The sequence below is a fragment of the Brassica napus genome, unplaced genomic scaffold, assembly GCF_020379485.1.
Source record: "Brassica napus cultivar Da-Ae unplaced genomic scaffold, Da-Ae ScsIHWf_1545;HRSCAF=2147, whole genome shotgun sequence".
In the NCBI taxonomy this organism is placed as follows: Eukaryota; Viridiplantae; Streptophyta; class Magnoliopsida; order Brassicales; family Brassicaceae; genus Brassica; species Brassica napus.
Window position 1 is genome coordinate 1 of NW_026014963.1, and position 55,529 is coordinate 55,529.

A 55,529-nucleotide genomic window follows, 5' to 3' on the forward strand; every position below is an offset into this window, starting at 1 on the left:
GCTTTTTCTCTCTTGGAGCCTCCATCTTCTATATCAAAACGAAAAAAAAAAACATGTTTGTGGTGAAGACAGGAGGAAAAAACCGGCCTTCTGTGATAAGGAAATTAAAAGTAGGAAAAAATAAAGAAAAGACATGTGCCCTTTAGAGCACCCGCAATGGTGTTACTCTAAGGGGAGTCCTTAGAAAAAGTGTTATTTTGATTTTTTTAAGTATTATTATTTTATTTTTCTTTTTTAAATAAAAAAATAAATATCAACTAATTGCGGGTCGCCACATGTCGTCGGGACCCGCAAATAGTGCAAGGATTCACTAAGAAAGAGTCCTTATTTAGGAATTTTAAGAATTGAATCCTTAGCTTTTGGTGGGGTCTACCGATTATTTAATTATTTTTTTTTTTTTTCCTAAGGACTTCCCCTTAAGGATTCCCATTGCGGATGCTCTTAGTAAGGCAAAAGATCCGTAAGATATTACACGCATGCTACTGTAAAAGGCCGGTAGAATAGTTGAAAACAATTAGCAACTACTGTGCAGTATTGGGAAAACAAATCGAGCCAGAAAGGAGTAGTAATAAGAACAAACCCATTCACAAATAACCATCTTCCATCTAAATGGGTGTATACTCGGTAGAATATCTGGAACACGCAATAAACACACAAAAGAGACATCATCTATCTTCCCAACAAAATCCATTCATTGGGCCACATTGGGTAGGGTGGAGTGGTTGATGAGTTGAAAATCTGGGAACACACAATCTTAGAAACCACAAGATACGGTAACCACCTCTAGAAAAGTACATCTAGAGAATCAAGACACGAAGTTTCTGACCTTCATAGTTCACGACACCTGAATCCATAAAACACTAGAAGCTCCACATTCATCCTTGACAAGACAACCATGCACAAAGCTTGAAACACGCCTGGATGTACTGATAGAGGAGACTAGACAAACAGGTAGAAACTAACAGACTAGACTACTTAATAATAGACAAATAGAAAAAAGAAGAGCAAACCCTTATGTTATGATCAAGATTTCATCTGAATGTCTGTAGGGTAAATTGATTTGTGAAACCAGATCTGGAAACACAAGAAGACAAATAAAAACTTCCCACAATAACCAACCACTAAATAAAATAACCAGTAGGAAAGAAGGGTGTAACCAAGAACTCCAAACCATCATTCCTTCCACAAATCAATTTCTTTCTCGTTGAGTACATAGTAATATCCTTCATATTACTGAGAAAGAGAGAGCAATTCACGGAAATAAAATAAATATAGCACGAGAAAACAGAGAAACCTAAACCGAGGAAAGAAGATTGATCATGATCCTCAGAGACATCCCATTGCACCTCCATGTTCTCTACCAAAACGAAGAAAAACATGTTTCGCTTAAGGTAGTAAAGACAAACCGGCTAGTGTAAAAAGGAAATCAAAAATAGTAAAAAGTAACAAGACAGAAGCCCTGATAAACTGCCAACGCGCTGGAACAAACCAAAACAGCCATCACGGGCAAAGCAAGCACCCTCCACAAGCTAAAACAACAAAACGAGAGTAGATCACGTGTAACAAAAAAGGCCACGGATGCAATCTAGAAGAAACCAAACCTCGGAAATAGATGAGAGAAAGACCCTGAAGACGTAGCGTAGAGAAACACCGATCAATCAGAACATCTTCCACAAAAAAAGCTAACCGATGGAATCTCGAAACTGAACGCTTGAATAAACAAACAATCCGTGAAAAGTAAACGAACTGGCGTAGGAACGTTGATCTGTCCAAGAGATCGCTTTAAGACTGCCAAAGATCACTGTCCAAAACAAAACGTTTCCATATAAAAAAGGAGGAGCAAAAAATCAGAAGAACCTTCAATGTTGATGTCGTGGAGAAAGTAGACCACTCCCAAGACATGCTAACAAACTCAACAACAAAAACCCCGGAGACAAAAATAGTAATGTATGAAATAAAAAAAACAAGGATAGAAAGAATGCGTAACCATTAACGGTTCCCTGATGTAGCCATCAAAGAGCTGGGAGATAACCATCAAACATGTGGACGCCTGAAACAGCCCTGGATGTACTGATACAGGAGACTATGCACGAACAGGTCGAAACAGAGTCATCCAAAATAAACTGAATTCAAAGAGAAAGGAGAGGCTACCATCTTGAGCAGAAGTGATTTGCATTCAGTCCATAGAATAGATGCACAGACTGTAAAATCAAAAAAGGGCGAAGGAAGCTTGATCGCATCTTTATAGTAACCAAAAAGAGGGAAAAGTCATAGAGAAGACTGTATAGATCAAGAGCCATCCAACGAAGCAAGTAAATCAAAACGGGAAAGAAGGTAGATCAGAGTCACCGCCATTGCTTTTCTCTCTTGGAGCCTCCATGTTCTAAATCAAAACGAGAAAACATGCTTCGGTGAAGACAGGAGAAAAGACCGGCTTCAATGACGAGGAAATTAAAAGTAGGAAAAAAAGAAAAGACATATGCCCTTCTACACGCGTGAAAGAGGATCAACCCTAACAATATCATCATCGACCAAAGCAAGCATCCTCCACAATCTAAAACAACGAGAAGTAGATTGAATGAACAGAAAAGCCACCGATGTAAACTCTTATATAGAAGATAAGTAACTGTGGTTAGGAGGAAGTAGGAACAATTAGTAGTCCTGCCGGGAAACAATTAGTAGTCCTGCTTTCTGCTTTCCTCAAAAACATTTCAAAATCTATACAAGCTGAATAATTGATAGAACTGACAATCTTTAAGACTACTTTAATAGACAGAGTGAAGTAATCCATCTTGGAAACAGCAAAAGAAGGACAAACCCAACTGTTATGATCCATCTTTCATCTGAATGTGTGTAGACCGCAGAAGAACAACGTGAATTGATTAGTTAAAGCAGATCTGTAAAAAAAGACAGAGGACACATCATACCTCCCCACAGTAGCAACAAAAGTAATCCATAGGCTAAAAAGATTTAACCAAGAACTAGGAATCATACGCAAACCATCATATTCCCTTCCACAAAACGAATTGTTTCTCGTAGACGCTCCAAACCAAGTCATCCTTATTGTTTAAGATAGAAACTAAAGTCAAGTAACATAGAAACACTGAATACAAGGGTAACAAGAATCTGCCAGAAAGGTAACAAATCATCCTTTTAGCAAAGAGAAATTAGAGAAACCTAAAACCGGGAAGAAGATTCATCAGGAGCCATCCAGATTGCCTTTCTCTCTTGGAGCCTTGATGTTCTATACCAAAACCAAAAACATGTTTCGCTTAAGAAAGGGAAAAAAAAAGGACCCAGCTTGTGTAGTAAGGAATTTAAGAAATAGGAAAAAGACAGAAGCCCTGGAGAAAGCGCGTGAAGTAGATCACATGAAACAAAAAAAAGGCTGATCTAGAAAACAAACCTATAAAAACGTGAAAACTTAGAAGCGGCAACGATGATCGAATCACATCTGTTACCATCAGTCTTTCATCTGAATACGTGTACACTGATCTGGAAAACACGGACACATCATACCTCTCCACAATAACCAATACTCAACAAAAGATATAATCCGTAGGTGGAAAGGGTATAACCAAGAACTCGAGATCATACGCAAAACATTGTTCCCTTCCACGGTCTAAGATAGAAGATCATCCTCCTCGACACACACCTATAACGAAGGAGAGAGTAATTCTCATGGGGGAAACAAGTAAAGCATGAGAAAACAGAGAAACCTATTCAGAGCTGTCCCGATTGCTTCTCTCTTAGAGCCTCCATGTTCTATATCAACACGAAATAACATGGTTTTGCTTTAACACAGGACCGCCTTCTGTTGTAAGAAGATTTTTTTGAAAAAAAAGAAAAGGAAAAGGAGAGAAGCCTTGCTAAACCGCCAAAAGAGAAAACCCTTGAAGAGCGATCAAGCCTAAACGCCATCATCGATCATCAAAGAAAGCATCCTCCACAATCTAAAACAACAAGACGACAAGCAGATCACATGGAACAAAAAGGTCCACCGATGAAATCTAGAAACCAAACCTATCCAAACTAGGTAAAAACCCTAGCGATGATCGGTCCAAGAAATCGCGTTGAAACATCCTCCTGCGAGACGACGTAGATAACACAAAACAAGAGGACGAAACACGTAAGGCAGAAAACAAAAGACAAGAGACGCGTTCAGAAGAATATCACCCGCGATTACGCGTCGAGAGGAGAGGCTACCGTGGGAGATAAGAATTCTCAAAGAGGAAATCTTTATTTATAGATGAGAGGCACAAAAGCAATCGACGGTGGATATATTAATCAAGTTGATTCCAACGGTTAAGATTAAGAGTCTAAAGTCGGTAGCCTAACATCTTTGACCTGGATCCAGTTGTCCTTCGATGACTTTACTACTAAATCTCAACCGTTAGATTCATCTTCCTTTTATTTCCATTTTTCTTTATTTCTCTAACAAAGTATATTTCATGTCCGGCCCAGCTATATATATTCAACAGTGTTTAAGCCTTGGCGCCATAAGAAAAAACAATATCTAAATTATCATGGTTAACACAAATTTAAATATTTTAAATTTAATAAAGAGTTTGTGATTTTATTTATTTATTTTAGTAATTAAATAACAGTTTTTTTCATGCAAAAAATACAAAATTATTTGTTAGTGACAAAAAAAAAAGAAACAATTTAGTTGTTTATATGTTTTTGATTTGATATATACACAAAATTAAAGATGGTGGATAGGTGGAATTAAATACATGTTTTTAAGGGATAATTTGCTGAAACCCAATAAAAGATAATGATACTAGGAAAATACTAAAAACAGTGAAAAAAAATTAGATGTTATTATGGTGTGAGAACATACAAAATTACCTCCAAAGCCCTGGCAAAGGTTTCTTCTGGTTTAAAATTGTAGGTTTGTAGCTAGCATGAAGATCTCTCAAAGATTCTGTGAAGATTTTGTCAGAGCAAATTCAGCCATTTTATTATATAAAGTTTGGTTCTTCAAAATTGCTAACTAACATGATCACGACACATGACAATTATATATTTAAGATTTTGACATGTGTTAATCTATTTCATAATTAAAAATATATATTAATCTATCTCATAATTAAAAATATATATACTAAGATATTAACAATAACAAATTTTATTAAAAAGAACTATAAATATTACTTAATAGTAATTTTCTTTTTTCAGAATCCTAATCAAAATATAATTGCAAAAGATTATTTGATACTAATTTTCCTTCTAATATTGTGACATGTGTTTAAATATATATTGATTAAAGATATATATAATAAGATAGTAAAAATTAATTTTGAAAATGGCAACCTTTAAAAACAGTTGATATTAACTGGAAATAATTATTTGATAAAATTTTTATTTTTCTAAATCCTATTCAAAATATAATTATAAAAGATTATGTAATATTAATTTCTTTTTCTAAAATCCTAAAAAAAACTGTAAAAGAATATTTGATAACTATTTTCCTTTTTATAAATAAAAATTCTAAACAAAAGAAATTTGTATCATATTTTTAAGTCCTAACCAAAAGAGAATCGTACAAATTTATTTGATAATATTTTTAAGAGAGTATTTAATGATGAACATGATAATAAAAAGTATTTAATTAACAAAAGAAGTGTAAAATTAGTATTGATACGAATTGTTAAAATAGTAATTTTAAAAATATTTATTAATAACTAAAAATAATTATTTGATCGCAGTTTTATTTTTTTCCGAAATTTTAAAGAGAAGATAATTGTAATAGGTTATATTACAATAATTTTCCTTTTCTAAAATTTTAAACAAAATTGTAAATAGAATGTTTTCCTTTTTAAAAAAATCCTAGCAAAATAAAATTTTAAAGACATATTTAATAAAACTTTAAATTAGTACATAAGAACATGTATAATGTTGTCATTAACTCGATTGGTGTATTTGACTTTCATTTCTTTTTAATTTTCATTCAATTTCTTTTTCTGGGTTGTGTTCAATTTAAATGTTTCGGTATAGTATTTTCTCTAATCCGAAGTACAAAGTTTATAACAATTCATCTATACACCATGATTATAAAATACAAATATTAAATTGAACTTATGTGTAAAAAGTGGCATGTCCAATATGGTAAAACCAAACCAAACCAAACCAAAATAGACAATATAGTGTGGTTTTGATATATATCATATAAATCGAATGGATATGATTTTATAAAAACCGTAGGATTTGGATATGGTTTGGTTTATAACCGATTAAACCGAATAAACCGAACAAAACCGATCAAAAGTAGAAACATATAAATATGTACATATTTTATAACGTCACATGAAAATCGATTTGTTATATAAGTTATTCTTTTGTTAATAATTATTACCATATTTTTTATAGTAATAAAGAATCCTAATTTGAAAAACACTTAAAATATAATTAAATAAAAATTCATCGCAACTGAGGCTTCTTATTTTCTTAGTCTTTTCTTTTAGAGTAATTGGCGTAGATGCACCCAGAAACCCATGTAATTTGCCATATAACCTTGTTTCTTTTTAATTTTTTTAGTGACTATAATACTCTTATCTCTATCTCTCTCTCTTCTCTCTTTTATGTGTTCTAATCTCTTTATCTCTCGTACAAATTCTTCAAATCATCTTCTAATTCAACACAAATCTTTATTTTTATATTCTGATTCTTTTGACACCCATAATGCTAATCTTATTATCTCACCCCAATTCCAATATTTCCAATTTCGAATCACAATCAACTTTTAGATAATATATACGTTAGTAGTTATTTTATTACTTACCTGTTATTATTTAGATTTTAATGGATTCTTAATCGATACATGAAGTGTTAGCTGTTACAAATAGATTTGGAGCTATTTAATAGATAATTAATTAATTATTAATAGTTTCATTAACTGATATATGATTTGTTAGTCGATACATTTGTTTGATACATAGATTGTTAGATGATACTGAAATTATTAGCGGATATGTTAGTTGGTATGTAGATTGTTACCTGCTATGTAAATATTTAGCTGATAGATCTAGAGTTACTTGTTTTCGACAAAGCATAAGGGTATTTTCGTCCGCACAGTGTCAAAAAGTTACTACTTTTTGGGTTATCCATAATTATGGGCATTCAGCAAATTTGGACTTTAATTGGGGATATTCCACACATTGTCTCTTTCTTTTAATCATTTTGCTTTCTTTTAGCATTGATTAAATTGAAGCAAAAGTTATAAATTTGATGGATAATAACTAGAAAAAATTCTTCACAACTTTTTTCTTATTTATAAACGAACAGAGTTTCACTCGAAGAAGCATGACTTTGATGAACACTAAATATGGAAGAGTGGAAAAACTTTTCTTTCATACTTCTCTTTTGTTTTTTATTTTTATTTTCAAAATTCCGAGCTTTGATTTTAATTCTAGATTTGATTATTTCATCTAAAGTTATACGCATTTTTTTTTTGTTCTTTTATTTGAAAATATAATATTTTTTTAATAAATTACTGGATGGCAATATGACTCTAAAATTTATATAATATGATCCCAAAATAAATAATTATGTTTTGGTATAAAACCGAATAAACCGAAAACCCACGGTATATAAACCGAACCGAAGTAAATATGGATTTAGAATGGTTGTTATATTTTACTAACCTAAATACCGAAAAACCGTAAAAACCAAACCGAAAACCGAACCGATATCCGGATTGAACACCCCACTGAAAACGGGTTTAAATTATAAAATAAATCTCAAACAATATATGCAAAAAAACAATAATAAAACTGTAATAATATGATTTATTATTTTGTGATTTTTATTAAATTAAAACATAAAAAAAACGTTGCAACGCAACGGGCTCATATCTTGTTCGATATATAAACTTAAGAAAAAATTATATTTCTTTCTCTCTCATTATCGTTGGCTTCTATCTCTACTTTCTTCTTCTGTTTCTTTTTTACTTTGCCAATGAACTAAACAAAATCAGGGGAGATATGAGTTCCAAACAAACTCATGAGCTCATAAGTTTTTGTACTTTTTTCTCTGTTTCCTTTCTTTACATAATCACTTAATCATACCCAACCACTCATCACCACAATCCCAAACAACTGATGTAACCGCTTTTTACAAGCCCACAAGCTCATAGTCGCCACCACTGCATCAGTACCAACAAAACTCATCCGACTGCTTGAACATGAACATGGAAATGACCGGGTGAAAAAGAGAAGAGGTAGATCGAGGAAATATAAACAGAGATCATGTAAAAAAAACAGCGGCTAATACCAAAATGTTGACAGCTAGCTTTATATTTATACTGCTAACACATTATTTACTTGTTATTGGAAAAATAGACGGCTAATTTCATATTTACATTGCTAACACATATTTACTTGTTATTCTGATTAACTCTATGAAATATAAAAATTGCATATCAATATAAAATTACATACACGACTTAATATATTACATGATGGTTACATGTTAGTTATATGAAATTTAACTTCCAATTAGAAATATCATCTGTAGATAACGTAAATAATTATGTATAAATTAATAATCGGCTAAAAAATACATGTCCTTTTCAATATATTATTATCTTCAACAAAATTAGTTAAACATAATCCGGTTAAAACTTTCAAAGATCAGTTAAACATAATGTTAACTATCAAAGAGAAATGTTAGATGTGTAAGAATATTATTAGTTAGACAACAACCAGTTACAATTTATATTAGTCGGACAATGGTAACTAATTACATTTTGTCGTGTCGTGTCGTGCATGTAAATAATTACATTTTTATACATAATCGGCTAAAAAATACAGGTCCTTTTAAGAATATATTATCTTCAACAAAACTAAAATATATATTTTAAAAGTATTATTATCAGTTAAAACTTTCAAAGCTCAGCTAAAAGTAATGTTAGCTATCAATAAAAAATATTAGATATGTAAAATATAATATTAGCTGGACAACAATTTTGTTAAGCCAATTACAAAATATATTAGTTGGACAATAGTTTTAACAATCTGCTTGTGCATGTGGTTTTCATTGTTTATCCAACTAAGCAAAATATTGTATTTTTAGTTGCGGATGATGTCCGTTTTTGTAGACGGTTACGAAAATATTTAGCATGGATTCAAATAGTTTTTGGACTGAGATATTTTTGTAATTGTCGAGTAACTTGTAAATATTTTTTTCTAATCTTTTGGTTCCACTTTATCATTTGGAGTTTTAACTTCGTCGGCGTCGGTGGTGCTGAGGATCTGCCTGACTGCGAAAGGTTTGTTGTACGGCATCACTCTAACACCGATAGGCTCATCAACGAGAGAGAAGAAACTCTCCAGGATCAGACAAGGTGGGCTTTCTGAGTTGTTATTCTCCATCTACAGCATTGTTCTTTAGGTAGACGATTCGATCTTGGAACTGGTCTATGTTCTAAACAAATAAGAACAAAGCGATTTAAGGGAGAGAGAGTTTGGTACCCTCACTCTGATTCGTTCTTCTTCACGAACGGCGAAAATTCTCTCCGGAATGAGAAGTTGTGGAGCTCAGTGTTCATCGTCTTCCATTTGGTCTCAAGTTAGAAAATCTTAGGTTTGTCATAGATTGGAGGTGTTTTTGAGAGGAAAGAGGATGGGGGAAGAGAGATGTTGAGAGATCTTCAGTGAAGATACGATGGGATGGAAGAAAGAAAAAAATTGCAATATAGAATCATAAACATGGCAAGGATTGTAATTTTGGACCGACAATTCCTGTAAAAAAAATCTTTTGATATCTTTTAAATAGCTTTTGTCTAGGCATCCCGGACATAGGGATATCAGTGTCCTCCAAAATTGTCAATAGTGTCGAAAAGGTGGTCTCTTGGCAGTATGCAAAATAGCGTAAAAATGGTTGGTAGACATCCTAATTTCTCTTTTTTTAATAGAAAATTTCCCTCAATTACTATAATGAATGCATTTGATTTGATATATATACAAAATTACAAATAGTTGGAATTAAATTCTTGTTTTTTATACACTTGATATTGAACTCTAAATAAATAAAGACAACAAAAAGAGTAATAATTAAATTAAATGTTTGAAAGGAGGTGTATAATGTATAGTCATTATAAATTGCTAAAAGTATTCAAAATCATTGTAGTCAGGATCATTGCGATTAGTGTTACTCTTCTTCCCGCCATCTCCCTTACTTGCGAACGCCGTGAAATCCACCGGTTCCGGTATGTGCGGCGGCGTTGCGCTCCGTATCAACGCCCAATTCACGCCTTCGAAGAACGGATGCTGCTTGATCTCCGTCGCGCCTCGTTTATAAGCGATCCGTTTCTGCGGCTCCTTAACCAACAGTCCCTTGATGAGATCCCTCGCCGCTGAGCTCACGTGAGGGAGATCCGGGAATCTCAGCGCTTGTTTGATCACGTTGTGGAGCGTCGCGCGATTCTCTTGTCCTTTAAAAGGTGTCGATCCGTAGAGAAGCTCGTAGATGAAGATCCCTAAGGTCCACCAGTCTACGGCGCTTCCATGTCCTTCTCCGCGGATGATCTCCGGTGCTAAGTACTCGTGTGTCCCCACGAATGACATTGATTTCACGTTTGTTGGCTCTGCCATGAGCTCTGGCATTGATCCGTTTACGAATAGCCCGAAGTCTGATTTGGCCTTACGGTTCTTTCTCGTGGATTGCAAGATACGTGGGAAGAATGTGGACGCTTGGGCTGTGGATTCCTCTTCGATGAATCCGACGGGACGACCGCTTCCACCGCCGGAGGAGGAGTTGACGAGAGTTGGATTGACAGAACATCGGAGGGAGAGATCGAAGTCTGAGAGCATGATGTGCCCGTCGTCTCTGACCAGAACATTCTCTGGCTTCAAATCACGGTATACGATTCCGAGCATGTGTAAATACTCTAATGCCAATAGCACTTCAGAAGCAAACAATCTGTGAACCAAACAATGAAATTCTGTAAGTCCTATGTCTTCCAACTAGAGCTGGGCAAAATATTCCGATCTGAAAAATCAAACCGAATCTAGTCTGAAAAAATAGTACCAAACTCGAACGAAACTGATTAAATACCCAAACCTATACCGAACCCGCAATGAACCTAAATCGAAATTTATAACTACCGAACGGAGCTTAAGTTTTTAGCACCAAAAAACAAAACCTGAACAGAAATAAACCAAATGGATACCCAAACACCCATCCGGCCACCCCACAATCAATTTAATTTATATACTAACCTTGCGGCGTCTTCAGTAAACCATTTGTTGGGTTGCTTCTGTCTCAAGGAATAGAGATTGCCACCCCCGCAGAACTCCATGACCAGGCAATAGACTTTATCAGTCTCGAAATGGGAGTATAATGTGGGCAAGAACGGGTGATCAAGCTGAGATAAAATCTCTCTCTCTGTTTGAGCTCGCAACAGCTTGTTCCTACTAACCAAGGAAGCCTTGTCCATCACTTTCATGGCAAAAAATGTGTTGGTACCTCTGAGCTCAACTAGGTAAACACTCCCAATGTCTCCATAACCGAGCCGTTTCAGGAGGCGGAAATCGCTGATCCCGAGCTGGACTCCTTTAGAGGTCAACATGTTCACAGCGTCCCACCTGATGTCACCACCTGTGTGTGGCTTAGAAGGGTTAGAGGAAGTGCTCTCGATGCTGTTATTTCTTGAACTCATGTTGCTACTGCTGTTACTATTGTTGTTTGGTTTGGTGTTTGAGTTTGATGTATTGACCAGTTGTGACTCGGTCATGTTGGAACCAGGTGATGATGGGATTTTCGGACTGGGCATAGGACGGTGGTGACTGTTGAACCCAGCGGGCTCTGGTTTTGTAAGATTGTCCATCTTCTTGGGATCGAACGATGTCTTATGCATCTCTTTGTGTGGTTGTGGAGATTGATGAACAATGGTTGCTGCATCTCTTTGCGTGGTACTGGATGGAATTTTTGGGCTGGGGACAGGACGGTGGTGATTACTGAACCCAGTCGGCTCTGGTTTTATAAGATTTTCCATCTTCTTGGGGTCGAACAATGGCTTTTGCATTTCTTTGCGTGGTTGTGGAGATTGATGAACAATGGCTTCTGCATCTCTTTGTGTGGTTGTGGAGGATGAGACTTTTTTACTGGGGAGAGGACAGTAGTGACTGTTGGACCCAGTAGGCTCTGTTTGTATAAGATTTTCCATTTTTTTATGATCAAACAATGGCTTCTGCATCTCTCTGCGTGGTTGTGGAGTTGGATGAATGATATTTAACGGTGGATAATCCGTAAGATTAGCTGATTCTTTTGGCCCCAAGGATGAGACATGATGACTTGACTGCACAAGAAAATAGAAAAATAACATTTCAGTTGGAAATACATATATCATTATACTTAGGGCAGCCTCGCATGTACCTACCTCAGAGGAGTCAAGCTTCTTTCCGCGCTTCGACAACATTGCTAGAGATAAGGTAAGACAAGTATTCCAGGTCAGAGAAACCTGTTTCAATGTATATAGATTAAAGCTTTCTCAATTGGAGTTGAGTCCTTAATCATCCATATATGGACGAATATTAAAAGCATCCCTCATGTCTTGTTGAAAAGAAACTAGCTAGAAGATTGGTCTGCACGTCAAGGGAGGTATGTATATGTATTGGCAGGGAGATTGTAACAACTTACCTTCCATGTCTGAAGATTGGGGAAACCATGGAGATGAAGCAAATTTTACAGGAAAAGGTAAACTTCTAATGAATTATTCTAGTTTTTTTTTGTGGGAACATGAGAATTGTTGTCTTGGAACGAAGAGATAAGGTGGATATTATGAAAAAAAAAGAGACATTGATTAATTAAGAAAATAGAGGAAGAGAAATGGATGGAGAGAAAGTATTTTCTGTGTTCCCAGAGAAAGTGGAGAAGTGGAGGGAGGAAAAGGTCCCTTCAATACATTTGAAGGCAAAGGAAAATTGTGTTCTCCCCTTGATTATCTCTTTCCTTTCTGTATTTGTTTTTCTCCAATTATGCCATTTAATTTTCTATCAATTTGTACTTCCAAAGTTTTATCATCTTTTTCTGTATATATATATATATTCATGCTATCATATTCAGAATATATTATTGTTAGTACTGGAGTTAACAATAACATAATTGGATTTCTATCAGGGTTTTGTTTTCTTCATTTCCCCCCCCCCCCCAAATTTATGGTCATGTAATGATTTATTCCCATCAATTTTTTAGCAGTAATCAAATTAGGTTCTGACTTGGATTTCTAAAATTTTGGTTTGAGTTTGAATCGCTAAGGTTAATAATATTTGAAAAAGTTCGGTATACAGAATTTACATCAACCTTATATAGTTTTAGATTGGATATGAATTATTTATGTCATAAATAAAACAAACCTTATTTTTAATATCTTAGATAAAATAAAGTATTTACGTCTTTAAAAAATTTCATTGATGAAATTCATTAGAAATTAAGAAGATTATTAAATATATTTTGATTTTGTAACAATGGTATACATAAAAATAATACCAAACTTTCAAAAGTTATAGATTTAATATAAGTTTTTTGTGTCATAATAAAAAATATTTTTGATATCATAAGCAAAAAAACTGAAAAACTAATGTCAAAATATTTTAATTGATAAATTAAGAGGGAGAAATAAAAAGATGTTTAAGAAAATATTTGACTTTTTTGTATACTAACATTTGAAGTTTTAGGATGTGATATACAGTAAAAATCTATAAATTAATAATATTGAGACTACAGCATTTTATTAATTTATAGAGTTATTTTTTTTTAAAAGTTATTTTAAAGATTTTTGCATATATACTTATATTAATTAAATTTTAGAAAATAAATTATTATTATTTTTTATTATATTATTTTGTGAATATGAAATATGTTTCATAAATTTATTTTTTTAAATATTATTTTACTAAATACTATACGAAATATATTGAACCGTTAAGAAACAAACATATATGAATTATATTGTAAATATAAAATAAACATTACAGTTTTTTGTTTGTGCTAATATAAAAATATATATATAAATTATTAATTTATAATTTTAGTAAAAACATATATGTACATAAAAGTTTCTGAAAACTATTATTTTATCAATTTGTGTAATTTTAAACTGATCGAACTGGAAACTGTATTTATTAATGATCAAACTAGTTTAAGTCCATGTCTAAGCCTATTTTACAATCGGGCCTGCTTTAGCAGATTAGTATCCACCATATAAACTAAACAACAGGTGCTTACGCGAGTGTGATCCACACTCCACTTCGGACTAGAGTCCATAGATCAGAGAGATTCAAGAACAAGAAAAACCGACGAGACCAATGGCGACGGAAACGCCGCCGGTACATACCTTCGTGGCACCGTTATCGTATCTATTGGGAACATGGAGAGGGCAAGGCGAAGGTGAATATCCAACGATACCTTCCTTCCGCTACGGCGAAGAGATCCGTTTCTCACATTCCGGCAAGGTAACCATCATTTCTCTCCTCCTTCCTTTCCTCGATTCGATCGTCTCCTAATTGCGTTGACTTTATGTCTTATTACCTTTCTTCTTAAATCGAACTGTTGTTGTTGTATAGCCGGTGATAGCTTACACGCAGAAGACATGGAAGCTGGAAACAGGAGACCCGATGCACGCAGAGAGCGGTTACTTTCGTCCGAAGCCAGACGGTTCCATTGAAGTCGTTATAGCTCAGAGCTCAGGTCTCGTCGAGGTCCAGGTAAAAGACCTAATTACCCTTACATCTAATAAACAAACTTATATATCTTCTGATTATAATTGATTTTCAGAAAGGAGCTTACAATGTCGATAAGCAAACGATAACACTCAACAGTGAGCTTATTGGAAACGCATCCAAGGTTATAAGACATGATCCTCTCTGCGACAAACAGCTTCATGTTTTGAATTGAGTTTGTTGATTTGCTCTTCTTTGTGTTTGATTTACAGGTGAAGGAGACAAGCAGAGGATTTGAATTGGTTGATGGGAAGCTATCCTACGTGGTTCATATGAGTACAACCACTAATCATCTTCAACCTCATCTCAAAGCCACTCTCGAAAAGCTTTGAATCCCCTGCTATTCTTCTCACAAACGAACTTACGCTTGTTACCAACCATTTTGATTTGATACTCTTTTTTTGTGAGCTTAACGGGCCTTTCTAAATATCAGTTGGTAGGCCCATTAAGCATAAACTGATTCTAATGTATTTCGTTAAGCCCATATGATTATACTTTTCTCTCTGCGCTTTTTTTAGTGCCTCTACCTTTTGATCTCAAGACTTAAGAATGGAAATTACTGTTGTTTAAAAAAAAAAAAGATTGGAGATTACTAAAACACTAGGTAATAACCCGCGCCTTGCGCGGAATGTGATTATTAGTTTCGTTATTTTTAATAAAAACACATTAAATCTGTTTAATCTAGATATTAGTTCAGTTTTAAATTATTTTTTGGTTTATTCTGTTAGAATGTTTGTTTTTTTAGTTTTTACGGTAAAAATAAAAAATTATTATTATTTATTTATTTTTATGTTATAAATTTTAGATAATTGTCATGTTGAACTAATGGTTTCATATTATAGTTTGTAAACGGATAATAGTTCAAGAAAAAAGAAAACAAAATTATTAAGACTAATCATTTTACTACAATTTGGTCGATAGTGAAATAAGCATTAAGAAAAAAAATATTTCAACTTAAAAAAAAAATATAGATAGCTCAGTAGTGGTAAATACTTATAAAGTGCTCACATCAAGGTGCACATGTATGTGTATGTAAAAGTATATAAAAAATAAATGACAAATATATAAAGATATTGTTAATATTAATGACATTTTTGTTCTAAATAATACATGACAGATAAAATTAAAATTAATTAAAAATTAAAAAGGCCTTGACATTAGTGAATTTTTTTCATATAAAAAAAATCAACTGTATCCGTAAATAGAGATGAACATAGATCGAATATCCGAGTATTTGGAGGCATTCATGTCGATTCAATCTTTAGCCACTTGGATAGTCGGTGACTATGATATCCGAAATGATTTAGAATTTTAAAGAATATCCGATTTGATACGTAAATAAAGTTTAAAAAATAATGGAAAAAATTAACAATAACATTTTATTACCAAAATAAAATATTATTTACTTTTTAAATTTTGAATACCTAATATAATAGATTTAATTCATAAAAATATTGTAAAACTTATATAAACTATGATATATATAACATATATATATATATATATATATATATATATAATTCTGTACATATATGTATATATATGCAAATAATAGATCAGATTTGATAATTGCTCCTAAAAATATTGGTATTTGTGATTTGCTTTTTTTAATTGTATTTTAGTAATTTATTTGCTTCGTAGACTTACGGATATCCATATTTTTTTGTTCAATTCAAAACGGATAACGAATTGAATCAAAACTTATAAATATTTTGCCCAACTTTATCGGTGAACAATAAAAATAATATATATATAGTTTAGCTTTTGATTCGTTATTTGTTTTGATTCGAACCGAAAAATCTAAAGTTTTATTGAAACCATGCATATGAGTTTTATATTAAAAAAATACAAAGTATATAGTGTGAACACATTTATGAATATAGTGTGAATGCGTTAGCATATTTATTATCAAATCATTGTGAGACTGCAACGTGTCTATTATAGTGTGAATGCATTTATTACAATGCTTCTCATTTAATATATAAGGGATAGTCTTCAGTTTATAAAAACTTACAGGAATAACAACAAAGTTAAATATAAATCTATACTGATGAAGTCATAATCAACGAAGATAATCTATCACAGCTATTTTTTTATTGATCAAAGCTATTTATATTTATTGGTCAATTTCCATATGCAATCTTATTAACTTGGTATTTATACGTAATCAATCACATATAAAGACAGAAACTCAATCAATACATACATACAAAATCATATAGGTGTGAAGCAGACACGTTTAGGCCACGGCAAATACAAAACGTGGCGCCGTGTAACTCTATTGCGCTCCATGGATTTGAATTATTGTATTTAAATAGTTTCATAAGATTTTTATTTATTTGGCTTCTTATGCGATGTTTGACAAATATTTGCTTGATCATGAAACAATATCTGCTTCGGATATAATACTAATGGATATGACACTTTTTATTTTCTAAAATAAGTAATGTAAGGTGACGCAAAATTTACTTATTTTAGTCGCAATCAACCGAAGAGAAGTTAGGAGTTCATTCTTGAAGTTGTAGGGGTGGTAAATCTTAGGGAGTTGTGAATTGTGATATCCACCTATTTTGTGGACACTATTTTAAATGATAATAATGAAATGGTTCTGGATTTTGGTGGGGAGCGTATCAAATATTGAATGGAGACAGTCATGTATACGAATGGGCCAGTTGACACCTAATGATACAAAAGAAAATGAAGCTTGCAATAATGGAACCACACCAAAGGCAAGAGATCTTGATCTACAATCTTTGAATGACATTCTTCAAAAAAATCCAAACAACAATTGTTGCGTATATGAATTCTTCATATTTTGTTTGTAAACATCGATGATACATAACTAATTTCATTCAAAGGATGATACATAACTAAGTAAAATATAGGCAAAGGAAGAATCTATATACTACATACCGTTTGTCAATTTTTATGTTTTAATCTGCATACCGTTGATAAATATATCAAAAGAGTTATTACAAATCTGAAATTTCTCCAAATATACTATGTTTTTCTTTTTTGACAGCACTATGTTTGTTCATATTTTATCATTGAAGATTATATTAAAATTTGCTTACACAAAAAAAATTTAAGAATTAATCATATACATAATTATGAAGTACCAAAAAGAACGGAAAAATTACCACAATATCACATTCATAGTACCACTTTTCATGTTTACACTAATTATTTTCACTTTCACTTTTAACAAAGGATAAAAAACACTTATATTCCTAGAGTTAACTAATTTAGACTTAGGATTTACAGTTGAGAGGTAGGGTAGAGTTTTTGTAATGTGAAATTTAGGATTCTAATAAATATATAAAGAAATACTTAAACATATAATTTTTAAAAAAAATAGTTTCAAAAATAATTTTTGATTTTCAAAAAGAAATTTTAAAAAAAAATTTTAAAATTTTTTTAAAAGATTTCAGAAAAAAAATCAAAAAAGAAAATTTATAAATTTATAAAGTAGTCCGAATTTGAAAAAGTATAACTTGAAAACATAAAAAAGAAATTGTTATTTTTTATATATTTTTTATTTATTTAAATAATAATTTATTATATATATAGATAACAAGGGTATAAAAGTCTTTTGCAATGAAGAAGATTTTTGAAAAAAAAGTTTTTGTTGTGGTAAAGATGAAAATTGGTATTATAAAGTGGCAAACATAAAATTTTTCCAAAAGAATGCAAGAAGTTTATGAATATAAATATACGATTTCGTGAACGGAAAAAGTGAAGCATTTTTGTGATTTTTTTATTATTTGTAGTATCTTTTTGAAGAATAATTGGCGTAGATGCACTCAGAAACTCATGTAATTTGACATATAACTTTGTTTTTTTAAATATTTTTAGTGACTATAATACTGTTATCTCTATCTCTCTATCTTCTCTTTTTTATGTGTTCTAATCTCTTTATCTCTCGTACAAATTCTTCAAATCATCTTCTAATTCAACACAAATCTTTATTTTTTTATTTTGATTCTTTTGACACCCATAATGTTAATCTTATTATCTCACCCCAATTCTAATTTTTCCAATTTTGAATCACAATCAACTTTTTGATAATATATACGTTAGTAGGTATTTTATTACTTACCTGCTATTATTTAGATTTTAATGGATTTTTAATCGATACATGAAGTGTTAGCTGTTACAAATAGATTTGGAGCTATTTAATACTCCCTCCGTTCCTAAATGATGTATGTTATGGAAAAAAAATTGTTTCAAAAAGATATATTTTTTACCTTTTCAATGTATGATTTTATGAAAAATTGTAAGTTTCAAAAAAATTAATGGTGTTTATGGAATTTCTATTGGCTAAAAGTTATGGAAAATTGTTATTCACAAAAAACAATGCATATTTAATGAGTTTTTTTAATATATGTGAAAAGTTTAGAATATGCATCTTTTAAAAACAGAGGGAGTAGATAACTAATTAATTGTTAATAGTTTCATTAATTGATATATGATTTGTTAGTCGATACATTTGTTTGATACATAGATTGTTAGATGATACTGAAATTATTAGCGGATATGTTAGGTTGTATGTACATTGTTACCCGCTATGTAAATATTTAGCTGATAGATCTAAAATTACTTGTTTTCGACAAAATATAAGGGCATTTTCGTCCACACAGTATCAAAAAGTTACTCTTTTTTGAATTATTCATAATTATGGACATTTAGCTAATTTAAACTTTAATAGGAGATATTCCACACATTGTCTCTAATAATAATCTTAAGTTACAAAAAAAAAAAAAATCTTATTTGTGGTGGTATCGCTCGGATTGGAAGATATATGGAGAGACCGAGAGAGAGACAGTGTCAAATCCATTGTTTTCAACTATCTAATATTATATTCTTTTTTTTTTGAAAAAATCCACCAACTATCTAATATTATATTCTTTCTCTTCTTTTTTTTCCAAAACCATATTCTATGCATTTTATCATTTTCCCGACCATGAGAATTGGTCCTAACTTTTTTTCCATAGAATATATATTCATATGGGAAGATAATTAAATTAATTGTGTTAGCTAATGCCAAATTAATATTCTTATTTATTTCTTTTTTATAACCTTTTGAAGAGCACTTTGTAATTATTTATTTTAGAAAGAGCACTTTGAAGAGAGTTGCGTAATAAGAATACCCTAGATTCCATATAGAAAAGTTGGCAATAAATCATGTTTTAACTTCGTCTATAGCCTAATCGAACGGCCAGTGTTCTCAAATTCCATGACATGAACAATTCTTGACCATCCATCTGTACCTCTTCCCAACCTCTTTGTTTTAATTTTAACCATATATTCCAACTAAAATAAATAAGAAGAGAACAAAGAAATTAAAAAAAAATAGAGAAAAAAGGAAAAAAAGACCTCTCTGTTCTTATTTCTTCTTCATCTACCACTACCCTTCTCTCTATAACTCACCATATCTCTGTTTTTCTCTGTTCCGTATCTGTACTTTGTTTTCAGGTAAAAAAGATTATCCCATCATTTCTTTCACACATACACACACACACGTGTGAAGCTATGTTGTTCTTATAATCTTATGAGTTTTTTAACTTTTGCGCTTGACCTTTATCTGAATTCTTTGTATATATATAATATGTGTGTTTAGTGCTCTGTTTCTTGTGATTAGACTCAACAGTCTTATCTTTAAAAAGAAGAAAATAAAAAAAAAGTATATATATCGTTCACGTCTAGTAGTAAGCTTTTTTTCAGTACGACTAAGTATTCAGACATCTGCTCACGTTGCTAATGTTTGTGTCTGTTCTATACTTACATATATTTTGTATACTTACATATATTCTGTCTTTTGATTGGTTTCTTGGAAGATTTCTGAGAGAACGTTTGTTTATATGTTTCAGTCACTGAAGATATGGTGAAGAGCCTTAAAGTAGATCCTCTTGCCAAGGTCACTGCCTCCACCACTTCCATGGTAAAACATTTTTTTATCTTCTTTTGTGTAATCTCTTGAGAACATTATCTCTCTCTGTTAATTAACATTATATGTCTTTTTGTACTTGTTTGTTTTGGTTTTGTGTGGTATAGAAGAGCCCATCAGAGCCATATTATGAAATTCTTGAGACGTATCAAGGCCTGCCTTGTCCATATGGTGGCTACTATGGATTCTACTATCCAGGTCTTGATGGTTCAGTTGGAGAAGCAAAGGATAATGGATACTATGGTTATGGAACAGAAGTTCAGTACCCGGTAACTAATAAGTTTCTTGTGAATCAAGGATTAATTTAGTCGATGAATCGAGCTTTTTAATTGATCATTTTCGTGATCTTGATTTGAAGGTTATGCAAGGGGAAGATGGATCTTTAATGTACATGATGCCAGGGTTTCAATCTTATGATGCTAGTCCCACTTATATGCCTATAACCACGGGTAGTGTGTCAAGTCAGGCTCTTCGTTCACCCATGTATGCAGCTCAAGGATATTATCAGAACCAATATGGCTATGGAGATGTTTCATCGCCCAACTATTTATGGGACCCTATTGGAGACAAGTATGTGTATGGTGTAGCTTCAAGTAACCAACCTTTGAAACATAACACATCTTCTTCCAGTCATAACCATAGCAGTTATTACCCAAAGAGCAAGACTTCCTATGGCATGGGAGATAGGCCTAAAACACCGCGAAAAGTAACATCTTTCTTCCTTTGTTGTTGTTGTTCTTCTCTCTTTCACATATACTGAGAAGACTTGACTGATCTTTTTCTTTGTTGTTTGGTTGGTGTTATATGAATTACAGAACAGCTATGCTCCACTCCCAATACATAATGAAACAGAGAAGGTGAAAGCGAGAAACAAAGATAATGTTAATAGTACTGAAGGAGAATGTGAGTCCTGTGTAGGTTATGTGATCAAAAGGGATCAGTATAACCTCCCTAGCTTTCAGACCAAGTATGAAGAAGCAATGTTCTTTGTGATAAAATCATATAGCGAAGACGACATTCACAAGAGCATCAAGTACAATGTTTGGTCTAGTACTCTCAATGGGAACAAGAAGTTAGACAGTGCATATCAAGAATCTCAAAAGAAGGTTGCAGAGAAAGGTGGAACGTGCCCGGTCTTCCTCTTCTTCTCGGTAATGCAGCGTAATCTCTATGGTTCATATTATAAGATGTTATGCATAAACACATAAAAATTAATAAAATTACTTTTATCTAAACATAGCATTAAAAGAATAAATTAAAAAGTGATGCAATCAATCATAAATAACTATAAAATGTAATTAGTATTAGCAGTTTTCAATAAAGTTAGCATAAAAAAACTCAAAACATTTTATATTTTGAACACCAAAAACCTATGAAATATAGAGAGTATGATTTATTCATTTTTGAGACATATGGTGGTGGTCTCTGATGGTTTTTTTTTGTACTCAGGTGAATGCAAGTGGTCAGTTTTGTGGTGTAGCTGAGATGACTGGGAGAGTGGATTATGAGAAGAGCATGGAGTTTTGGCAGAAAGATAAGTGGACTGGCTATTTTCCTGTCAAGTGGCACATAATCAAAGATGTTCCAAATCCGCAGTTACGCCATGTAATACTAGAGAACAATGAGAGCAAGCCTGTAACAAATAGTAGAGACACACAAGAGGTAGAAAACAATCTATTAGTGGATCAAGAAGAACTCATCTCATTGTGTTTTACTTTCATGTATAGGTGAGGTTGCCACAAGGGAATGAAGTGTTGGACATCTTCAAGAACTATGCAGCAAAGACATCTATATTAGATGATTTCGATTTTTATGAAAACAGAGAGAAGGTTTTGGTTCAGAAGAAGCTAAGGTTACATCCGGTTCAGATAAAGGTACTTATCTCTCTCCTCTTTAGATCTTTTAAGAATCCTTTTCTCGTTGTATGTATGTTATTCTCATGAGGGACATGGCCTTTCTTTCTAATGTCTTTGATTACAGAAGAAAGAAGAAGCAGACTTGGTTGCTGACTTCAAATCAATGGAGATATCAAATACATTCAAAGAGGAGACACAGACTTAACAGCAACTGTGAACTAACTAGGAGAAGCTGTCGTGTTTTGGTTTGGAATTTATTACAAGTGAGTGGCTTCTTGTTCTATTGTTTTGCTGTATTTTGTTTTGCAGTTTGTAATCACTGGCAATGTAAGAATTTGATTTTTATAGTGAAACTTGAGAACAATAAAAATGCAGAAAAAGGATTGTATATGAAATGAGTTCTCTACTATCATCAGTTTTCTCTTCAATGTGCCTGCAAATGATGGAAACATAAACATGGTGCTTAAAACTGGTCTAGGCGGTAACTCAATCTTAGCGGAAACTATTTTATTTTATAATAGCCCTGTTCTTTTTGAAGCCGCTGCGGTTGGCGTCAGCGATTAAATTTGTTAATGATTTCCTTCTTCATCCATCACAGGAGAAGAAATAATTAACGCAGCGGCTACTTTTATGGATGTTGCCGGTGTTTATCCGATCGCTGAAAAAAACAGCGTCAACTGAATTGGTTGTTACGGCTGTTTTTATGGCCGCTGCGTTTAATTTTCCGGTGTCGTTGACTTGCTCTCCACATACCTAAGGAAAAAGTAACCTATAATTTTTGACGCTGGCCGCTAACGCTGCGTTCCTCAAAAGAACAGGGCTAATGTTACTTTTGAGTGAGCCTCATTTTTGACTATTGTTACCACTTACTAGTCACCACGTTATATGGCACCCAAGTGAATAGTATCTGTGTTGTGTTATTGCAAGTGAATTTGAATAAAGCATAAGCTTTTGTTTTGTTGATCGACATTTATCAATTATCATACATTCTTTTAAGCTGTTGGTTTATTTTGGGGTTATCCTATATTTTTCCTGAGTTTTTTTTCTGTTAAAATCTGACTTGTGTCACAAGAAACCAACCATTTATTTGTTGATAAGGAATCCGTAACGTGTTGAAACATGTGTTGATAATACTAACTGATCAATGATATAACATGGAATTGCTCGTGCCTACAAGAGATGGTGTACACAACAACAACAAGCCAAGCATTCCCAATTATTTATTTCTCACAATTAAGATGCGTAAAAGTCTTGCCATACCATTTCTCACAATCTATACAATGTTTGTACGTTTTAAGCTTTTTATTTGGAAGAAAGAACAAAGCCATGGACGTTTCCTTTTCTTCTCTAAACGGTTAAACCAATATAATATTGGTGGCATTTTGGATATATTTGAATAATTAAAATATAGTTTATATCTCAAATATGTTATAATTAATTACATTATAACACTAATTTACGTAATATAATACTTCATGTGTTCCTAAATGATGAAAGTTTATATGTTTTTACACATATTAAATTTTGTTATTAAATCAATTATTTTATGTTTATCAATTTCCAATTATTTACACCAACAAAGACTTAAAAATACGTTTTTGAATTTTGTAATTTATCATTATTAACTAATAAAACATATTTAGTAAAAATAAAACATATATTTTTTGAAATAATATTTTTTAAGAACATTTATCTCTTAGAAACAAAGCGAGTATATATGGAATGGAATCGTGATTAAATAAATAATATTTCATATTAAAAATTTGATAAAAGCTATCTTTATTCTTTTATGGAACGTTATTAATTAAAGGCTTCTTTAATTTATAATAGTAATCAACATTAGTATCTTGACCAAAGAAAAAGCAATAAACGTTACTATAAAACCATGAAGAACGACGAGAAGTATTGTAACAGCTCACGATCATTATCTTTAAAAAAGGAAAAACAGCTCACGATCAAAATCAAAAACAAAATTATTTTGTGAAGCGGACCTTTTGAGGTATCATCGATGGCGAAGAAAGCAGTATTGATCGGAATCAACTACCCTGGAACCAAGGCGGAGCTACGAGGCTGCGTCAACGATGTTAAGAGGATGCACAAGTGCCTAGTCGATCGGTTCGGTTTCTCCGAGAGAAACATCACTGAGCTGATCGATACCGACAACTCTTCCACCAAACCTACAGGCAAGAACATCCGACGTGCGTTGTTGAATCTAGTTGAGTCGGCTAGATCTGGCGATGTTCTCGTTGTTCATTACAGTGGACATGGGACGAGGTTGCCGGCTGAGACAGGTGAAGATGATGATACTGGTTATGATGAGTGTATTGTTCCTTGCGATATGAATCTCATTACCGGTAAGTGACAAAACTAGTTTGTTGTTGACTTTACTCTGTTCTTTCTTGGTCGAATAGAACCTTTTACTACCAATTTGATCGGTTATATATGTTGAGAAATGGTTTTGCTTCATGAAAATTATCTTTCTTGAGATCGAAGTATTCTCGAATTTATCAGATTAAAGGAATAAATTGTTTAGGGTTTCAGATTCAATCTTAGGTTGGGATCTGGTTGAACTGAAGCATGGTTTTGATATTTTTATTTGGTTAAAGTCAAATACAAAAAAAAATTACACAGTCTGAATCTCGCCCTAAGTAATGTACCAATTAAAGATTCAAAATCTCCTAAGTAATTAAAAAAAAATCAAATGCATTTCTCATCAATTTTTCCTTCAGCTCAAGAAGATATTTTGCAAGTAGCTTCAGATTCACTCTTTTTCATATGAATATTCTTTGTGGGGATTCTATTCTCAGATGATGAGTTCAGGGAGCTTGTGGAGAAGGTGCCAAAAGATGCACAGATTACAATCATCTCAGACTCTTGTCACAGTGGTGGTCTCATTGATGAAGCTAAGGAGCAGATAGGAGAGAGCACAAAGAAGGATAAGAAAGATAAAAATGATAAGAAGGATAAAAAGGATAAGAAAGATAAGAAGAAGTCAAAGAAAGACTCTGGAACCTCTTCAAGATTTGGAATCAAAGACTTGGTGATTGAGGCTGTAGAAGAAGCATTTGAAACTAAAGGGATCCACATTCCTCACCACAAAGATGAGAAACAAGAAGCCAAGGTTAAAGAGGTTGAACTAGACAATGATGAAAAAGTCCATGTTGTGAACAAATCTTTGCCTCTACAAACCCTAATCGATATCCTCAAGCACGACACCGGGAACAATGATATCGAAGTTGGCAAAATCAGACCAACACTTTTCAATGTGTTTGGAGAAGATGCTTCTCCAAAGGTGAAGAAGTTCATGAAAGTGCTTCTAACGAAGCTAAAAGAAGGTAAAAGTGAAGGTGGAATATTGGGAATGGTTGGGAAACTAGCTCAAGAGTTTCTTGAACACAAGCTGAACAATGATGAAGAGTATGCGAAGCCTGCGATGAAGACACATGTGGAGAGAAAGCAAGAGGTCTATGCAGGTGCAAGCAATGGTTCTCTTGCGGATAATGGTATTCTAATAAGTGGTTGTCAAACCGATCAAACATCTGCAGATGCGAGTCCTGTGGGGAAACCTGAACTGGCTTATGGAGCATTTAGTAATGCTGTGCAGATCATACTTGGGGAGACAAAAGGTGAGATTACATACAAGGAACTTGTTATGAAAGCAAGAAAGCTTCTTAAGAAACAGGGCTATGCTCAACGACCGGGGCTGTATTGTAGCGATAAGTATGTGAATGCTCCGTTTATTTGTTAAGGGTTGGTACTCAACAAAGTATGTGGAGTTACGTGTTGAATAAGTTATGTGATTTCTTTGTTGTTATGTTATTGTAACTTTGATTTGAATGTCAAGCGTTCATTGTCCATTGGTTCTTTTAAATTTTTTACCTATTTTTATTAAATTCTCAAATTTATTTCTGAGAACTGTGCTTGCTGAGAAAAATATTCTTTTAACTTCTTAACTTTGTATGTTTTGGACATGCATATATCATATATGTCCACTAAGGAAACGTTTAAGACCAAAGCAGAGGAAGTTTCTTGTTAGATAATATAATCTTACATCTTCTTGCCAATTTACCATGTGATATACACAAGCCTGATACTAAGAGTAAGAAAAAAAATATTAAGCCTAAAGTTCAGAATTATCAAAGAATTGATAAAATAACTTAGACGGTCTTGCCAATCTTTATTTCCTTTTTCCTTTAATTTAACAATAAATAAATAAAAATACGAATCGGCATGGAGGAACTTGGTTGCAGAGCTTGGAGGGTTGGACTTGGTGTATGTCTTCTTCTTACAAATAGGACAAGAAATACTGTTTTTGTCTCAATCATCTATCTCCTGAACCCATGCTAAATCTGCAAGAAAACAAAGCGACACTAATCAATCGCCAAAGTAATCATTCAAGATATACTCAAGATGGAAACTACATGAGAAAAGTTTTTGTGATAATACCTTGTAATACAGTTTCTACAGCTGCATTTGGGATAGAGAGTATACCACTATTATCTGATTATCCGTTGTAGTCTCTATTCGTGTAACTCCGATTCTCTTGTGACTTTGACGTGCCTGAAACAAAACGAAAGCACTGTTAAGTTTTCTTGACAAAACTAAAACAGAGTATTAGATAAATTTAGCAAAGATTTACTTGTTTGGAAATAGTATTCTCAATGGTTCCCCATATGGGAAGAATGAGGCCACCCACAACGCTTACTTACTGTATTCTTCTTCCAACTGTGCAATACTCTCCCAGCTTACACTACCGTGCATACACTGTACCTCAGATACAAATTCATATCATTAATGCGCAATGCCTACATCAACGGTTATGAGCCACAAGGCTTAAAACCTTCAACACACATCTATTTCTTTTTTTTTTGGTTTTTATATAGATTGATTTTTATTACATATGAAAGTTACCCTGTTTATGAATACATATGCAACGAATATACGTAAAACACACTCGAATTCATAATGAATGACAAAAAGTACAATTTCTTATATCTTGGATATTTCTAAATTAAGTTGACATATGAAAGAAGATTTTTTTATAGTATAATAGATTTTCGACATTTAAAACCAACGAAAGCATATCTACCACTACCAACAAGCGTACGACAATGTATGGTTTGTGTTCTTCGCATTCACTATTACTAACATAGCCAACTACTACCAACAACTACGGTTACTAGTATTCATCCCAGGATTGGAAGTTGGAACGAAGATCATAGAAAATCATTTCGAATAACTCGTACATCTTCCATTAACATTAAAGTTAGATAATACATAAAACGACAATGATGTGCTTATAATTAAATCTACATTACATGCATTCAAAAATCTTCATCATATTCATATCATGCAATCACACTACTGATGATATCATTGTTACCCTGCCGATCTTTGCACTCTTCCTCGTCCATAGTGTCGCATAGATCACTCCCTCTAGTCTCTGGCAACGCGACCGCAAACAGTCCAAGCAAACCTATAGCCAAACCGAACAACCCGAACGACCAGAACCCGTTTTTTCGACCAGCCGCCACCATAATCGGGCTGAAGACCCCACCAAGCACCAATGCCTGTCTCGTCATTGCGATCGCCGAGTTCCTCACGCATGTCGGAAACAACTCGATTGTGTATATCATCTCAATGTTAAAAGCCGAACACGCGCAAAAGTAAGAGATCAGCTCTAATACCAATTGTAACGCCCCGTGGCTCCCTATTCTCATATTCTGTAACGCGAATATGAGAACGCTCGAGACACCTCCTAAGGCCGTAAATCCGATGAGTGCGTTTCTCCTGCTGAGTTTGTCCACGAGGAAAAGCGTTATGAGGTTCGCTGGCAAATCCATCAACGCGTTAAACGCTGCACTCATATAAACGTTGAAATCGAGATTGGATAACGCTAAAGGCATCCCGTAGTAGACCAAACCGATCCCAAACGCAACCGCCATAACCGCGGTTAATCTCCTAAGTGCCCATCTCTTTTCCACCAACACCTTCATGGCCGCGTAGATGTTAACACTAGGCTTCCCGTCTTCCTCCTCCTCAGTTGGTAAGCTCGAAAAGCTCATGGTACCATCACTCAAAGGAATCGAAGCAACTCTCTTGAGAATCGAAATGGCTTCCTCTCTACGACCTCTAACGAACAGCCACCTCGGAGACTCGCAGACGAAGTACCGAACCAGAACACAGTAGATTATGGTCGGAACGGAGGTCCAGATGTAGAGTATCCTCCACGAGTTCCCTCTATTCATATAAGCCATGGCAGGGAGAGACAAGAAGCCAAGCATGAAGCCGAAGAAGCTCATGATCCCGACACGTCCTCGCCACCTCTTCCCGACAAGCTCCGTCGAGAGAACAAGCGCACACGTCCCGATCGTCGCTCGACCAAAACCGTTAACGAACCGGAGAAAAGCGTAAACCCAGATGTTCGGCGAGAAAACAGTAAGCATCGTTGATATCGACATCAAGAGACAGGAGAGAAACAGCATGTTCTTACGACCGAGAGAAGAGTCTGCTAACGTAGAGAGAATCAAACCTCCGATTAAACACCCGACGAAGAAGGAACTCTCCGGCAAGCCTTTGACGAACGAGCCTGAGCATTGGAGACCCCACTCGGAGATGACGGAGACGTGAGGAGGGAAGTCCCAGGACCAAGAGGTTTTGGGGAGGATGCAGATGTTGGAGATGGAGTCGTGACAGAACGACTCGGTGCAGTGCCATTTGGGTTCGAAGTCTGTGAAGACGGAGATGAATGTCTGTTGAGCGTCGAAAACTCCGGAGAAGGAGACTAATGTGGCCTGGAGGAACTGGGCCCACCCAAAGCTTCCAATGTACCTCTCGATCGTATCGTCGAGGGATCTCGGCGGTGACGAGTTTGAATCGTTCAGAAGCGGCTGAGTTGGTTCAGCCATGTTGCACGAGTTTTTTCTTTTCTTTTCTTTTTTTTTTCGCTTTTCCCTCTCTTGTCTTGTGCCACAGCTTCTCAAGCGGCGAGTCTTTTGTCCTGCTTTTATTACAGAACATTGTGTTGACTTTTCAACATGGTAATAACAATTAATTTTTATCAAATTTTCTGCAAAACTTACATTAGATTCATTTAGCAAATTTGATGATATAGGTTAAATGCAACTTTGATTTGTATATAATCTGATATACACGTTATTACTCTTCCTCTATTTCAGTTTATTTGATGTTTTTAAAAAGTATTGCAAAATAGGTATTTATGACCAACTACATAATACTGCAATTTTTAATTATATTTAATTATCTTATGTAATCAAGATAAAGTTTATAAAATTAGCAATTGCTTAATTTATGTATATCAATTTAAAATATCAACTAAATGATATAAAAGGATGTTATTTTAATTTGGTAACACTATAGTAAATAAAATAGTTAGTTTTATGTTAAATTTTAGAGAGTTTAGATGATTTTAAGTTTTCTATATATTTAGCGGTTTAATCATTGGTTACGTTGCTGGGATTTTTCTGCGTGTACTTAGAAATTTATCGAAATAAGATAGTGTATTTTAATCTGACTTATACTTTACTTTATAATATAGTGTTAGTGTTAAGTGTTAACCAGTTTGGAGGTAAAGCGTAGCTTGAGTAAACAACAATTGTACAGTGGTCCTTGTTATGCTAGATAATAGGCTGGTTGGTTGAGATCACGAGACACATGTGCGATACAAACTATACCAACTTGTACTTTAACAATCTACGTTATTACGAGGCACTTTGCTCAGTCCTCAACGCGCCACGTCAACATTTTGTAGATCCCATTTTTAAAAACTACGAAAAAGTGTCAATTACATGGTCTGAATCCGGGTTATTGAGATATAAACACCAACATATATACCACTAAACTAAAGTATATTTTGTACATTGATACCAAAAACTAATATATATATATATATGAAGGTCGGAAGTCCTTGCTTCGTCGGCTTCCTCTGAGGGTCGGATCTACAAGTATATTATGAGTTTCATATTTAAATGAGATATATCACATTATAAGAAAAAAAAACTCAAGTTTGCAACAATTATAGTTTTTCCATATTGTAAATTGCCATCATTTAACATGAGTTATGGTTCTTTTCATCATTGTCTCAGACAAGTCTAAGTTACAAAAGTGCACTGTGTATATGTTTGTAATCTATTTTTTCACCGGTGAACTCTTCATCTCTCCATCTTAAATCGCTTGATCATAAATGTTCCTGATTTGTAACCCCTCTGTAAACCTTATATATATGATTTTCATCTTTGATGAACTCAATCTGCATCTCCACAAAACTTATTGATTCCTCTTAGGTTTAACCATCTTCTAGAAAATGTCTCTCTCTGCCTCTCCAGTTTTTCAAACTGGCGTCGCCGGCGTCCGTCACTCAACCTTCGAGTCTCTCTGTCTTGGTCGTAGTAGTCAGAACATAGCCTCTGACTTCTTCCGCTTCTGGGATTCTCTGAACTTCAAGAAATACAGTGAATTAATGGGAATCACGGTTCTCTTCCTTGATGAAAAGGTAAGTTGATCTTTGATCTATCACACTTATTTAACATAATTGTTTTTAATTGATTTTATGATTCTTTGTTGAATAATATTATTTGCAGATTTCGTGATTCATGGTGCCGGACGTGCTAATCATTACATGTCATCTTTGAAAGTCGGTTCCATTGTGAAAGTAGATCGTTTTGAGGTTATTAAGTGCTCAAGCATGTACAAGATAACTGATCATCCATTCCTCATTCGTTTAATCTCACCAACCATTATTGATAAAGTCATCACGGGTGCTCCTGAGATAAATCTCCCGTCATGATTAGATTGTTCGACAATCTTCAAGTGATTGCGAACATAAACCTAAAACTCACAGGTATATTATCATATTGCATCTGGGTTTATATTATGTTTTGATATCATAACTGATATTTAAACTCGCAGATGTGGTTGGGTAAATCTGTTTTGTCCAAGGCTCTGACCTCACCAAAGAAACAACTCGAGTCATTATCTGTCTCTTCATTGATCCGTAAGAAACAATCAACACACAATTCCTTTTAAACAATTGTCTATATTGTGCTGACATCAATAATCAAAAATATTGTATACCCAAGATCTGTGGTCGTCTATTTATCTCCATTATTTATCAAATTAATTTTACACAAAACTTTATTTTACGGCTTAAAAGAAACCACAACTACCCAAACAATCAAAACACCAAAAACTAGAACAAAAAAAAACGAATCATTAATGATCACTTCTCTTTTTTTTTGTCTAATCTTACAAATAAACTTTAAAACAAATATACCAAACCAATTACATCAACTAAAACTCAACGATACATACATCGAGTCAGCTAAACAAATACAATCTATACGACCAACTATTTAACAAGTTATAAACTTACTTTCACAGATGCTTACGAAGAAGACGGAGATAACAACCAAGATCAGTGAAATTACCAAAACAAAAAAAAACGTAATAAGTTACGAACTTTGATAAATACAAATAATAATGATTTTTGTTTACATAATACCCATCAAATAAAAGAGAAACAAACACAGCCACACCAAGAGATACAAGAGACAATTCCGACAGACACAAAGGTGATAACAACATCTTCACCTGCTCAGTCCTCTTGTCTTATGAAAATATGCTTACACGTACAATGTCAACAGACTAATGCTATTGTCTTCTTATGAGAAATATATAAATTCGCTTAAAACCTGTTAAGGCTCAAATACTCAGAATTGTCACTCGTTTTGATTTTATAGTTATTTTACAAGTTTTCATGTATTTCTTTTAAAAGTCCGGTAAAACAATAACTTTAAAAATAAAATGAAAACATATAACAAACATAATAAGGATAATAAAAATTATTACTTAATACACACAACTTACACAACTAAACTGGAGAAAAAATATCCAAAAACAAAAAGTACCTTAACAACCTTAATATAATTTATGTACTCTCAACAGTACAATAAATAAATTAAAAAGACAAACAAACAATAAGTTTCAGTGACACAATAAGCAACACCACGAACTATATCAATTTATATTACCAACACAGTTTAGTCATTCATAAGTGGAGAACAATGCCTACATAGTTCATCATCACAACTCTAACTCTATAATAATAAAAACTTGAAAAACAATGATAAACCAAAACGCAAAATTCACAACTACAATAATCTTAGCAAATATTAAAATGAAACTAGAATTCTGTATATAACGTCGCGCTTGCGCGGAGGTAATGTCCCTAATATGAATAATAATTAATAAGATAGTGTATCGAAACAGTTTTTTCTTTGCTAGATTTTTCTAAAACAAAAAACTTATTTGTATACAGTTTTCATCTTTTATGACTAAAATATGTAATTAAAGCAGGGATTGACACACTCATCATATCCACATGTTCAGTTTTCAAAAAAGAAATTTATGTTCAAAAAGTAAACCAAATCTTTTTACAATCCGTTTGATTGATGAGGAATAAAAAGTCTCCTTCGTTAGCCACAAATAATGATCCCTTTTTTTTTTTTTGAAACACATTTGGCACAATCAGTAACGTTGCCAGACAAGTCATATCAGTATTTACTTTAATGGATGCGGAGACTCGACACGCAAATTCTTTTAAAACACACACAAAAAATACTTACAAACTGAAGTAAGACGAAACTGCTGGAAGAAAACGAGCTGGCCCGAGGTGACTTCGGATGTTGCTATCGATATTTATTTGAGTTCGAAGATAAATTAAGCAATATGATAAATGTAAAATATACGATAAACCAGTCAGTAGAATGACACATATGATGAAGTTACAATTTATTATATTCTTCTTTGTGAAGTTTTTTTTTATTATATATATTAACATTTTACCAAAAAAAAAAGTTTGTTTTTTTATAAATATGAAATATACAATTTGGTTAATAAATCCTTAATTTTTCATTCTAATAAGTAACTAGGATATATATATATGTATTCTCAAAATATTGCAGAATTGTTTTTTCTTTACTGGTGTTTTATTTGGATTTTGTACTTATTTAAATTAGAAATATATTAAACAATAAAAAGTTAACCACTTAAGCTAGAAAAAATAGTTGACCACCAAAAAACACACTTTCAATTTAGGAGTTCAGGTGATGTTGAAAGAAAATGTAATGTGAGAGTAAATTTTTTAAAAAAAATTGATGATTTTTTCATCAGACTAAACATAATCTACAATCGGATCTGTGTTTAGGTATATGAATCTTTCGTTAGATAGAATCGGTTGGGTTTTATGCTGCTCTCTTGGTTATTTGAGTCGTTGTTTTTTTTTCTTTTCTGTGTCCTATCGGTTATGTGTTTCATTCAGACCAAACCATCTATGTCTTTGATGGTTTGAAGTTGGACTCTTGATATTGTTTACCTTTGGTGATTAATACACATTCGCAGATGACCAAAAAGAAAAAAAAAACATAATCGACAATCGTTTGGCTTTTTGTTTGGTGTCGGCTAAAATAAATTCGCAAATAGATGATGTGTCCCCATTCCAAATGTTGCTGGCATATTCCATCCTGATGCTTAATAGTTTGTGGACAGAAACTAAGTTTGCTCGTGACCACATTTGGAACCAAGTGATATAGATATGGAAGAAATTTCTAGACATATATATATATATATATATATATATATATACATATCTTTTTGTAAGGATTTGATTGCAACTTCAGTTACAAAATTTCATAAAATTAATCATGATACGTAAGTAAATACTCGACTCGGACTATAGAAACCCAAAGTGATAGAATAAGGATGCAAATAAGAACCAAAAGTATAATTATTCTTAACCATCACCACATTTCAAAAGTTAGATTTTGTAAAGAAATACACTAAAGTTCAAAGTAATAATTTTATTTATATTTGAACACTTAACTTTATGATATTTTAGAGTTTTTATCATGGGCATATTTAAAATAGCACCAGATATTTTGTTAGAAAACTTCAGTTTCAAATAAGTATTTTTGATATAACAGAACTTTATACAGTTTTTGATACATCAAGATATTTGAAAACTATTCAAATATATATATTATTCATTAGTTTACTAATAGGCATTCAAGCCTAAATTTATATCCAGTTTTGATTTGATCAATAAATAGCTTTGTGTTTTGGAGAATAATATTATCTATCTCTTGTATTACTTCGATTAGATTCATCAATCAAGAAGCAGATTTCAATAGAGGATTCTCTAGAAATCTTTGGTTGAACTGACAGATCCCAAATAAAGATTATCTAATCTCTTTGTTGATCTTTTTATCATTGCTTCTATTCCATCCGTTTTTTTTATAAATTTTGTGGGGCTTATTGGAATAGATATTTGGAAGAATTCTGGATTTTTAGCAAATCTTGCCTTATTGGATTTAGTATTCATAAAACTTTTTACAAATCCATAGTTATTGGACTTATCATTTGTATAAATCTTATTAAATCCCCCCTTATTGAAAAATTGGGATTTCATCAATAGTATTTATCAATAAATATTTAGGATTATTAGAAAAAAAATTTTACACTTGAAATTCAATATAAATGAATACCATCTAAAGAGATGGTATTTTGAAAAAGTCAATTATTTCATCATCTCTAGGTACAGTTCGTTGCTCTTTTTAATAGTTTTTTCTTTTTCGATGAGTCCTTGGAATTCTGATGCTTCATGCTGTTGTGGGATACTTGAGTGCATGCTCTGATTTATGGAATTGTAGTGCCTCAGACTCATGGGAAATGGAAGATACTCGAGGGCACGGATGGAGAAGATGCAGTGGGTATTGATGAATACAGCGGCGTTTTAAGGCTTTGGGAAGGAAATGTTGTGGACTGCCTCGACCCCCGTCTTCTCTGCATCAAATCTGCTTGGCATCATCTATCTTTCGAAACCCCAATTGGGTCATCGAATTCATTTCTCCAGAATTATTGTCATTTATATAGCTATTGCTTTTATTGTTTTGATTGCATCAACAATGTCAAGATTGAAGCCAATGTTGCCAAAACTCTTGCAAAACGAAGCACATGGAAACCTCCAGCAACAGCCTCTTGTATTAGAAAAGTTCAAGAGAGTAAGAAGAATGAATTGGTGAAGTGGACATTCATCACGACTAAACTGAGAAGCATGAAAAAACAGAAAAACAAAATATTTGCACCAGAGAAGTATCTAGCTGGTTATATACAAAGATTTTCTCTCTCGTGATACTTTTGTATCAGGTGACTTTGTGAGTTTATAATGTGTTTTGGGTAATGAGGAAGCTGAAGATATCCCATGTAGTACTTTCATAGAGAAGGAATGGGAGATATTGCAGAATGACAATGACCATGTAACTGGGGTCGTAAGATATATGTTGAGCTTGGTCATATCTTTTTTGATGCAAACACTGAGACCATGAAATTATGACTGATAAAAAAAAGGTAATGCAAGCATTCATATACCAACTATGTTGTGTGCTATTCTCTTATCTGTAAATTATATGGCTTTCTTTACTGAATCTGAGAATAATCTAGTCCAAGTAAACAAAAAGAAACATTGCAGGGTAATGAAGCTATATGGGTGGAAGGTTTGAAGAAGAAAGACAATGATAAGCACGCAAGATTTTGAAGCTATATGGGTGGAAGATTTTGAACTAGAACAAGCAATCCAAGAGAATTCTAAGCCTCAAAAAATTACATTTTCAATGAAGAGAAAATGTAATCTTATGTCAATTTATTAGGAATTTGAAGTTATATATATTTGTTTTCAAAACTCCTAAATTCCAGCTAATCACCCTCTAAAGATTTGATCAAATCCCAGATTATCTTTAAAACTCTTCAGAATTTATAAATACTGGAATTCTTCCAAATCACCTATCCAATAAGCCCCCCTTAGTTATTTATTTGCATTTTGTGATATTTTACAATATTCAAGTACATCGTTTGATGAAATATTCTGAAAGTTGTAAAGGTAAAACTATATTTTATTAGCATGGATAGTTAAAGGTTTAGAGTATTTAATGGAAAATCTAACTTGATTTCGTGTATTGGGAGTTTTTTTATTAAAAAATATGAACATGAAGATTTTGTGGTATTTTAAAATAGTGATTTCTTTTATTCGTTAATCAATATTTTCTATAGAATATTATATTGTTTCACTTAGGAGTGGGCGTCGGATATCCATTCGGATTCGATTCAGTAGTATTCCGATTTAGGATTTCCAGGGTTACAAGTTTCAATCCCATTCGAATATTTAAAATTTTTGATTTAGGTTCACTTCAGATCTTGGTGGGTTTGGTTTGAGTTTAGATTTCCCATTTAAGTTATTTTAAACATTTAAAAATTCAAGTATACTTTAAATTTCTCAAAAAAATTTAAAAAAATTAATATATTACATATAAATTTGAATAATGTATGCTAAAATACCTAAATTTAACATCAAAATTGGTTTACCTTGAATATTTTCTTATAGATAAACAATATATATTTAATTATTTTTGTGTTTTGAGTATTGTTTGAAAATTGTAGAAATTTACTTTTGACTAGTTATATATATTTCCAAATATTTTAGGCAACTTTAAAATATATAATATATTTTAGATATTTTATATACTAATATAATTAATATATTTAAGTATAGAAATATATTTGGATATTCGCAATATTTTGGTTCGGATCAGGTTTGGTTTCGGTTATCTAAATACCAAAATTTTAAATCTATTCAGATATCTAGTAAGTTTCTGTTTGGGTTCGTAACTGGCCAGCCATAGCTTCACTGGTATTTTTTATGTACATAGATAAAAAGGTTTGAAGTTGTTATGAGAAATCTAAATTTATTTCTTCTATTTCATTTTTTCAAAATTTAAAATACGGGAACAAAATGAAGATTTTTTGGTATGTTAAGATAGTGATTTCTGTTTATTCGATAATCAATATTTTTTTTTATGGAATATCCTTTAACTAGGTAAGATTTGGTTGAATATTTTTTAAATAAGAGATCACGATTTTGGTAACTACTGCGTGACTTCTTTAACCGAAGGTGGGTGATTGTTTTGATATTTTAATATTCTAAAGGAAATTTATTTAATATAGTCTTCTATTTTTTTATTTATCTAATCTGTTTGGTTTGATTTTACATTAGGTTCTCATTTTGGACATTACATGTATACAATATGGTAAAAATATGTAGAGCATGTAAGTTTTTTGAGTACCTAAAATTGTCATGATACTGCGTATATAATATATGTCACTAGATTTTGATCCACGATTAGAAAGCGCAGAGTTGTTGGATTATATTATAATACAAAATTTTATTATATCGAAAAACATAATTTTTAACAGCTATATAATCTACAAATTAGTTTATTTGAGATTTTATATATACACTTTTACGTAAGTTTCTTTTCGACATGAGAATTATATCCGGATCAAAAAACAAACTAAACCGACCCAAAATTATAGGTTAGTTCATGTCCAGAGAAGATAACCTATTTTGTTTTTTCGACCCGCAGGTTTTTGTTTGAGTCCGGGTCCTACCCTAGACCCGATCATAAATATGTGTTTATTAGGTATATTTGGATATTTCGAATATGTTTCCGGTATTATGGATATTGGTTTTAAGTTTTTGGTTTACGATTAGATTTTTGATTTCAGGTAAATTTTTCAAATTAAAAAGACAATTGGGTATTTGGATAAAATTTTGGGTATTTTCCAGTTCATCGTGTTAGATTTTGAATAAGATTTTAAATTTTTAGATATTTAAATTTTTTTGGTATTTGTTTGGAGTTTCAAATACTTTTCGTGTTTCAGATATTTTTCAGATTTTTTATATATTTCGAATTCTTTTAGGATCTTAAATACCCGAACAGATGTGGACCCATTACGTCCATATTAGGTCCAACAATTTTTTGATATAGATTTTTAACGTTATTGTACAAAAACATGGTTGAAATATTTTTCTGAGTAAAAGTATCATAAGAAATAATATTAAGATCTGTTAAAAATATTTAAAATATTTTATGTTTAGAATGATTAATGTATTATCAGAAAAATAATAAATAGTTATACATAACTCCAACAATTTTTTTATATTAGAATTTTTAAAACTCTTTCCCTTTTAATCGTATTGATTCGTTTTAAGTGAAAAGTATATAAAAGTATAATATCTGAGCAAATAATTTTCAAAATCTTGAATAATCAATACTGATATCGTGAAGTCGGGTTAGCTTTAATAGAACCAATGAATTTCTTCATTTTTGTGAAGGTAACATGAATATTCAGAAAAATCATTTTTAAATATGAAAATATTATCAAACTATAGACGGTTGAAAGTTTAGTATATGATATGAGATTTTAGTGGGAAAGTTTATATATGATATGATTACTTTATTATAAACGAAAAAGGAAGTTAGAATGTACACATATATGTCTTGTAATTTATCTTGCTTTAAATCATATATTATATGATCAAAGTGATAATATAAAACATTAGTTTCAATATTTTTACGATTAAAAACCAAAATGATAAATATAGTAATAGTAATGATTAGAATTTAGGAGTGAGATTTAAATAAATAAAAGAATTGACTAAATTATTGTTACAGAAATATATGGTAACATTGTTAGTATAAATTTAAGGTAAGACCAACAAATAATGAATTAAATGAAAGGGTTCAAACAACTTTTATAGGTAGATTTTTTTAGACTCCTTCCCTTTTAATAGTATTGATTTTGTGTAAAAATATGAATGTGTTAAATCGTTCCCAAAGTTACCTTGAACCGATTATGAACAAAGGGTTAATGACTTGCATGTTCACATTTGTTTATGAACATATCTAATTGCTTATACTTGGTTTATATGTTTATTATTGTTTTATTATTTAAGAATAAATCGTTCCCACTTTAGAGTAAATCGGTTTGGTCAGTTTTTAATTAATGACTAAACCTCAAAAGTATAGGTTAATAAAATAAGTAATTTGTTTTGTTGTTCTATTATTTGATGATTTTTAGACCGAACTCGTAAATATATACTAGATAAACATTTATATTTCGAGTATGAACTTATATTCTATAACAGTTTGATATATTATATTTGAACATTAACCTGTGAATTAAGTTTTCCGGTGGTATTCTTCAAAAATTTGATTTTTAGATATGTATTTGGAGTGAAAATAATTTTTACAAATGTCCATCTTTTTAAATTGACACTTATGTAGTTTACTCAATTCAAAGAAAAAGTTACAAAAAGAAACAAAATTCATATCAGTGAAACATAAACGAAAATGAAAAAACAATTTTATAGATTTATAAAATAAAATCACTTATGGAGCTCAATAGTAAACAAATCGAAAGCAGAAAACCTAAATTCCTTTCGGCATTTTACAATCGATGTTGCATATCTGGTTTTGTGATTTGTGTCCGCTACAAAACTTAATTTTTTTTTATGCATATGAAATTTTAATAATAATTAAAATGAACCGTAATATGTTAACTCTTCAACAACAATTATACATTTAAGAAACCAACATTTGTACTTGGTATTTTACAATCGGTAAAGATTATAGTGTTACAAAATGTTAAAACTATTCAATGAACAAATATTAATATAAAAAATTCATCTTGCATATGCGTCCGGGATATCATCTAGTTATTTAGTACAATGGTAAGATCATAGGATGTTTCTCGGTTAATGATGAGTATTATATGATATGTCTTTAAATTTAATGACTTTCTAGTGAGAGTCCGTTTTAAAATATCAACAAAAGATTGCGATTTATATTTTAATAAATAAGATGTAAATTATCGGTTTATAGTCAACTTAATCCGCTCTGGAAGGGAAAAAAATTGAGGTCTCGAGTAATTAACGGACGGACAAGTAGTTGTGAACCCCAACCAAAAGGAAATAATTAGTTTTATATCTAAATTACTTCTGAAATTTATATTCTTGATTTAGACAACATTTTCAGTTTCTTTTCCCAACAAAACTTTATTTTATTTGGTCTTATTCTCATCACAACGCTTAAAGAATGCTCATGATCATCAAATCAAGAAGAAGATGGATCCAAAGTTGTTGTTCTGTTTGCCACAAGGAGATGAATTGTTTAACCCCCTTAATACTCTGTTTATTCAAATGGGTTGCATTCTCGTTTTCTCTCAACTATTTTACCTCATGCTCAAACCATGTGGTCAAGCTGCTCCCGTCGCCCAGATTCTCGTAAGGAAAATTTCTTTTTTTTTGCATTACAAGAAATACCCGTTTTTAGGGCTCTCGAATGTTTCAGACTAATGTGATTGTTTTTTGTTTTTTCTCAGGCTGGTATTGTGTTGAGTCCTGTTCTGCTCTCAAGAATCCCTAAAGTTAAAGAGTTCTTCCTCCAGAAAGATGCAGCAGATTACTACTCTTTTTTCTCCTTCGTTTTACGAACATCTTTCATGTTCTTGATCGGTCTTGAGTTCGATATACAATTCATGAGAAGAAACTTCAAGAAAGTCTCTGTAATAACCTTGAGTTCCTTTTCGGCTTGCAGTCTCCTCAGCCTCGCCTTGGTCTATATACTCACCCCTTTGCTCCATATCAAAGAGGATTACTTAACGCTTTTCATGACTCTTTTCGTTACCTTGTCAAACACGTCATCTCCTGTCGTCCTCCGTTCAATTGCTGATTGGAAACTCAACACATCTGAGATTGGACGGCTTACACTCTCCTGTGCGTTGTTCATAGAATTATCAGACGTCGTGATCTACACTTTAGTCATAGCCTCCATCTCTAAATCTATGATAGGTAATATCTTCTTGTTTATTTTCGCCACCGGAGCCCTAATCTTGCTCAACAAGTTTCTAGCTGCATGGCTCCCAAAGAGGAACCCTAAAGAAAAGTACCTATCAAAAGCTGAGACTTTAGTGTTCATCATATTCCTTCTCATTATCGCCGTAACAATAGAATCCTATGATGTTAACTCCTCGGTTTCGGTTTTCACCATTGGTATAATGGTTCCACGACAAGGAAAGACTCACAGAACGTTGATTCAACGGCTTAGTTACCCTATCCACGAGTTTGTTCTTCCGGTTTACTTTGGTTACATGGGATTCAGATTCAGTATCACTGCGTTAACCAAACGTTATTACATCGGTCTCGTTATTATAGTGATTCTAGCCTTAGCTGGGAAACTTATTGGTGTAATATGCGCTTGTATGTACCTGAAGATCCCCAAGAAATATTGGCTCTTCTTACCAACTATTCTCTCTGTTAAAGGTCATGTGGGTGTTCTTCTTCTCGACGCAAACTACTCCAAAAAGGTATTTTCTTAACATAGTACTCTTGATGATTACCGCTACTTTTTAAAACTCTAATCATATTCTATCACCCTTCACAGCAAAATTGATTTTAGAGTATGCTGTTTTTTACATTATCCATGCCAAAATAACAAAAGGATCTACTATATAGTGATTAATAACATTTATGATAGAATAGAGTTTTCATATTAATATTAAGTAAGATAGATGTTCCAACTCAAAATCAACTGGATGTAAGTGGATGAGTTCATATCTCTAGTATATATTATTTCAAATCTTTTTAATATTTTATATGAAATTGTGTTACTAATACATCCATTCGAAATGAGATGATGGTTCTTTAACTATTAATCTTATAATATTTATGTAAAGGTCAATGCACCAACTTTTTGAATTAAATTGATTATGAATTCAATTGGGTTGGATGACATGGATGTGCTCTCATACTATATACTAAGACCATCTCCAATGTATTTTGCTATTTTCACCTCTAAAATAGGGGAACTCTATAATAGAGGTGGGATATGCTCCAATGTATTCCCCTAAAATAGCAATCTCTAAAATATAGAGTAAAAAATAGAGGAATGCTATTTCTTCCTCTATAAATAGAAGAAAAAATAGAGATCTCTATTATAGAGCAAGAAATAGAGGTGGGTTGGAGCAATTTCACCTTTAAATGCTATTATAGAGGTGAAAATAGCAATGGGTTGGAGATGCTCTAAGACCAGCTCCATCGGTTACAACCTGTGAAAGGTTTTTAAAACAAAAAATATAATGTTATTATAGTAATTTAATTATGTATTAATTTTCTAAAACCAATTGAAACACTACTACAATGACATCTGTCCTTTTAAGCTTAAAACCCTGAAGTAAGAACTTTTCGACGTTTTCTCACCAATTTTTTTTTTCATTTTTCTTAAATGCTATGAACCCATTAAAAAACTTGCCGATGGAGCTGATCTAAGTTACTAAAAACCAGTTGACAATAACTGGGGTAAATCATATTTATATACTACTTATCCTTTCAAACTTTCCAATTTTCTAGTGAGATTTTGTCCCTGGTAATTAGAATATTAAAGATGGCATACAAATATTATTTGATAACATTGAACTTGTTATTTGTCACAACATGCATAGTTTCGAGTTTTTCAAAAAATGATTTGGCTATATATTAGATGATTATTATTATGCTATTTTCACATTCTTTGTGTGAATCTGTATGTAGAAATGGTGGACAACAACAATCCATGATATGATGCTGGCATCGTTGGTGGTCACGACGCTAGTAAGCGGTGTCCTAGCATCTTTCTTGCTTAAAGCAAGAGAAAAAGACTTCGCTCCCCAGAAAACTTGTCTTGAATCTCACGACACTCACGAGGAGCTACGCGTTTTATCTTGCGTTTACGGAGTCCGCCACGCTCGTGGTACAATCTCTCTAATCTCAGCCTTGAGCGGTTGTCATGGAGCCTCTAAGCCCTTCGCGGCTCTGCTTATGCACCTCGTACCACTCCCCAAGAAACGAAAATCATCAGAACTCTTGTATCACGAGCTCGGTGATGACGTGCATGGAGATGATGAGTTTGGAACCAACGATGGGTTAGAGATCAATGATTCGATTGATTCCTTTGCTAAAGACAGTAAACTCTTGATCCAACAGGTCAAGCTCGTGACCAAGATGCTTAACATGCACGTAGAGATTTGTAACGCGACAGAAGATCTTCGCATTTCGATTGTGTTTCTTCCGTTTCATAAACACCAGAGGATAGATGGGAAGACTACAAACGATGGAGAGATTTTCAGACAGATGAACAGGAACGTTTTAAGACACGCTCCATGTTCGGTTGGTATTTTCGTGGACCGGAACATAACCGGGTTTCAACAACCGCACGGCTTTGATTCGGTACAACATGTTGCTGCATTGTTCTTTGGTGGTCCTGATGATCGTGAGGCTTTAGCTCTATGCAGATGGCTAGCTAACAACACTCTGATTCATCTCACGATTATACACTTCGTTTCAGAGGATTCTCAGACAGAGAGTCCTGTCAGGAACACGACAACACAAGACAATAACGATGTTTTCATCGAGGTTGCGGGAAGAGATCAAACTGAACACGAAGCAGACCGAAGTTTCTTAGAAGAATTCCATAACAGGTAACTTACTGATACTCTTTTTAGTTCAGACCTCAATTTACATAACAGAACCTTTTATGTTCTGCAACAGATTTGTGACAACGGGACAAGTGGGGTTCATGGAGAAGCGTGTGAGTGATGGACCGCATACGCTGACGATTCTAAGAGAGATAGGAGAGATGTATTCACTGTTTGTGGTTGGGAAGAGCAGAGGAGACAGCCCTATGACGGTGAGAATGAAAGATTGGGAAGAGTGTCCGGAGCTTGGAACTGTCGGTGATTTCTTGGCTTCATCTTTAGATGTAAATGCTTCTGTATTAGTTGTTCAAAGACAAAGACATTCACATGATAACTTTCTAGATGATTAGCAAAACATATCTTAGTTTCAGCCACTTTTCTAAAAATCGGTCTTGCGGCGCCTAAAAATTAATTCTCTATAAGACATCTAACCACCAACTAGCGATTTCTTGAACATTGGTTTCAGAAGACTTCTGTAGGTTTATGAAGATATTACATTCACATATGAAACACACTGAGTATCAAACGGTTCAGATCCCTTACAATATTATTCAGTAAAGAAAAAATAGATTTTGATGAAGCTTAATGTTCAGCAACTAGGGCTAGTATTCTTCAAGGCTTGGTCACTCTGCTCTTGTGCTTCCATTGTATCACAAAGACTTGACCCTTTAGTCTCAGGAAGAAGCAAAGCGAATAACCCGAGACCCGACACTACCAACCCGAAAACCGCAAAGGAGATCGAAGGCACATTTTTTCCAACAGAAGCAATGATTGGACAACTAGCTCCTCCAAGAACAAGTGATTGTCTAAGCATTGTTGTCGCGAAGTTCCTCACGCATGTTGGGAACAGCTCAATCATATAAACAGCCATCAAGTTAAACCCGATCCTGGCGCAGAAGAAAGAACCTAGTTCTAGAGCAAAAGCAATGTTTGTTCGCTCGAAAGTGGTCATGACGAAACATAGCACTCCTAATGCTCCTCCTAGTAAGCAGTTCACAAGAACAGAACTTCTTCTGTTGAATTTCTCGAGTAAGATTGGTGTGATAACAAAGGTTGGTAGCTCCACCATTGCGTTAAGTGCTTCACTTAGATAGATGTTCACTTTTATGTCTCTAACCGCTAAGGGAACTCCATAGTACATCATTCCTAACCCAAACATTATGATCATAACAACCACTATTCTTCGAAAAGCCCATCTTCTGATGAACATGTCCTTGATGGAGCTGTTTGGTGATTGTTCTTTTGAATGTAACCTAGAAGATACTGATTCCAAATAATCTCTGTTCACAGGTGAAAGTCTTTGGAGCACTTCAATGGCTTCTTGGTTCTTTCCTTGCACATGAAGCCAACGAGGAGACTCTAGGGCGAAGAAGTAGATGCAAACACTGTGGATGGCTGCTGGAACGGATGTGCAGAGATAAAGAACTCGCCAAGAAGCGTGTCTAACAAGGTAGGCTATTCCAGATAGAGACATAAACCCTAGGACAAACAGAGTAAATGGAATCATAGTCGCTCTAGGTCTCCATTTTGTGGAAACTCGCTCGCTTATCAGATTGAGTGCGTACGTCCCGGTCTGTGAACGCGCGAATCCGATAACGAACTTTAAGAAAGCGTAAGTCCATATGTTGGAGGAGAAGAAGATTGAGATTCCAGTGAGTGACATTGCTAGGGTGGTGAAGAAAAGAAGTTTCTTGCGTCCCAAGAAACTATCCGGAACCAAAGCCATGAAAACGCCTCCAACGATAGAACCCATGTAGAAAGCAGACGTAGGGAGACCTCTGAGGAAGGAGCTCGAGCACTCGAGTTTGAACTCTGAAATGGCGGATTTACCCTTGAATCCGCCGTCCCATTCCCAAGCTGACCGAGGAAGTTTACAGATGTCGGTGGTGGTCGAGGGATTGCAAACCGTATGGTCGAGACAGTGCCACGTGGGATATGCATCTGTGAAGACGGTGATGAATATCTGTTGCGAGTCGAAGGCTAAGGCAAGCCCGACAAGAAGTATCTGTAAGAACTGTGGGAAGGTGAAACCAGACAAGCTCTCTTCGAAGATCTTGTGGAAACTCAAAGAAGGAGAAGTACCTTCGTCTTCAATATGGGTTAATAGTGGTGCTGATGGATCCCCCATTGTTGCTCACTTCAGTTGACTACTCTCTCAGGTAGTGAGAGAATTATTAGATGAAAAAATAAACAAAGAACTTGGGGAAAGTGTATAATCTTGAACCTGGTTGTATATTGTTTATTTATCAATAAATTTTCAAACTCGCATAAAATGTGTGGTCGAAGTCTCGAAAGATTGTGATCTTAAATGACACTGATTGAGATTTGTATGTATATTGTCTGACCAATAAATAATTGAAGCATGTGTGTACATATTTGCTTATGTAAGTGCACACGACATAACATCATTCATGTTATGTGTCCATAACTCATATATGGGCCTCTAAGTAAAAGCCCTGTAAAAAGCTAGCTCAAACTGAAACTGAAATCACCCCTTTGGTTCATGTCATGTTCTGCTTCCACTTGTTGCTAGGGTCAGCCTAGGGAATGGGTCAACTCCTTTTATTTCTTGTCATCTCGCCAAGAAGTTATTAGGACTTTAATCTCAAATGGGACAAATAGGTGAAAAAAAATCTACAACCACCTATTTTAATCTATATGGGACAATAGTTAGAAAATTACAATATTGCCATTAATGAAAGAACAATATGAGCCATTCGATTCTTTTTTTTTCTCTTTAAACTAGAGTCGTCGGATCATGAACATAAAAAAAAAAAAATATGATATTTACGAAAATGCCATTAATGAAATATCAATCATAACCATTAGATCATCTTGTCTACGATTTAATCATAGCCACACGATTACATCTATCTCTCCTTCTCTCTGCTTTCTTAATCTCAACCGCATGATCATTTCTTCCTTCTTCAATTACAACCATAGGATCTTCCTTATCTCCTTCTTCAATTCGACTGGATATAACTAATATAACTCGTACAACTGAACATGTTAAGAAATTTTATAACTGGTATATAAATGTTATAATCTATATATAATATGTAGCTACTATAATTAACACGACTAGTAAATCATGTTTTATATATGAAATAAACAAACAAATATCCTAATTTTTTTTTGAATTGAATGTTAAATTTAATTCAAAAAGAAAAAACCTTGTTACAACTATGTGTGTCTTTTCCTAGATTTTTCTATACAAGATTTGATAAAAAACAAATAGGAAATTCTTTCTTCAACTCTTCTTATCTACCTCCTCATAACATCCATCTACCTTCTCAAATCTACCCAGCTCTCACTCCTACTGGGCACCTAGCTCTCATTCCTACTAGGGCTCCTTTATCTTGTTGAAAACCAAAATTGTAACCCTCCTGCCAGCTTCTTATCCCCCTTCTTTTGAATGATTGAGAACTTATTTCTCACAGTCTTGTCAATCAGCTTGGTAATGAGAGCAGGAGGTGAAGCTGCCTCGCTATGCCTTCTCCTATTTCTCTCTCTCCATATGCTATGATGAACTGTCACTTGAAACAAGTATCTTATTGTAAAGAGAGTAATACTACCCTAACTTTCATCAATATGAATCCTTGTTATCTCATTCCAGCTCACAGTATATCTATCATTCAGTATCCCCTTTGCTACCCCTTTCAAATTTGCTCTGAGAAAGGACACTCAAAGAAAAGACGATGAACTGACTCCATAGATGCTTGGCAAAAAATACAAGCAGTATCAACATTCAGATTCCAATATCCTAATTTTTATATAATGATAAAATTTCATATGTTTTATTTGAGATTTATCAACTATATTAGTCATATTATAATGATAAACAAACATCAAACATAATTTTGCAAAGCTAAGAAGTGAAAATATTGATATCATTTTTATTATATATTAAATGAGTATTACTGGTATAACTGGTACAACTTTGACATTTCATAAATTTGACAAAACCAATTTGGTATTCCATATGAGAAAAAATAATCAAATATCTCAATTTGTATGTACTCATAAGTTTCTCTTAATTTATTTGATGTTTTGGATTTTTTTTTTCAAAATTATTACAGAACTCCACAAGCTTACATGATCTACCTTATACTTTTAAGGTTTGTTAACTTGTTTGTCCACTAAATTTTTGGAAAACATACATGAAATGTATTTTTACGAAATTGATGATTTCATTGTAATCGGACAAAGACATGTAAACATAAATAAGTGGTACAACTGATGTAATTGTATTTATTATGTGATACAACTGATATTTTACGATTTCACTGCCAAAGTACAACTATGCACAAACTCGTACAATTCAAAGACTAGTACAACTATGTACAGCCGGTACAACTAGAAAACTAGTACAACTACTTGTTATTTTATTTATTATAAATGACTATATTACCCTTGATGAAAATGCATCCTCAACCATTAGATCATCTCACCTCTTATAATCTGAACCACACGATCTTTCTTCTCTCCTTCTCTCTTTCGGTTGGGACCCACTTCCTTTTTCTCTCAACCCTAGATCATTTTTCCCTTGTTCGATCATGGCCACACGATTTCTATCATTTGTATGTGTATAACTAATATAACTTGTACAACTAAACAAGCTAACAAATGATATATGTGACACGCCTAATAAATCATGTTTACCATATGAAATAAACAAACAAATATCTTAATTGGTTAATGGTGACAAAATTTCATTTATTTTAGTTGAGAGTTTTCAATATTTTGTTTTATTTACCAAATGGAGATGCGGTTTCTCTCTCGCGTTTCCAAGCCTGCTTGGTTAGATTTGACGAGGACCACCGTGGACACCACCATCGAGCTTCCTCTTCTTCGTCATGACTTCACTATTCTTTGCTGTATCTATCTTCTTATTCTTCTTCTTCACAGTGTATTTATTCTTCTTCGTAGCGACACCTCTCTTTTTCACAGTAGAGTCCTTTTTGTTCATTGCCAATGAGTCATTCTTACTCATCGTCGACACTCCCTCTCTCTCCTTTTTCAGGTGACTCGTGTATTTGGAACCATGGTTAATTTTTTTTTCTGGTTCCGTATCTACCTTTTGGTCTCGAGAGCAAAAATATGAAGATGATTTTTTTCGAAAATAGCACAACTAGTATAACTAGTACAAATTGTAACAAATCATTAATCAAATATTATTAAAAACATACTATTCATGTATTTAATACATGCAGGCAGGGAAGATTAGACTAACATGTCTTCTTGGTTCTACATCATCATTTTTTAATCATTTTTTCTGAAAACAAAAAATAAAAATCACTATTCTCTATTAATTGCAAAGTTGTACTAGTTATACATGTTTTACTTGTATAAGTTATAATGGCTATACCCAGACTATTTATACTAGATATACTCATTGTAGTTGTACTAGTTGTATCAATTTGAGTTGTACTAGTTGTACTAGTTGGAGTTGTACTAGTTGTCTTAGTAATACTATGCGTTCTTCTTTATCTTCAATCTCGTAAATAAAAGATGAAATTTGATTCTAGATAAGATATAATTGATTAAACATGACTATGGGTTGATCGATTTGGGATAAAAAAAAAGAGAAATTTGGTGGATTATTAAAGAAAATTTTTGATTTTGTTTTAAGGTGGAAGAATATTAATGGAGAAGAAAAAGAGAAAGAAGAAGGAGATTAGGGTTAGATTGGGTCGGATTTTGGGTCTGGATCCGGGTCAAATCTGGATAGGATAGTCATGACACAAACTAGTAAATATGTCTAATCTTTTAAGGTCTTATGGTCTTTTACCCCCATTTTTTATTTATTTTTAATATATTTTTTAATTAAAATAGAAGAGGTCCATTTTAGATTTTTTTATCCCCTTTGTCCTATACCAGCATTTGATCCAAGTTATTATGGAAAAGAGAAATAGCAAATACAGAAAGTGACTATCAAAGTGAATAGTGACGATAAATTTTTGGCTTATAAGGCTAACCATCTTCATCTACCGTTCACCACCATGCTCACTAGTGACCTACCACCTTGTGTTGAAAGTTTGAAAGACGACCGGATATACTAGGATGAAACGTTTAGTTTGATCCTCAAATCTTAAAGAGTTAATATACATTATAATTTTCATTTTTGTCACTAAATGTTTATAGTTTTTGTTGAAATGAAATGGATATTCAAACACGAATTATGTTATATGTTATATTATTTATTTATATATTCACTGGGGTTCTATTGTCTTTTATAATACAATATATATTCTCCTTTTAGGAAAAAAAAAAGAAGAAGAAGGGGGGAGAAAATGGAATCCAAGGCCCAGATCGTACGTAATGACTAATGAGGTGGCGAGGTGCCTACAGATGATTGTTATTTAACTTGCATGGGAAAATGTGCATAGACTATCCATGAGACCGTTACCTTTATTACTTTTATTTATTTATTATGAGTACTTTAGTTTGCTTAACAACCATAATAATTAGCATATGATATGCGTACAAACATTAACTTTTGTTACTAATGCCTAATGGTATTATTTATTTAAAATTATGCAATAGAAGTAAAGCCACGATCAACATGCACGTTTAGGCATGTGAAACGCGAAAGAGATGCACAGTGAGATGGATAAATACTTAAAGCACTGAATACTTGTAATATTTAACTTATGGTTGGTATTGTGACTGAATATTCACTGTACATGCATCATATTGACATCGTCATTTCAGATCTATGTTTTATATTAGGCATAGGCGTATTTATATGTAATTGAAGAACCAAACCAAACAGAAAAATGAGGTTCAGTTCATACTATGATCCAAACAGATCATATATTTTGAGAACTGAAAAGCAAAAATCATACTTAATGATTACCAAAATTTATATAATATAGGTTACGTACTTATAAATATTAATTATATTTAGTTTTAAAATATTTTACATATTTATAAAATAATATTTATAAATTGAATCACCCAAAGCAATCAAATTAACCAGATACTTTTTATTCTAAATATTTTTTAAAAAATTATCTGAAGTATCTGATTTTTTTATCCGAAAATTCAAATTGATATTTGACTAAAAATTTGAATTATTCGATTTTTAACCCAAACTAACTGAAAAGCTAAAACTGAACCGAAACTAAATTATACCCAAAATTATTTTAGAGATATTACTGATTCTCAACTTCGGTATCCAAAACGAAAACTGAAATAATTGAACCCCGAAACGAAAACCTAGATAACCAAATCAAAACCAAATTAAATTTCCTAAATAACACATGGTATATCTCAAGAGCTAAATAACCGAAATAAACCAAACTGAATTGATATCTAAAATTCCCATGCCTATTTTATATAATGCATCTTCAACCGACGTTGCTTATCTATCTGGAAGAAATGCATGGATAGAGTATAGTATAAAATGTCTGGATTAATTAATGACATGCAAATTGATTTTCTTAATCTCATTAAATAGATTTGATAAATAGGATAACAGAGGAACGTAATTAGAGAGAGGTGTGGGGCTAGGTAAAAGGAGAAGAGAAGCTTCCTCGAGAAGTGCACACATGGGAGTGCGTTTATATCTCTATCTGTATATGCTTCTCCTTCAATCCTTCTCTTTTTGCCTTTTGTTTTCTCAGCTTTTAAAGAGAGAAGAGACTGAGAGAGCTTTCTCTTTTAGATGCCAGTGATGACCAGATCTTTATATTTTTCTATCTCTATATAACCAACAAAGCCAATCAGTATATATAATAGTACATAATGAGCCGTAATTTGAATTTTGTTGTGACTAATTAGATGCGTTTATCGAGTAATTAAACAAATGTCAGTCGTTATCAAGGCAAAACTTTTGATTTACAAACACTTTAATTAATTAAAAGTTTAAGACTTAAGACCGAATGTACTAATATTTGAACTTATTGGTGGTCATATGAAGAAAAAAGAAAGAAAGAAAAGAATAAAGAACAAAGATAACTACGGAAGGAAAGATAGATACTCAGTGTCGGTTAGTTTCTTATGACAAGTTCTTTTGTTTCCTTTCTTTTGGAAAGGATGTTGTAGCTATCAATCTCTACACATCCATACTTACTTACTTAGACGTATGAAATCAAGTGACTATATACATTTGAATCAAAGTGTACAGCTTTTCTTGCTGTTTGCATGTGGATTTCCCAAAACCCTAAAAACCTTTTGCTTTGATGGGGATCATCATCATTGTAACTATCTCTGTCCTTGACCCTAAAAAAAAAAAAACTATCTCTGTCCTTCTTTTTCTTATTTACTCATTAGTTTTTTTTACCATACTTTAATTTTAAGTGTGGTTTGAATTTTAGTTTCCCGATGCAGATATCCCATTTTAGCGTAATCATATATAGGGCATCAAAGTACAAAACTAACTTGAGATAGAAATAACTAACTCATGAAAAAGCAAAGGGCCCTTCAAAAGCTTTAAAATATCGTACATGCCTTGAAACATGAGCGATCTCTATTCGGTACCCATAAATGTTAATTATTTTTCCTACAAACGTTACGGTCCTGCATGGGGTATATATATATACTGGTTAAGGCATATTACATGTGATATACATATACTGGTTGAATATCTATTATATTTAAACTTTTGTAAATCGTACAAAAATATGTAAAATAAAGTGAAATTGCATTCCATATACACAACTTTTCCCATAATTAACTCAATACTCTAAACCCCACACTATGGTATCTTTGTTCATAGACACACAATTTATCACATCATGTGCATTTACCTAATTTCTAACTTCTTTGTGGTTTTTTAGCTAATTGAACCTAAAATAAAATCACGGAATTATTTTCAAACATCAAAAACAAACTACTATCAAACATATAATAGTAAAAATAGTTTTTTTTTGAGAAAATATAATAGTAAAAATAGTTCACCAACACGACAAATAAATTTTGGATTACCAAAAAAGAAATCATAGTACTGAACAAATGAACAAGTACATAATATCCTAAATATTATAGCAATAACAATGATTTATATAGTTTCAGTATAAATTGAACACGAGCAAAATTGATCCAGTAAACATAACAATCTTTGTAATTTTTTTTGTTTGTCTCATATCTAAACCCTAAGTCAAGCTCATAATGAACAAAATATATCTTGTTCTCACGTTCTCATGCATCACATATATTATAATAAATTATTGTATCACTCAAATGGTGAGTTCCTTCCTTGTACTAACCCAGCATTAGGGTTCATCATAGGGCTCAATGGTGATCTTCGAGGCGATGACCTTTCCAATAATTTCCCACAATCGTTTCCTTCATCACCTGATAAACCCGGTTTCCTATCGTAAATTTCTGACAAAGAATCCAAATCCGTGGAGACATGTGTAGCCATTTGTATCTGAATCCGATGCTCATCATCGATCGGTTCATGATCTTGATTAGACCACATTAAGAGTTCTTTCCTTATATCGTTACCAAAACTAGGGTTTGGTCGCTTCTTCCCCAAGTAAATGTTGGTGTCTGCAGCATTGTTGGCCGTGTAATGATTCTCTATGTTCTGATTATGGAAGTTATGATGGTCGAGGACTTGATCGGTTGTGTTTCCATAGATGTTTAGGTCCTGAAATGGCGGGAAACTAAGAGGATGTGGACCCATAGCTGCGGAAAGACTCGAGCTTCCCAAATTGCCCTTGAACCCTCCGCCGGAGGCGGCTGCCATGTTCTCACCGGCTAGGGTTTGGCAAGCTCTCTCCAATATAGACTGCATGTACTTTCCTTGTGCTTCAATCCTCAACTGCAAATGTCTCTGCACCTAAAAACATTTAAATGCAATATATATTTTATATATAGATCAAAATTATGTTTTATAAGAGTTAAATATCATAAAATATCAATAAATTAATCACCTCCAGCTGTTCATGCAACCTTCTCTGTACTTCCATTTGCATCCTGGTTATATAAACTAAAGTGTAAGTTTCTGATAATACAAATAGGAAACTAAAGTAGGCAAAATTAATGAGAAGAGAGGATATACTCATTCATGTTGCGACTCATCATGCCAGAAGAAGAAGCTACGTTGCGCTGAATATCCATGGCAGAAGCTACACGGTAAATATTTGTTGTTGAGAAAAAATGGACCAAAAACATATATAAACAGAAATATAAAACATATATATATACACATTTTACTATAATCTCTAGAACCCTAATATGAGAGAGAGGAAGAGAGGTCACCTCTTGAACCTTCCTTTGTGGAATGATCTCCGTACTCCTTGTGCGGCTGCTTTCCAAGCCTAAATTTCTGCACCCATATATTCAGATGATTATTAATATTACTATAGTAATTATATACTAAATGAAAAGAAAACAAAGACAAAGAGAAGATAAAAAGAAAACCCTAATTTATATATTTGTGTACATACCTGAAGATGGCTCTTAAGGTGGTAAAGAGTAAGACCCTTCACACCCATAACTCTCATAATCGTCTTTGGTGTCGCTTCTGTAAATTAAAAAAAACGATTAATATTTGTTAAAATTGATCAAGTAACTATATAGATTTATGTGTGTGCATACTGTCCGGGCCGCCGAGCTGAGCGACGGCATCAACGAAACGCTCGTGGAGTTCGACGGTCCAACGCAAACGCGGTTTAGGGTCAGTGGTGAGGACGAGGCCTGAATCGCCTTGAACGCACATAGCTCTGTTCTCATATGAACCATTCATACTTGAAGGTTTCTTAGCATGGAACATTCTCTCTCTATTACTCTCTTTTTTTCTCTCTCTCTCTCTCTCTCTCTAACAGAGGGATTCAAAGAAACGAATGTGATGCAAAAATGTGAGAGAATACGATGCGTTTTTGAAGAGATCAGATGACGGCTTTTTGCTCTTTCTCTCGTCTTCTTTTTATTTTGTTTGTGAATTAAATAAATTCGAATTTGGTTATAAATATAATATTGTTTTATCGTTACTAAGTGAGGATAAAGGTTGAGACTAGTACGCAGACGTTCCTTTGTGAAAAGATACTGTCGCTATCTTTTCAATTGTTTTGTTTAGACCTCTCAGCTTGAATACCTTTGGATTACTTTTAATATAAAATGAATGCTATACGTATACATGAAGTAATTCATGTCTGTCTCAAAATTACTTTACATATTAATTATACAATAAGTTTAAAATTATAAGAATCTGTATACTCAAAATATATTCATATATTGATTTTTTTTTGGAAAAGGTAAGTTTTAACATGTGGGAGGAGATCCTATACGAGTTAGCTAAATACACATACATAAAATAGGTTGGTGTATTTAGTATATATATGCACTGATTCTTACAATGTTAAATATATATGAGCTTTTTCAATTTCTCATATAAACGATTAAATCTTCTGAAATACATATCTTAAAGTTCTATATAATTTAATTAAGGTATTAAATATCTACTAGTATTTAATTAAAACCATATTTATTATACTTTTAAATGATTTTTTGCTCGATTTGAATTTATAAAAGTATTTAAGAATTGTAATAAAATTTAAAATAATTTCGAAGATAATGAGATGAAACGAGAATATAAACCTTTTTCAAAGGTGAATATATTAAAGTTATATA

General features: G+C 32.9%; 8 protein-coding genes and 1 long non-coding RNA gene across 19 annotated transcripts; 4 read left to right on the plus strand and 5 right to left on the minus strand.

Moving 5' to 3' along the window:
• Window positions 1-480: 480 nt before the first annotated feature.
• Window positions 481-4,237, minus strand: LOC125597823. Of its 3 annotated transcripts, none has more exons than XR_007331981.1 (3): window positions 3,407-4,237; window positions 827-3,244; window positions 481-738 (listed from the first exon to the last, which is right to left on the minus strand). It is a non-coding gene; the product is annotated as an uncharacterized LOC125597823 (long non-coding RNA). The 3 variants fall into 3 exon arrangements; XR_007331979.1 differs by having other exon boundaries at window positions 481-2,897; window positions 2,995-3,244; window positions 3,407-4,235; XR_007331980.1 differs by lacking the exon at window positions 481-738 and having other exon boundaries at window positions 2,657-3,244; window positions 3,407-3,655; window positions 3,720-4,235.
• A 5,743-nt stretch (window positions 4,238-9,980) lies between these two features.
• LOC125597832 (serine/threonine-protein kinase AGC1-7-like) lies at window positions 9,981-13,781 on the minus strand. 4 transcript variants are annotated; one of them, XM_048772354.1, is made up of 4 exons: window positions 12,643-13,777; window positions 12,383-12,463; window positions 11,223-12,301; window positions 9,981-10,923 (listed from the first exon to the last, which is right to left on the minus strand). In XM_048772354.1, the coding sequence occupies exons 2-4, from the start codon at window positions 12,419-12,421 to the stop codon at window positions 10,107-10,109; spliced, it is 1,935 nt and encodes a 644-aa protein (XP_048628311.1). In that variant the 5' UTR covers window positions 12,422-12,463; window positions 12,643-13,777; the 3' UTR covers window positions 9,981-10,106. The 4 variants fall into 4 exon arrangements, with proteins under 4 accessions (XP_048628311.1, XP_048628309.1, XP_048628312.1 ...); XM_048772352.1 differs by having other exon boundaries at window positions 11,223-12,463; window positions 12,643-13,781; XM_048772355.1 differs by having other exon boundaries at window positions 12,383-13,778.
• A 381-nt stretch (window positions 13,782-14,162) lies between these two features.
• On the plus strand, window positions 14,163-15,233 carry LOC125597833 (peroxynitrite isomerase Rv2717c-like). Its single transcript, XM_048772356.1, has 4 exons — window positions 14,163-14,456; window positions 14,568-14,708; window positions 14,779-14,847; window positions 14,936-15,233. Exons 1-4 carry the CDS (start codon window positions 14,310-14,312, stop codon window positions 15,053-15,055), a joined length of 477 nt encoding a protein of 158 aa, XP_048628313.1. The 5' UTR covers window positions 14,163-14,309; the 3' UTR covers window positions 15,056-15,233.
• A 4,796-nt stretch (window positions 15,234-20,029) lies between these two features.
• Window positions 20,030-23,522, plus strand: LOC125597831 (YTH domain-containing protein ECT2-like). 6 transcript variants are annotated; one of them, XR_007331984.1, is made up of 9 exons: window positions 20,030-20,198; window positions 20,594-20,664; window positions 20,778-20,939; window positions 21,029-21,376; window positions 21,486-21,821; window positions 22,120-22,332; window positions 22,398-22,544; window positions 22,651-22,789; window positions 23,125-23,522. XR_007331984.1 is itself a non-coding variant. In XM_048772347.1 (8 exons), exons 2-8 carry the CDS (start codon window positions 20,605-20,607, stop codon window positions 22,729-22,731), a joined length of 1,347 nt encoding a protein of 448 aa, XP_048628304.1. In that variant the 5' UTR covers window positions 20,031-20,198; window positions 20,594-20,604; the 3' UTR covers window positions 22,732-22,938. The 6 variants fall into 6 exon arrangements, 5 of the variants coding, with proteins under 5 accessions (XP_048628304.1, XP_048628307.1, XP_048628305.1 ...); XM_048772347.1 differs by lacking the exon at window positions 23,125-23,522 and having other exon boundaries at window positions 20,031-20,198; window positions 22,651-22,938; XM_048772350.1 differs by lacking the exon at window positions 23,125-23,522 and having other exon boundaries at window positions 20,079-20,198; window positions 20,781-20,939; window positions 22,651-22,938.
• A 902-nt stretch (window positions 23,523-24,424) lies between these two features.
• LOC106377383 (metacaspase-5) lies at window positions 24,425-26,383 on the plus strand. Its single transcript, XM_048772359.1, has 2 exons — window positions 24,425-24,880; window positions 25,334-26,383. Exons 1-2 carry the CDS (start codon window positions 24,535-24,537, stop codon window positions 26,272-26,274), a joined length of 1,287 nt encoding a protein of 428 aa, XP_048628316.1. The 5' UTR covers window positions 24,425-24,534; the 3' UTR covers window positions 26,275-26,383.
• A 1,372-nt stretch (window positions 26,384-27,755) lies between these two features.
• On the minus strand, window positions 27,756-29,521 carry LOC125597835 (organic cation/carnitine transporter 2-like). Its single transcript, XM_048772358.1, has one exon. It carries the CDS (start codon window positions 29,432-29,434, stop codon window positions 27,875-27,877), a length of 1,560 nt encoding a protein of 519 aa, XP_048628315.1. The 5' UTR covers window positions 29,435-29,521; the 3' UTR covers window positions 27,756-27,874.
• A 7,548-nt stretch (window positions 29,522-37,069) lies between these two features.
• On the plus strand, window positions 37,070-44,346 carry LOC106429717 (cation/H(+) antiporter 2-like). Its single transcript, XM_013870468.3, has 4 exons — window positions 37,070-40,719; window positions 40,818-41,801; window positions 43,024-43,949; window positions 44,020-44,346. The coding sequence occupies exons 1-4, from the start codon at window positions 40,561-40,563 to the stop codon at window positions 44,294-44,296; spliced, it is 2,346 nt and encodes a 781-aa protein (XP_013725922.2). The 5' UTR covers window positions 37,070-40,560; the 3' UTR covers window positions 44,297-44,346.
• Window positions 44,347-44,406: 60 nt separating this feature from the next.
• On the minus strand, window positions 44,407-46,250 carry LOC106429718 (organic cation/carnitine transporter 5-like). The gene has a single exon (XM_013870470.3). The coding sequence runs from the start codon at window positions 46,072-46,074 to the stop codon at window positions 44,536-44,538; it is 1,539 nt and encodes a 512-aa protein (XP_013725924.2). The 5' UTR covers window positions 46,075-46,250; the 3' UTR covers window positions 44,407-44,535.
• Window positions 46,251-52,986: 6,736 nt separating this feature from the next.
• LOC106429714 (myb family transcription factor APL-like) lies at window positions 52,987-54,794 on the minus strand. Its single transcript, XM_048772346.1, has 6 exons — window positions 54,498-54,794; window positions 54,347-54,423; window positions 54,159-54,225; window positions 53,959-54,025; window positions 53,831-53,873; window positions 52,987-53,736 (listed from the first exon to the last, which is right to left on the minus strand). Exons 1-6 carry the CDS (start codon window positions 54,670-54,672, stop codon window positions 53,125-53,127), a joined length of 1,041 nt encoding a protein of 346 aa, XP_048628303.1. The 5' UTR covers window positions 54,673-54,794; the 3' UTR covers window positions 52,987-53,124.
• Between the last annotated feature and the right edge of the window lie 735 nt (window positions 54,795-55,529).

What these genes read in the sequence shown, in the direction of transcription:
- LOC106429718 (XM_013870470.3), bottom strand. Translation starts at nt 46,074, where the DNA reads ATGGGGGATCCATCAGCACCACTATTAACCCATATTGAAGACGAAGGT.
- LOC106429717 (XM_013870468.3), top strand. Translation starts at nt 40,561, where the DNA reads ATGGATCCAAAGTTGTTGTTCTGTTTGCCACAAGGAGATGAATTGTTT. An exon ending in ACGCAAACTACTCCAAAAAG is followed by an intron (nt 41,802 to 43,023) that starts GTATTTTCTTAA and finishes ATCTGTATGTAG; the next exon opens with AAATGGTGGACAACAACAAT. An exon ending in TTAGAAGAATTCCATAACAG is followed by an intron (nt 43,950 to 44,019) that starts GTAACTTACTGA and finishes GTTCTGCAACAG; the next exon opens with ATTTGTGACAACGGGACAAG.
- LOC125597833 (XM_048772356.1), top strand. Translation starts at nt 14,310, where the DNA reads ATGGCGACGGAAACGCCGCCGGTACATACCTTCGTGGCACCGTTATCG. An exon ending in GTTTCTCACATTCCGGCAAG is followed by an intron (nt 14,457 to 14,567) that starts GTAACCATCATT and finishes GTTGTTGTATAG; the next exon opens with CCGGTGATAGCTTACACGCA. An exon ending in CAGGTCTCGTCGAGGTCCAG is followed by an intron (nt 14,709 to 14,778) that starts GTAAAAGACCTA and finishes ATTGATTTTCAG; the next exon opens with AAAGGAGCTTACAATGTCGA.
- LOC106377383 (XM_048772359.1), top strand. Translation starts at nt 24,535, where the DNA reads ATGGCGAAGAAAGCAGTATTGATCGGAATCAACTACCCTGGAACCAAG. An exon ending in CGATATGAATCTCATTACCG is followed by an intron (nt 24,881 to 25,333) that starts GTAAGTGACAAA and finishes TTCTATTCTCAG; the next exon opens with ATGATGAGTTCAGGGAGCTT.
- LOC125597835 (XM_048772358.1), bottom strand. Translation starts at nt 29,434, where the DNA reads ATGGCTGAACCAACTCAGCCGCTTCTGAACGATTCAAACTCGTCACCG.
- LOC125597831 (XM_048772347.1), top strand. Translation starts at nt 20,605, where the DNA reads ATGGTGAAGAGCCTTAAAGTAGATCCTCTTGCCAAGGTCACTGCCTCC. An exon ending in CGGTCTTCCTCTTCTTCTCG is followed by an intron (nt 21,822 to 22,119) that starts GTAATGCAGCGT and finishes TTTTGTACTCAG; the next exon opens with GTGAATGCAAGTGGTCAGTT. An exon ending in TACATCCGGTTCAGATAAAG is followed by an intron (nt 22,545 to 22,650) that starts GTACTTATCTCT and finishes CTTTGATTACAG; the next exon opens with AAGAAAGAAGAAGCAGACTT.
- LOC106429714 (XM_048772346.1), bottom strand. Translation starts at nt 54,672, where the DNA reads ATGTTCCATGCTAAGAAACCTTCAAGTATGAATGGTTCATATGAGAAC. An exon ending in TCAGCTCGGCGGCCCGGACA is followed by an intron (nt 54,424 to 54,497) that starts GTATGCACACAC and finishes TTTAATTTACAG; the next exon opens with AAGCGACACCAAAGACGATT. An exon ending in ATGAGTCGCAACATGAATGA is followed by an intron (nt 53,874 to 53,958) that starts GTATATCCTCTC and finishes TTATATAACCAG; the next exon opens with GATGCAAATGGAAGTACAGA.
- LOC125597832 (XM_048772352.1), bottom strand. Translation starts at nt 12,421, where the DNA reads ATGTTGTCGAAGCGCGGAAAGAAGCTTGACTCCTCTGAGGTAGGTACA. An exon ending in TTTACTGAAGACGCCGCAAG is followed by an intron (nt 10,924 to 11,222) that starts GTTAGTATATAA and finishes TTTGGTTCACAG; the next exon opens with ATTGTTTGCTTCTGAAGTGC.